Here is a 72,089-nt window from a genome sequence, read left to right on the forward strand (position 1 = left end):
CTAGACTAGTGAGTGCAGGGTGCTTTTATGCTGCTTGAGCTTTCAGAAAGCAAAAGCAGAAACCTGAATGGAATGCTGAAATGATTATTTGAGCTCATATGGATGAAGAGCTGCTACAAGACCCATCTCAGTTTTAACTCTATTTTGTAAAACTATATATAGATTAGGCACGGTCATGTCCATTAGTAATTTCTGTCTTCCTCTCATGTAAGCATAAAACTAGTTTAACAGAGTTTCCTGGGAAGAGCATGATGAATCCAAAACACACAAGACCTCATCCAGCTTCCTGTCTGAAGGTAATGCTGCAGTCATTTTGGATTAGCGATAAACGGTCATGAAATTGGAAACAGGTTCTCCCAGCTTTACACAAGAATCTGCAAAAACATGAATACTTGTACCCAGAAAGTATGATTCCAATCCAAACATCATAAAATAATATACAGTGCATGCTTAACTGCATGCAGGGCCATAAGAATGTATTGAATGACATTGCCAGATGCCAAAGACAAATACGGTTTCAGCATTCAGATGTACTGGAACCTGGAGGAGATGATGGCTATTCTTGCAGTATTGTCAGGGCTGTATTTCTGTAAAATTATTTTTGTCCTTAGCTTCTGGTATCATTTCCCTCTGTGACACTCTGATGGAGGCCTGAAAAAGCTCTGGTACACCCTGAGCCCAGCTCAGATGTGCAGGCTGGCTGACCCCTCCTCACCATTCCTTGAAGCCCACAAAGGGTGCAAGGCCCCCCCTGGAAGTGCACAGCGATGAAGATACTGGGGAAGTCCCACCAAATTTGGTGTGAAATGTATGGGTTTTATCCCAGGCTGTGAGAGTGAGTTGCCACCCATCTGCTTGCGCCTGAACAGGTTTCATTTTTGTAGCCAAGGTATTTATTCAAGGTCAGAGATCTAAGAGAGGAGAAGGCAGATACAGCCATCTTCAGTGCCTCATACAGCCACTGTAGTTTCTTCAGAGTACTACTGGGATCACAAAAACCATGGTTAGAAATGTTGATCTGAACACCAGCCCCATGCAATTTGAGAGAAAAATGCAGATACAGTGAGTAATTCGTACTAGTCAGTATTCTAAGGACTTGGAGGGTGAAACTTCCAAGTTTAGAATTCAAATATAGAATCCAAACGAAGGACATATATCATGATTAAATCATGCAAGTTAGAAGGCAATAATCTGAGAAAGCACTTACTCTGTGTATCTCATTAAAAAAATAAAATTGGAGTGGAGCAGGGCATTTGCCAGCACATAGTTCTAAATTTGGAGCTCAGCTGAAGCCATCAATGTGAAAAATAAACGTCTTTTTGCTCATGCTTCCTGAAATGTTCAGGCTGCAGAAGATGAAAAACAAACTCAACTTTTTCAACTATGAGATAAAGTAATAATAAAAGAAGGGTACAAGGAAGATGTGTAAAAATGACAAAACTAGCCAGGCTGCCACTTTCCAAAATGTTTTTTTTTTTTGTATGTGTGAAATGAATTAAGGATTTCCCTAAGCTTTCAAACTAACCCTGAATTATAGCATTGGTACTAGGTGATAGCATCTCTCCCAACCAGAACTGAATCAGAACAATGATGTTCAGTGGAAATAGAAGAGCTCCATACTTACCACTACAAAAATCTTACAACTTTGAAATTTATTTACTCTTTTTATCACTATGTTGTTGCCTCTCTGTGAGAATTGTGGTACAGTTTGAGACTGCCCACTTGAAGTCTCTTGCTCTTTTAAACGATCCACAATGACCATTCATCATATTTCATGCAATATCCCAAAATCACAGAATGGTTTGGCTTGGAAGGGACCTCAAACACCATTTTGTTCCAACCCTCCTGCCATGGGCAGGGCCACATTCCCAGGTTACTTAGAGCCCACATCCAGCCTGGCCTTGAACACTTCCAGGGACGGAGACTCCACCATAATATGCTTCTCCTACAAGACTAGGGCAAACATTCCAGCTGTGTAAGCAGCTGGAGCTGAAAATAAAAAGTCTTACAGTAGGAGTGCTTTCCAGGGACGTGGATAAGCAGCATTTGGATCCCTGCTCCAGCCTCGTGCCCCTCAGAATTGCAGACACCTGCCAAGCACTCTTACTGGAAGAGTGTTACTCCTGCAGCCTGGTCATTCATCAGCCTTTCCCTCAGAATCTGCAGCAAGAGTTCTTTTAGTTCTCAGCAAAACTTTGAAATTTCTTGCCAGAATCTTTCAATATGGATGGAAATCTCAGTTGCCTGGGAATAGACTCATATTTTGTCTTGGACCCTCCTCCTTTACAAATGCAATTTGTCTCCTAAAGTTGCAGTTACCAGAAAAATCTCAAAATGTTTGCGCTGCAAAGCGTGCCCCTGGTGGTTTTCTTACAAAGCATGAGAAATGATAACAAACCAAACCCTTACCACCATGCACTTGAGCACTGTGAGATGGATTTTCTGTACTGTTGGAATAATCCAGTTTCTTCTACAATATCAAATTTCACAGATAGAGGTGATAAGGGAGAAATATGAAAGACTTACAGATTTACTGGCAAAACTCCATCTCTCAAATATACCTGTAATGGCACTTGGGAGAACCATTCTACTACTGTTATGTTTTCTTTCACTTGCAGCAGCAGTGGCAGAAGTACATAATGTTATTTCACAGTTACATTTCAGATTTAATAATCTCAAAATATGCATGACTTGCTGGACAACCCTTCCCACAGATAACACCTTCCTGTCTGCCTGATCTCAGATATTTATCTTTGAAATGTTTTTTTCTCAAACAGCCATGATAAAGCTTTGTGGAGTCCACAAAAATGTCGTTTTATCCCACGTTTCTGTTTTAGGTATCTTTGTGATTTTGCCCTTTTTGCTACTTCAGACCAGTCCTTTTTAGCTAACTTGTCCCTTATCTGCAAGCAAAGCAGTTCAGTTTTGCAAGAATAACAGAGGTCTTTCTCCAGGATTTCATTACTCAGCTTTTCAGGTTCCATTCTCAGAGAAATTAGTTTGAATGAGATAACTGTTAATATAATTACCATGGCATCATAATTTCTGGTTGCAACAGCATCTGTCTATCATCTGTACACTGAATTACAGCAGTATTTTTGAGGGATTAATTTTATCTGAGGTTTCGGTTTGCTTTTTTTTTAAACCAGAAAAGTAAAATAGAAATCCAACACAACCAAAACCAAGAAAAATCCTAGCCTCCAGTTGCAGGTAAGCTCTGAGGGGGCTAGTTTGCATTAGCAAAGTTAAATAAATAAACAGAGGAACTTCTGGCTTGATTCAGTGAGCCATACTTAGACTCTCACAAAGCCACTGTTGAAGGCCTGTTTTTGCAGAACTGCCACACTCTGCAGGTCACAAGGACAAACCAGGGCCATAAGGGAAAGTATTTTAGGTTTAAAAAAAGTGGAGGGGGTGGGGAAAAAAAGTGCTGATTTGGGCATTCATAATCTCTGTGGCACTGCAAACTCAAAATGCAGTAGCTCAGGCAGCATGTTTTTTGTCAGACTGCTGGCCTGCTTTTCTTTAGGGGATCTGGAGACGTTTGGAGCAGTGTGAAAGGAATTCCTCATATCCCCAGCCAAAGTGCTTGTTTTTCACTGGTGTCACCTGGAGGCTGAATGAACGGACTAACAAATGCAAAGGGTGGAACTGGGGTGAGCTGGGAGTTGCCCTGCGGTACCAGGTGCAGTCTCTCAGCAGAAATTGCACAACTTTTATTATTATCTGTTGCAAATTCCATGCCCTTAGTGAGTGACGCCCAAGCCATCAGGAGATGGGCTCAGTCAAGGTCTTGGTCAGTGATTTGTGAGGGATCAAGAGGGCAAGGTCAGTGAATTTCCTGTGAGACTTTTGTGGGCTTTTCTCACTCTTCCTGAATCTTCAGCCACAGTAGCATTTTTCTTGAAAATCAGAGAGATGGCAGGAGGTGAGGATGAGCAAAACTGGGTCGGGGGTACCATTTCAGTTCTTCTGGTTTTGAGGTCTCTGCAGCATTCCTTCCTCACAGGAGCTGTGACTAAAAGAGGATAATAAAATACTTCAGCTGTCCAGTTTAAAAATGAGGGAAAGTTATTTTTTTATTGTGCAAATTTTTGTTCCCCCTTCCTGAGGGACTGTGTAATTAACATTGATTTCTTTTGCTTTCCATCTGTAATTGCTGGAGAAGCTCTGGTGGTGGAATTTTAACCCTTCCATCTTTCCACAGCCTTAACACTGACCTTAATGTTTCCCATGAGTAATAAGGGAATTTGCTTAATCTCTTTGTATGGGGCTAGCCATGGGTTATTGAAAATGACCTATAGCTATTGTGCCAATGAATAAAATGTCACAAGTAATTTTGGCAAACCTAAAGAGGCAACTAATTGAAGGACTTGTCAGTGAAAGTCAGAAAAAAATCATCTGTTTTTAATATCTACCAGGGCTCAAATTCAGCTTTTATTTCACATATAAAGATGTTAATTCTGAAGCATATACACCCCTTTCTAGAACTATTTATGGTACAATTTTTCAGAAAAAGATTGCATTAAACAATCTGATCAATAATCAAAGTGATCCAGATTAAAACTTAAAGCAAATTGCTTTGCTTGTTCCTGCTTTGAAAGGGATTTTGAACATTTGAAAGGAGCAGGCTTTTCTTAAAAAGATTATTTTTAGGGGATATCTAGGAAAGCAAGCTTATCAAAACCACTGTGCAACTGGTGATGTAGGATTTATTAACCCCTGGGTTACATGTGACATGGAGCTGCAGCAGTTCTGTATCCTTAAAGATGGCTGGTCAGAAATTAAGGAAGTGTAAATACAGAACATGCCCTGATTAAATACTACTGTAAGGAGCCAAGGGATCTACTTTTCTACAATGTGATTGTTGCTGGTTTTGTTTATGGTGCTTTTCAATGGACTTGAAGAACCAAAGGGCAGCAGCTCTACACAGAAATTAACTTCTTGCAATGAGAGAAATTTGCAGAGTGCATCTGTTTGCTGGTAAATGACATCATTCTACTACCTACACACTGCCCAGCACCCTTTGCTTTTTAAAGTAACTTCCTACAAGGGCCCAGCTAATGCAGAGTTGCAGATTTTCATTTGATGTGAGGTTTTCCGACAGTTTGTATCATTTATTCTTTTTATGTGTGTCATGAAAATCAAGCTGCTTCCCCCACCAAGATTTCCCGAAGAACAAAGTGTGTGAACAAATTCTTTCCAGCCTTACACCAAGGCAATGTGACTGACTTTTCAAGGCCTGTATGATGTAAATGGGAGCAGTTTGGCTCTTGTTGTATAGCATGTGCATATAAATATATGTGTGTGTGTATAATAGAGATGAATGTAAAAATGTCAGCAAGGGAATATTTTAGGCTAAGTGTCAGGAATTGTTTCTTTGCAGTGAAATCTTTTATGATAGAGGATGGTTTCTCCATCGGGAGAAATGGTGGGAGCTTCTTTACTCGATTAAAAACTGGACAGACCTCTCGGATCACAGCATGGAACAGTTTTGTGTTGGCAGAGATACGAGCTAAGCACCTACGAGCTCTGTTCCACCCCCAGTTTCCATGAAAGATAGATGGATAGTTTGATAACCCTTGAGGCAGTTTTAGCAGCATAGTGCTAATGTAGCTCTTATACTTGCCAGACCAAGTTTTCAAAAGACATTTGGAGAAACTGTGTCTGGAGTGGTTCATAAATTAGACTGCACTATATCAGCAAAACTCTCCACTTCAGGGAGGTGACTTCATCAGCAAGAAGTCAGTACATCCACTGGGATTACTGTTTATTACTCGTGGGATGTTAAACCCATGTGAAAGACTTTCCTGTGTACCAATGGAAGAGAGGTGACCAGGAACGTGTTAAACATCACCCAGATTGAGCCTGCCTGTCACCTTCCCTTGCTTTTTCTCTAAAAAGTTCCTGGCTCAGGCAGGTGAGTGTTAGAACAGTCAGTGTGCCTTGTCCCCACCATCACCACCACAGGAGAGGATTTATTTGCTTGGAGGGGAAACAGGGAAATGGCAGAATTTACAGAATTAACTGGAAAGGAGTTTACACCCCATCACAGAGGTAAGGAAACTTAGGAATTAAATAAGAACATACAGATGGAAACATTTCCTGTTGCTGGTATGGACACTTTTATAGAGAATTTAAGCCACATAATACTTACTTTCTTGTTAAGTTTTCCTTTCACAAATCCTCTAAAAGCAGTTCACAAGTAGTGATGAGAACCAGTGGATGGTGTTCACAAATGGCCATGAAGGGAAACAGGGGAGGGCCGTTGTTCTGTACAGTGGTTTCTCTCTATCAAAAGATGCCTAGGTTTGCTATCTTGTCACTTCAGGTTTTTGGAAGTGACAGCTCTAAGCTATATTTAAGCAGTATGTCTCACAGATAAATTCTGAGCAGCTTATAGATGTTTTCAGTCAGAGACATTGTCCCAGCTTGGAGGCTCCAGCAGCAGGCAAGGAGCGAGTGGAGGGTCTGCATCCCTTTCAGTAAAGATTTCTCATTGCTACAGGACAATAATTAGTCATTTATGCTGTGTTCTGGTTTTTTTTTTTAATTTTCTTATTAAGATTTTGGATACATTCTTTCAAAGACTTGTAGGGCACACTTGGATTCCAGGCTCCCTTTTGGAATCCCTGAGCACACTGTAGCTCTGCTCTTAAACCGTGTCCTTGCCACTGATTCTGAGTCCATGTCTGTGTTTTATGTGTGTAGAGCATATGGCAGGGTTATTTATGCCTGTAAGTGGAGAGGGAAATAAAAAGAGGTCACTTTAAACTGTGGGATGTTTAAAGTAGATGCCGAGGGGTGTGTGCTACACCTGTACAGTAATTATCCATCAGAGCCTCAACAGGTGTTTCTCATGGGGATTTTTGTTATCCCTTTCCATGTGGAGGATGTATTGGCTGGTGATGCCATTCTCTTACTCTTTCTCTCCCGTTCCACAGCTGATCTGGAGGTCAGGATTCCCACCCCTGCTGAAAGTGGCTAAAACAGCAGGTAAAGATGAAATATGTTTTATTATTTAAACTGTGTTTGGCCCTGGCTGTTGAGGAACTGAAAATTAGGTTATTTAGTGAAATGGTATGGTGGGATCACACTGTGGTAGAGTTACATATAGCCAGAAAGGCTCATGTAAGGTGTGAGTGTGAGGTGCAGGAGGAAACAAAATGTTTTCTGTAAGATAATTGGATGGATTAATCTTGGAGTAAGATTTTTTAATTTTTTTAAATTTATTTAAGTGAGAGATATAGTTAATGGTAATTAATTTGAAATGCAATCAAGAGGAGTAAAAAAGTTGCATTGGGCCCAAGTGAAAAAGAGATATAACTACTTACAACCTTTATTAGAAATGTTCACGAGGCCTCTAATTAATCAGATGCAACTTTTAGAGCCATAATTCAGTTGTAGCAATGTTTCCAAGAAGACCATTGCTGCTCAGTGCTGTGACTCAGGTGTTTTCAGAGGAGCTGAGAGACATCTGCTCATGTGACTTCATTTAACTCATAGGAGTACTTTTTAGGTAAAAGAGAAGGAAAATTTGAAAGATGAAGAAAAGGTCTTAATTAAATAAATATTATTACATAAATACTCAGTAGTTATCGAGCATAAGATCTGACAGGACATAAACTCTGCTGAAAAATCTTGTTAAGTAACCTGCCAAAAGCTGAATATATCCTAATATGCCATTTGTCTTCTTACAGTCACTTAAATCCCATGGACAAATACAGAGGAAGAGGGAAAAATCTTTGCTCAAACTATTTTTAGCTGCCAGTGTGTGGCAAGGAGCTTTTTCCAGTGCACTGTGGTAAAGAAGTGGACAAGGAAAAGGGAAGCTTGGTATAACTCCAAAAATTCCCTTTTTTTTTGTTTGTTTTAATGGCAGAAACCACGGGCTGCGGAAGTAGTTGGGAGCAGGAATCACTCTGCTTGCAAAAAGGCCTGGAAAGGACTAGCACATGTGAGGAAGGAGGCATCCTTGGAGGGATTGGCATAGCCAGTCACAATTCTTCATGGGGTTATACTGGGAAAGCAATAAATATACACATTGGAAGGACTGCACTGTGTTAGGCCTTCTTCAAGCCTCTTTCCTGGAGCAGAAATACTTTATATTAAAGGAATTGTCTGAGGCAGCAAAACGAAGCGCTTTGAGGCTGTTTTATGAGCCATCTCTGTCTCCCTCTGGCTCTCTCTCTCCATACATATCTGTGTGTAGCCTATTTTAAGCACAGAGTGTTTGAGCTCTAACACCATCTGAGGGTGTTACACTTGGCGCGTCAGGAGTTCTAGCGCGCCAGACCCCGGGTCCTTTGGAAAGGGGGGGATGCCAGTCAATCTGGTCTGCAGCAGGGGTTATGTATCATTTGTAAGTTTTTAATCACATGTCAGAGCTATGAAATGATGCCCTTTGGTGCTCAGCCTGTTGTTTTCATCAGCTGACTGGCTCTGTTTGAGCGCTGGGAAGCCGATGATTTGGGGATCATCGCTCACTCCTTCACAGAAGGTGTTGGGAATAGGAACAGAGTTGGATGGCTTGCAAATGACTGCAGATTTCAGATGGGCTGAGAGGCTTGAGAGAGATCACAATAAGCAGGCAGCAGTGCTGGTGGGCCTGATTTCACTCACAGAAGGGCTGCAGTGAAAACTGTGAGGTTTTCATGCAGTGAGGTGCCAATTAATCAGCTAGAGAGATTGAGAATCCTCTAAATTAGGGGTTTGAAAATTATCTAAAATAAAATAAATTGAAAACACTTGGAGAGTCTTTAGGCTAATGGGCAGGGAAGAAAGCTTGCAAACAGGTCTTTTTGCTGAGTTAAAATGACTGATTGTAGCATTCACTGATTCTAACATTTATTTTTTTTTTTGTCTGAATATGTTTTGCCTTCTCTTGAAGAACATTTGCAGAGTGAATAATTAGTCAATTTTCATAATCTGGTTTTTCAATAATAGCTGCCTGAACAGTTGGGGACTGTTTTCCCCTGCATGAGGAGGGAAATGATACTGCTGCAAGGAGGAAAGGAATCCTGCACTGAAGAGAAGTGTTCTCAGCTGGAGAGCCAACCTGATCCCAGCAGGCCACAGCTTCCTCCAGACTGTGCAGCTGAGGGTATCACTGCAGTGATGGCACTGATGCCACTGACATCTCTGCTAAATTATCAACAAAACATAAATATCAAGCAGATAAGGAGATTTTTTTAAAATTTTTTTAAACAGCTGCTTTAAAGTGGAAGTTCATAGTTTGGAGTACAGGGGTTCCTGGAATATTTTCATTGATATCTTCTGACAGCTCTTTTCATTGCTGCTGATCTAGTATTCCTTCCTCTTTACTGCTGTTGAAAAGATTATTCTTAGGAAATAAAGACATACTTTGGGATTTCTGCTGGCAAAAATAAATACACAGTGTCCTCATGAAGTAATACGTGAATAGGATCCTATTGTAAATATTTTGCAAGAGGGAGATGGGGTAGGGACTGAGGCACAAGGAGGAAAACACATTTCCTGAGGTCAGCCTAATTTCATACAATAAAAAGATACCTAATTACAGATTTTTCCCATACCATAATACATTTATAAAGATACTCCTGATATTTATGAGTTTAATGTAAAGAAGAAAAATTTCTATTTTTTCCTGCCTTAGAAGATTGTGTTTTTAAGTCAGCTTTAAACTGTCTTGATCTAATTCTTAATGGCATCACTCTTCAGTAATGCTTATCACCACAAAGAAAGCTCTTAGTGTTTTATAAAGTGGTGGTTTTGTAAAAAAAAAAAAAAGCTATTTTTCCAAAATAACTGTTCAGTTTCTTGCAATATAGCTGTCTAAATTTGGGAGAAAATCAGGGACTTTGATTTACATGGGAAGTATTTTATGAAAAGTAGATTTAGGGTGCCCCCAAAGTGCCCACAAGAACTCGTGAATTCAGACCCCTTTCAGAACACAAAAAATGTGAGATTCTGGGCTTTGAATAAAATGAGAGTTATGCTTAGAAAGACAGAGGAGCTGCTGAGGTTGGCAAGGAAGGATATTAGGTGGGCAAGAGGAAGGTGCTGCTTTGGAAGGTTTTCTTTAGAGCTATTAATTGAGCTTTAATTGCAGCAGAGAGTGGAAAAAAGAAGCCAGGACAAGATGGGGTGAGGATCTCAGGAAGACACTCTTTAACTGAATAGTATTTTCAACATGTCTGAAAGGATAATATTAATTGGTTGGTGCTAATATTTTGTAAATATTTTCTGTCTCATCAAGTGCCCTGAAAAATGAGGTTGTTGCTTCAGTACAATGGTAGGGGTTTTACCCCTAAGTTTCTTCATGGGCTAAAATGTGCTAGCTTTGACTTAGTCCTGGCAGTAAGAAGGAGATAATTCTAATTTTAAAAAAAATAAAAAGAAAATTTTTACTAGATTTACCCCAAAATGACACTTGGTTTGCTCAGCTATTTCTCATGTGAAGTATCAGTATGGGGCCTGTTTTTTAATACTATTTGGCAAATAGCCAAGTTTCCCCAAGGCTGGCATCCAGCTTTTGGAGATCAAGAGATCTCAGATCACAGGAGATAAAATGCTATTCTCACCCCTGCAGAGGCTGTTGGGAGTGGAAGTGACAAGGTTACTCAGTGGGTTACAAATCAAACTGGAGGTGCTGCATAAGAGACCGTAAAATTTAGTCAGACTAAATTATCATGATTGTACCTCTGGACCTAAAATCTTTCTAGCAATGAATCTAAAAAAAAAAAAAAAATATATATATATATCCTTAGAAAATCTTTCTTAGCCTGACCCTGTTCCATTTCTTCCTGCTTTGGATTTACTGGGCTTTCATTTGTTCTTTTGCCTCTAAGGAGATGCAGCACTACTGAATTACCCTCAGTAAATCCTAAATCTGCTGTGGGAGCTGGGAGAGCCAGCAGAGCCCTGGATGAGGTGTGCTGATAATGGCTCCTGCAGAGCAAGAAAGGACAAGGATGACACAGAACAAAGCAGCATCAAGGTTTTAAGCGTGGTTGGTGCAAACCTCTTTGGGATTCTAACTCTTTATTTATTTTTTTTTTGTGTGCAGTGAATCTGTGTCAGTGTTTGATGTTTCTGGTTAGTGAGTTTCAATTCTCCTTCTGTGTCAGCAAAGGCATTTATGCCAGAAATTTCAAGAAGCCTTATTCCACTACCTGGAGCGGAGGGGGAAATCTGTAAAAGAGTAAAGCAGAGAAAGAATTCCACACATCCACCTACGTTTTTCTCATTCCTCAAGGGTCTCTCTTTTCTTTCTCTTGGTGCTGAGAATAATTTTTCTTTTTATTGTATTCTTGAGTAGCTCTTGCCTAATATATTTTATCTTGCTAATAAATTAGTTTTCTGGTAGTTTTAAGAGTTTTTGTGACACTACCTGGGTCTAAAAATTGGTAGTAAATGAGCACAGTTCATAAAACTTAATCTTAAAAATGAGAAATTGATTCTCATTTGTTTAAGTGCTCAGATACCATGGTGTGTAAAATAGATAATATTTGTGTGTTATTCTTAGTCCTGTGCTCTTACCCACCCAGGGACAAGTTCTTTAATTTTGTAATGAGTAAAACTAGAAAGCTTCAGTTTGGATCTACTTTCAGTTGTGAGAATCAGGTAAGACTACTGCAGGAACTCTACAGAGCTAAGGAATTTCAGTGATAGCTGGAAATAGCATGGGGATGGTGGTTTTGAAACCATCTCCATTGAGTGAAGCATAAACAGAAAATATTGCCACTTCTCACTGTGAAGAACTATATCAAAATTTTCACTTTCATTTGCACAAATTTTCATTTTTGTTCTGGAAAGTTTTGCAAGAAGAGTCAAATATTTCCACTTCTTGCTGAAACTGGGCAAGTTTATGCCCCCCACTGCCATGGAGTGCTTTTGCTTTGGCAGGAGAAAACACAGATAAATCAGTCTTCCTATCCCTGTGGAAGATTTTGATTCATTTCCTTTCCAGGGGGAGAGCAGCAGCTAAGAGCAGTTTAACCAGGTCAGATCACTTAGCCAGGATCCTGTCTCTGGGGCCAGAAGTAGCTTTTACAGGAAAATGTAAGAGTCTGAACAGTGACAATTATAGTGATAACAGTGATACTCACCTGTGGGTAACAATCAAGATTTCTTGTAAGATTTCGTGTAAGAAAAAGAGGATCAGCAGTGATCTGTACTCACTGGTCAATCTAGAAGGATTTTCAGGTTTTTTCAAGCATGTTTCTGAAACAGATTTTGAGGTGAAAGAGGTTGCATTTTTTTTCTCTGGATATCCCGTACCATGCTGGCTTAGTGAGGATGTTCCTTAGAATTTTATTTGTTTTGTTTTGGTGGGGTATTTCTTAAGTTCTTGAGCTCATTTTCATCACAATGTTTGTGATGACTCCAAGGTTTTAGTCCCTGACTGGTAATCACCACTTCAGAGTCCACTTTTTGTGAACAATTAAGATGGAATAATGTTAATATTTATAAATGCAGAATATAGCACACTGAGGAAAAACTGTCACCTTCCTCCCTACTAATTTAGGCTCACAAGTTGGCCCCACATAGTTGGAGCTCATCTTTGTTATCTTGGGTAGGAATCTCATATCATCATATCATTTTTCATGATAAGCTAAAAATGTATTTGGGAACAGAAAGACCTGTTTGTTCTGGAATAGGAATTTGGGTCTGTCTTCACTCAGCTGCAACTTGCCCTCATGGCAAATGTAGCCAGATTATGGGAAACGGTGGTGTCCCTGAATCTAACACCTCTGTTTGATTTTACTGGGGTCTGGTATTATCCCCCCTGTGTCAAAGTGCCAGGATTCAAAATAAATACTGGTGAGTGGGTGAAAGCGAAAAAAAATAATCCAGAAATTCTAAATTTGTTCAACGCCCGCATTGGAAAGTCAGAGCAACAAATGAAGTTAAACAACAGAGATTTCAGTACTGATGGGGAGGGCAGGAGGGGAGCTGGGTACAATTTAAGAGCTGCAGCACAGTTAAACCCTATTTTGTTAGGAGACACAAGCAAGCCTGTTATTTTATGCTGAAACATGGGATGAGAACTTGCAAAAAAATGTGCATTTTTCTTGTTTAGCTAAACGCTTCCAGGAGTAATGAACAAAGATGGACAACTATTAGAGGAATCTATGTATTTTAATGTTACAAGTGGGAACTGCAGGATTAAAACAAAGACATCAAAATGCCATATGCTGGCTTTTGTCTGTTACAGAATCAATTCAGCTGCTTGTAACTTTAGGTTCTTATTACTGCAGAGGTGAAAAATGCAGCCTTTGTGGGCCTTGTAATCAGTTCAAAAACCTTGGATCCTAAGCCACAATGCATTTAAATGCCCTGGGATCTTGCTCTTTATCTTCTTGGAGGTAAAAGTAAATCCACAAAGAAAGTGCAGTAATTCTTCCATATGTTTGGCCATGCTTATTCCCCTCCTTTCCTTAATGTTTTCCCTGCTCTGTGAGCTTTCTTTAGCCCTGTGCTTGTACCTGATGGATGATGGACATCCTGGAACCTCTGTTCTCTTGGGCTCCCAGCCTAACCTTGAAGCCTTCAGGTGTCACATATATTCAGTGCCTTGGAATTCTTTCTTTCCCCCCCTTCCATTTTAATCCTCTATCATCAATCTGTTAACAATCGCTGCATGTTTTGTTTCATCTCAGGAAACATCTGGAATAGCCATACATATTTAGTGTTTTTTTGTTGAAAGGATCTTTTTTTATTTGGTTTCATATGTCATTTTTCTTCTTTCATATACTTTGCTTAGCTACCTACTTTCACTTACATATATGTTGGGTCATGAATTTGTAAAGTGGATCCTTGTACTGCCATCAAATAATGTGTATGAGCAATTTTTTATTTATGCAGCTTTTTAAGAGTAAGTCTTCTGTAATATTTAAGAGTTGTTTGACATAACTTTTAAAAACCAGTAAATAAACAAAAAATTCGTAATGATTTAGAAATTACCAAATAACATGACTAGGTACAGGCTTAACAGTATAAATGATAAAAAAATAAGACAAAAAAAACCCCCTTGCTAGATAAATAGCTGACTGAAAGTAGAAATACAGAGCTTATCTAAGTGCATCATAGTCATACTAATTTTAATAAAAAATAATTACAGTGCTAATCTTTTCTATAACAGCATGTTGTATAGAGCTCTTTGATGGGGAAAAATAAAAAACAAGAAGTAGTTTTGGTGTTGATCTCTGTTCTCAAGTCTTCAAACCCTGTTCTGGAGGACAGTGCTTTGAGAACTGAGCTAAAATATAGTAACAAAATGGTGGTAAATGGACTGAGAGGGGGAAGGTGTTAATCTTTTCCTTGAAGTGATGCCACACACAGCCAGGAGCAGTGCAAGTATCTGAAGAAGAGCCAAAAGGGGAACAAAAATTAAATGAGCTCTGGACTAGAACATCCCTCTGAACACAAGGAATCCTCTTTCTGGCATGGTTTTCCCTGAGGGGAGGAGAGGGCTGCGTGGGCAGCATCTGGCTCTGGTGCTATCGCAGGCTTGAGAGACAGAAACACCCCTGAGCAGCACAATTAGATGGAGTCCCTGCCAGTTGAAGGCACATTATCTTAACTCTGTCACTGCCTGTGCTGCTGACATCATGGATGTACATCTACAGAAATCCTGGCCTCGTATTTAAACCTGTCTGAGAGCTCTGTTTGTTGTGTCCCCTCCATTTGGTGGGTTACACAGTTGTTTTTCCTCCATGGCTCCTTTGAGGAGAGATGATTTTGTAATTTGAACCACAGGCAAATTAGCTATCACTCTTGGCTAGTGCATTTATGGACTTTGTGTTCAACCTGGTTTTAAAACTTGCTCATCTGTCTCTCTGGCTCCTGTGTTTTAGGGGGATCTAATGTTCCTATAACCATTAAGATCTGGCCACGTTCTGTTCCAATGCAACAGCTCCTCAGAGCTGTAGGAAGTTTTATTTCTGTTGCACATCTGCAGTGAGAGCCAGGCATTTGAAATCTGAGCCCCTTAAGGGCCCATGTCTAGGAGATATTGATCATCATCTCCCACAACTTTCTGTCTGCTTCCAATTCCCACTGCAGCCCGCGGGAGCCGCGGCTCTCTGCACCTTGCAGGATCAGGCTCGCAGAGGTTGCTCTTGGAGGAGCTGCCTGCCTCTGCCTTCAGCTGGCTGGCTGATCTCTCATCAGATGGCTCCATGTGTTATTGGACATCCCAGATAGTCCTGCTGTCAGCTGAAGGTAGAACAATATCTGCATTGTCTGGGCTGGAGCTGAAAAGCTGCTAAGTGAGAGCAAGCTGGAGTCATGGGTTCCAGCTTGTTTGAAAATTTGCATGTGAGGCTTCATTTTAGAATATTGCCTGTCTTGAGAAGTGATATATTTTTCAGGAACTTTTGTGTTCTAGTAATTTTTTCTGTTCAATAATTTAATAGTTAAAGCAGGTTAATAGTTAAAGGTGGGATTCATTTCCAGGTGGGGCTTTCCTTGGCTACTTTATGGTAGTTTGGGTTTGCTTTTTTGAGGTTTTGTCCTGCTCAGACTAGCAAAGAAACAGGGATGTGGCTTGAGAACTCCAGCTCTCTGAGATGATGGAGACAGTTCAAGCGTGAAAAGATCCCCAAAGAATCTTCAAAAGTAATTGTGAACATTTATAATGACTGGAAATCAGAACTGCATCTGAGCCAGTGGGAGGTGAGGAGGAGGGAAACCTCACCTGAGCACAGCCTTTTTTTTCAGTGGAGGGATAAAGAAAAGATTTCTAGAGCCAGGGCCCCAAATTCTAGCACTTCTCAGGGTATGAACAGTCCCTTTTAGCTGCTTCTCATAGGATTTATGAATACAGAAAATTATTGACATTAGCACAGGAGCATTTTTAGAGTAGGTGACTGTGGGTAACATCATGGATGTTTTTCCTTATGTTCTGTGAATAAAAGATTTTCTGAAGGGAGACCATACTAAAGTATAAGCCAAGTTCTACTTTCTGCAGGATTCTAACACTTATATAGAGAAGAAAAGGAAAAAAAAAAAATAATTTAAAGCACAGAAAGAGCTCATTTTTAGGAATCTGAAGCACCTGTCAAGCAGAAATTGCACAGAGCCTCAAAAGAGCAAACCCGAGCTACCCTAAAGTAGCCAATAAAATTTGAAGGAATTATTAAAATGTTGAGCTTAACACTTACTGAGTAAACCCCATTTTCTCCCCTACTTGCACACAGCTATTTTGAGTACACTCAGCACTCACTTTATTCCCCAGGCCTCCATTCCCAAATGGGACAGGATGCTCTTAGTTGCCTTCCCAGTCAGAGCTTTGGTCTCGAGCTTTTCTGTTTTCACTGGAGTCAGCTTAGGCTGTATTTAAGCCAAAGTGCACAGTGCATTGGACAGGTGAAAGCTGGCAATTTGAAAGTATGATGTCTTTTCCAGAGACTGGATCTATCCTCATCCTAGGCAATTATTTTGGCAGTGCAGTTTCCGTTTTCCAAGCAGCAATGCTGCCAAAGATTTTGATCAGTCAAGGGCAAAAAACTCTGCTAAAAAAAGTTAAAGCTAAATCAGCAGCACGTTGAAATCGATAGGTGGATGTGGAACAGTAAACAGAGAAAAGCAGAAATGTATCTGCTACATCTTCCCTAAATTATGTTCTTTTGATGCAAATATCTGCTGTGCCTGTGCAGATTCAATATTGATAGTTGAAAAGGACAATAACTTGTCTGTGCAAGAGTTTCCTGCAGCCTGATGCACATATTGCCATTAAGTAGCCCTTGTAAAGATCTTTGCAGGTGACCAGCATTTTTCTGAATGAGTTAAAGAGCTGTTGCATATTTACTGAATCTTCTGATACTGAAACTTTTCAGTCAGAGCAAAAAATTATTCATTTAGAAAACCTCCTAAAGCCAATCTGAGTTTCCTTAATGTGGAAAGCAGGATGTGGGAAGAGTGGAAGGAGGAAATGGTGCATGTCAGGCTCCCAGTTTCAAAGTCAGGGCATTGCCAGAATGTGCATCTTAAGCCAAGGATGCTCCTGGATGCCATGATGTGGTTTTAGTTACAATTGACCCTGGTGTGGGGGTCATGTCCTAACTATCAGTGCTCTTTCTTGAGGAATAATTCTCACAGTGACTTTATGATTGGTTCACTCTCTAAAACAGTTATTTTAGACTCTCTGAGGAAAAAATTATTTGTGCTTTTATATAAAGAAAATATTTGAAAACCTAGGAACAGCTTGGTCTTGCTTTTCTCCAATTGGATGAAATGTTCCTGCTTTTAAACAATTTTAACAGCTGCCAGGAAGCCATGGTTGTATTTGATCTGTCAGTGAAATTAGTTTTGTTGTTAATAAAACCTGATCTCACAGACTGGGTGTTTGAGAAATCACTGTGCAGCAAATGTAACCACCAGTGTGGGAACAGGAGTCAGCATTAAACTTCTGTGTTTATCAGAGCAGATACAGAACCTAAACACGTGGAGGAAAAGATGACTTTATTGGTAGGAATGTGGGCACTTCAGGGATTAGATATGAGTTTTCTGGATATTTCTGTGATCTATTTAGCTTCCTGTCTTGTTTTAGGCTGTGTTTAACTGAACTCATGTGTCTCTCTGATGTCCCTGGGGCTATTTACTGGGTTATTCATGCCCTTAAATGTATTAAGAAGTCCTCAGGGAGATGTTTCAATAATAAAATAAAATAGATTTGAAGTAAACCTAATTAATTAAGAATTCTGATTTTCATTACATTGCATTGATGTAAATCAGGTACTGGATAGAAGTAGAAACAAAATGATAGAGGTGGTGGCATTTCCTGTAAGATTTCTTTTATGGTTCTTGTTGTCAGATAAGGAGGATCAGATTTTTAGCATGGCTATGTAGACATTTTAATATTTGAAAGACAATTCCAGAAAAACACGCAGAGGAAAAAAGAGATCACAGCTTAAATAAGGAATCTTCCCAGTGTTGGATCCAAAGAGAAAATATAGCAGAGAGTTGTATTTCAAAGGTACAAAAGCTGTTTTGACTTTGCAAAGTTATGTAGTACTTCACCTGGCATTTCCAGAAGAATAATTTGTTTAGGCAGTGGAATCCCAGCATAGCAGAATTTGGGTTTGAGTCCTGACTCTTAAAGATATGAAAATTAGGCTTAAGGATGCTCATAGCATTTTGTTCATATTCTTGGAAAAATAGGAGCCTGAAAAACAGAAAAGGCCATGTCATGTACTTATGTGTTGTGATTAATCTGTGCCAGGGGAGGAACCTCATCCCTTGCTGCACCTAAGGGCAGCTGCACACCCCCCAGCCTTCCTGGGAACGCTGGTTTTGAGGAAAGCACCTCAGTTGCATGGGAGAAAACAATGAAAAGAATTAGGAATTTGGCAGGGTCACAGCTGGGGGCAAAGAATGCAGCTGTGCTTTTGTATGTCATGGGAAGCTTTGGAGGTGCCTGCACCCTTGGTCTTGTCCCTTAACTCAGCTCCCCAGGAGACACTTGTGTTAACCTGATTTCCACCTCTCTGCCCAGCTGGTCTGACTGCAGAGGTGATGCTGGACATGGGCACAATGAGAAAGGTTTTTTGTGCCCCTGAAGGGTCACCTGCAATAAAATAAAGAGGGGAAATATCTCAGGGCAGAAAATGCCCTGTCTTGCACTGGTAAAGGTAAGAAACTGCATGTGTATGTTAATTTACTGAGGGGAACACAGCTGGAATTACTGTGTGGTTTTTTTTGGAGTTCTTAGTGATGTAATCCTCCTAGTAAAATGACATTACTTTAAAGATCATCTTTGCATTCTTTAATAAATATGTAAGTGTTAAAAAAGTAGGAGCCTATACAACATTTGTCCTCTGTTAATACTGAAATACAGATTTCCTGCAAGCCTATAAAGTTTAGGCTTGCATTATATTTTTGGGTTGTTCATGCTTGTTTTTGAAGGAAACTCTGACTGTGGCTGTTCATCACACTCACATTTTCAGTTGTTTGCAGTGTGAACTGAAGATGCTTTTATTTGTTGGAAATGCTCTATTTGTCTATTTTTCAATGATTTTATTTTTTTTAAAAACCCCACTCATTTACTTCAACTCCACTATTTAAAGGCAGAACAAGCCACAAAAAATCCCCAGCCACCCCACAAACTGCGAAAGGTTCTGATCAAAAGCTGCTTCACTCTGCTTGTACATGGATCTTATCAGGCTGGCCTTTTCCTTTCCAGGTGTCACAGTTTTATGTGGTGTAAATGATACTCTCATTACCCAGATGGTCTAAGAAGGCAACAGCTTCTGGGAGGTAAATGCTATTTAATTCTCTACATCCAGGGTCTATAAAAAGAGAAACTGGTCAGTTAAGTGTCTGAATATCGCAAAATTCATTTGGGAACTGAAGCCTTCAACCTACTGAGTGTGCACTTGACCAGATGTGGCCTCATCTGTACAGACAGCAGCCAGACCACCAATAAAATTATTCAAAATAAGACTCAAGAGTGGCAATCACAGGACTGCTATTCTCATCACAGTGAGCTCAACTGTGCACCAGCAGTGAGGGTTTAGCTCTCATTCACACTGAAATATAATGGGTTTAAAGGGAGGAGGATTTTTCTGTCTTTTCTTGTAGTTTTGTTTTGGTTGTTTGTTTGGTTTTTTTTGTGAGGGGTGTGTTGGGGTTTTTTTGGTAGGTGTTTTTGTTCCTTTGTTCATGTGTTTGTTTGTTTGTTTGTTTTTCCCCAGAGAAGTATCTGACAGTGAATTTGATCCTAATTTTCTGTACAGATATTTTTGGGAAGAAGAGAGATAATTCAGCACAGCTTAAGAGAACCAATAATTGGGCACAAAGGGCTTAATTAATTTTGTTCTTGGATAATGGTGTATAGCATAGAAATTAAGTGTATATCACTGAAATTAAAATCACATATCTGAGGGCAGAGCTGACCCATATAAAGTAAGTGTGGCCTCCCTCCTAAATGCCAGAAGCTACTGGACAGCTTTCAGAATGTCTCCTTGGAAATTACTTTAAGTCAGCAAATAGCCAGACACAGAAGTATTTCAAATTACCTTGTTTCTGTAAATGTTATGTTAGTTTTTCTGGAGAGAGATCTGCATGCAGCAAAGTTTGCTATCCAGCTGAATTAAGTTAAAAATAGACTGAGCTAAGGTAAGCAGGTGCCATCTCCCAGTGGTATTCTTGAAATAGCACCAAAGTACTCTAATTCTGGGTTTGACTGCCCCCAGTCCTGGTCCCCAGGTCTTTTGATATAAAGCTCTGCCAGGGTTTGCTGCCTCAAAGACTTACAGGTGATGGAAAAGTGCTTCTCTGCCCAGGGGAGTCCTCAGTCCCAGAAGATCCCCCAGGGCTGGGGATCTGGGGAGAAGACCCTGTACAGCTCACTGTTCTTTCCTGTTCTCATCTGGGAAAAATACAAAAGGGTCTAAGTATCAAAGAAAAGAAACAAGATTTTTGGGTTTTTTGGGTGGGGGTTTTGAATATCAAAAATTATTAAAGCTGACATTGAGGCTTTACTGATAGTCAATTCTAGAGCTTCTTCTGTCTTTGATTTTTCTAGTAATCTACCCTCCAGCTGACCTTCTAAACATCTAGCCTCTGAAATATTTTCCTGCTCACCATCTCTATTTTTTTAAGTGTAAAAGTGTGAGAAAAATTGCCAAGAGCTGAACAGCAACATGAAGTTGAAATTTTATTTGGGTTGCTAATCAGAACAAGAGACTTTAACGCTCTTAATAGAAACACTAGCAAAGTGTAACTTGATGATACCCACATTTGAAGGAAATAGTTAATGTTACAGCACAACTGAACAAAAATCCTTTAAAAGCTGTAGAAGAGGCTGTTGTTGATGCTAATATAGGTTGATAGCCAAGGTCTGAAATTAATAAGAGAGTCTAGCAAGGCAAGGCTTCTAAATTACTGAGGAGACAGAAGATGAACAGAGAGAAGAAATTACTTTTTAAACCAGCTGATCTGCTTTAAGGCCAAGCTGAGTACAGATGATAGGAACTGAAAGCAGGAAAAAGAGTGTTTGCTAAAGTGTTCTGAGCAAGGGCAGGTGAGTTTTGGTTGGGTTGGGTCACAATTGGTAGTGAAAGAAGCCTGATGAAAGGTCAGGCCATTAGCAGACAGCCCAAACTGGGCTTTGTGGTTATCCTGTGCAGAGCCAGGACTCAGAGTCAGTGATCCTTATATCCTTCCAACTCAGGATATTCCATGTTTTGTTTGGGTAAAAATGTCCATGGGTGGTGGAAGAGCTGGGAATACTTGGAGAGTGCTGGAAGGTCTGAAATTTCAGTGATAGAAGTCATTGTGACCTATCTCACTGAGCTCTGAATTACCTTCTAAGGAACAAGAGAGATGGAGGGTCATCTATGCAGCCGTAACTTGTGCAGCAGCTGTGGGCAAAGAGAAAAATGCACTGGACAGAAAAATATAAAGCTACACAGAGAGTGTCTGAAACTCAGCTAAATTCACTTCAGAAAGCTTTGTAACTTCAGATTCACTCTCGCAGTGCTCATCACTGGGTGTGTTTTGTTTTCTCCAGGTTTCCAGTGGTGCAGTGGTGTTCCCACTGTTGGCTAGGAAGATCTCTGAAGCACATCTTAGCTATTGTCTTTTCTCTGACTGTTATTAGTGTTCTCTAGTGAAGATCATATTCTAACCAAAGTGTTATCTTCCTTCTTGTAATTCAGTGACAGAATTGTAGGCTTCAAGGAAAGATATCACTTTTTCACTCCGGGAAACTAGAATATCTGCCTCAAGACCATTGTTTAACTTATTGATGGATATATTTTTTTGTATTATTTAATTTTTGTATTTGTTTTGTCTTATTGCAGTATTTAAGTATATTTCATAATTGCTCAGTATTATTTAACCACTAAAAGTAAAGTACAATGATTTTATTAACACTTTTTGTAATTGCGTAAGCTTTGGAATGGGATAGACATAATATAGGTTAAAAATTCTAAAATTAAGATTTTTATGCATTACTCTAACTTTTGACTGAATCTGCCTGTTGTAATGTTGGGAGCTGGAGATCTCATTGGAACTGATAAGCATGAGAGGTCAGTTAGCAAAATGTCAGAAGCATTTTATCTTGCTATTACTTAGGCAGCCTCTCCCTAGCCTGCAAATGCCCAGAGCACCAGGCCACATGAATGCTGGAATCTGAAGTTTTCCCTGGGGTCTGAGTACATAAAGGGAATATTTTTAATGCAGGAGTATGTGTGCACAAATAGAGGAGCCCACGTTGCAGCTGAAACCAAGCCAAAGAAATTCTCAGCATTGATTCTTCCTTCAGAGGAGAACCGATACACGTGAGAGAGACTGAGGGCATGCAGGGGCAGCGTTTGGGGTAGAAGATCTGATGGAAAGAGTCTTGGAAGTATAAGCAAGCACTCCCTATCTCTTCCTGAGGGATCTGTGCAGGGCTGAGGGAAGAGAGGGCTTTGTGCACATTTGTTGTAACTTAAGTGGGATCACATCAAAGAGGAGCCTGATGCCATGGCCAGCTTCACCTCCTAACGCAAACAGCATGAAACTCTGCAGATGTTTTGCCTTGGTCACCTGGAGCAGTTTTTCAATTTGTACAGTCCAAAATTAAATACAAGTCCTGCTCACACAAGGGATGTGTATTTTCCATAGCTGTTGGGGAACCTTGCTGTAGCTCCCTGTGTTTTGAATTCCATCCTCAAAAATCTATGTATTTTCATGCTGCAGAGCTAATATGCCTCTCTTTAGCCTAATGTTCCCTAGCTGCCTTTTCTTTTCCCTTTTTGCTTTTTTTTTTTTTTTCCCTTCCTCAACCTACTAAATATAGTGGACTTTTTTTGCTTTAGAGCTAATAGTTCTTTAAAATACTCATTCTTTAAAATACTCATTTATTTTTCTGACCATAAATGCACCACAGCACTAGAAAGTGCTAAGTCATAATAAAAAAGCATATTGCAGCTGGAACTGATATTTGGTGCATTTAGTAGATCCTCCCTCTGATCTTATGACAATGTAACTGAACCATAAAAGATGGAACACTGCATTAGCTCAGCTAAATATACATCAGCTACTCAAAAAACCTCCCATTTTCAATTCTAGGCCCCAACAGTAAAAGTAAAGGCAACAGAGAGCTTGGTGTGGTTAGATAGTGCTGTTTATTGCTGGTGGGCTCGTGCAGGGAGGGCACTGAACAAGCCTTTAAAATATTAACTTGAGCAACAGTAGAGCTCCTTCTGTCCCCAAATAAGCATTCAACAAAGCTGCTTGGGTAAGAGATAGGGGAAAGGGTTAGAGGAAGAGTTATCTCCAAATGTGGAGAGAATGAGAAACAAAAAACTCTGCCTACTGATAAATCGGAGGGATGCCGTGGAAGATAAAAATAAGTGAAAACTAACTGCAGCCAGTAAATAAAAATGCCAGAAGAGAGGTGTCGGGACAGAGGAAAAGCATTTGGGGAGTGCAAGTCTTGGTTACAACACTGTGGTGGAATCCAGCTGCATTTTGAAGGTTTGCTCATGGTCAGCACTAATCATGGCAAGTGGATGTCGATGTGCAGCTGATGAGTCTGCAGGAAAAGGCAGAAGTTGAGATTAAAACCTGCCTCCTGGTAAACACCTCCTTCAGGTGATTTGATCTGATTCAGGAGAGCTATTTCAATTTTAATAATCTATTTAAGAAGTAAATATTTTAATTTTATTACTTTGCTTTTTGGCCTAATATCTTAACATAAAACTTTGTTCCCTTTGGTTTGGTTTTCTTTGGGTTTTTTTGTTACTTTCTGTTTGTAGGTCTCCCACAAAAACAAATATGTAATAATGCTCTTCCTGCTAGACTTTTAAACCAATTATCCACTCTTGGTAGAGAATTAGGGATCTAGAGATATTATTATACAAAACAAAAGACAGCTGGGACTAAATACAGCAAAGATATTGTACTAATGTTCCCTTGAGGGGAAAAATCAGGAGCAATTCATCCAGGCATCCCAGAATGAGTGTGAAGGAATAAGCACAGAGTGAAAGCTTACCCATTATCCACAGGAAAACTCTCTGTGAGCTGTGGCCTATTAGACAACAGAGAATCCATTCTGGATTCCTTCATGTCTAAGGAACAAACTCAACTTTCCTGTGGTGCAATTGCAGGAACAGTGGATTGCAGAGCAGGCTTCCAAGGAAAAGTTGCCTAAAGCCTGCAACCTCTTAGTTACCCCTCACTGCATGCATGAACTCAGCTATGGCACATGTCCCAGTGCCCATTTTGTGTTCCTGCAGGTCAGCTCTCCAAAAGCCTCTGACCACTGAGTACTTTTAAAAATACCTCGGGTGCTTTTTCTTTCCCTAGAAAATTTAGTTGTATAACTTTCTGTTTGGGTTTCACCTCCAAGTCTTGGATTCTCCACCTGGAGATGGAAGAATTAAAGGAGAAAACTCTCTTCCCATGCAGCCATGGGGTAAGGAGCTTCCTCAGTTGAGACAGAAAAAATAAACAAGCAGGTCATCCAAGGGATTAAAGAAGAGATTGGCTCTACAACCCTTGGTTTATAAGAAGCCAGCTATTGACATGAAAGTTGCCTGTAGCTGCAGAAGTATTTTCTGTTGCTGCTGTTGGAGTGCCAAAAGAAGGTGGTATAATCAAAGCATAAGGACCTGATCCCTGAAGTAGAAGTTAAGAAAAATAGTAAAATATGCTCTATTTGTGTAAGCATGACCTGGGAGCTCTCTTCATCATTAATGTTATGCAGATGGAGACACCCTAGGAAAGAAGATCCTTGAACCATGTGTGTCCTAAAATGTCTTTTAACTCAGTAAAAGCCATCATTACTTACTCTGTGAGCCATACTTCCATATTACTGGCTGCCAAATCCCATTATGACTAATTGATTTAATGTGTACAGATGTAGTGAACTTTTTCATGTCATTGGACCAGATGTTTCTGAACCAGAGGTCAGCTGTGGGACTCGGTGTATCAGTCTGGTTTTGTGTAACAGTACAATAAATCAGCTCTGCTGAAGTGCTGGACAATGGGAATTTGAATGAACTCTCTAATGTTGGAGAGGAAGAAAAATCTCTATCAGTTGTTGTGTTTTTCCTCATAAAAGCTAAACATCAGGACCAGTTGAGGACCTTGAATTGTTCAGGTGTCTTTGAAATGGAGAAAAAGGCAAATTGAAATCTGGCATTGCCATCAGCAGCACTTCTGGTGGACTGACAGCTGAGGGAATCCTCTTGCACTGATTTCAGAGGCAAAATGTCCTCAGCCTTGTTGGAACACACTGATCTTGTGAGCAGAAAGAGAGTAGACTCAGTGTAAGTGCTCTATTTCTAATGATACTCATTTTAGCCAGAAAAAAAGAATGGAAATCAGTTGTAAGTCCACAGGGTGACATTCTGCATCTGCAAGGTTCAGTGAAAATGTGTCTTCAACTTGCCAATGAAAATTGGTTGTTGAAGTCCTCTTCAGCCTCTCTGAACTGGGAGTGTTTGTATTCTGAGAAGGTTCTGAATCCTGTCAGAATCCTGAATCAAAGGACTCAAGTCTAATAAGACTTTAAAGATTTAGGATTTAAGAGAAGAAGGCAAACTGATATAAATTGGCAGCTTCAGAAACAGGGAACTGCAAAGCTCTAAGGTGAAACTTTGTGCTGAGCATCTCGTTTCAAATCTGGTACTCACAGAAGTCAGCTGGTCCCTCTCCTACATGTGATAACTTTCAAAGTCAATATTTAATGAAATTAAGGTTGTTGTTCTATAAACCATGTGGTCTAGCTAAATCAGAGTATAAAGGCTTGATGAAGAAATCACTCGGTGAGGGTCTGTACAGGAAGCTGTGTGCTACTTATTATTCAGGAAATCAGACTAGATAATCAGAAGTGTACTTCTGGCCTCAAAATGTAAAAATCTGTCCAAAGAACATTTTTTTGGCCATGTTTGAGGTAACTGGTGGCTCCTTTGAACTCCCTTAAACTGAGAGTAGGTTTTAGTTGTGTTTAAATCAAATGGTAATCACTCTTTATATACATGACATAAACAAATTTCTGTGTTTAAGAGCAAATAAACATGTATCCATTTATTTTGAAGACAGGGTGATTTAAATTTTTCAAGGGAATATTTACAATCATTATTTTAACTTCAGTGGAGTATAGTGCTATAAGAACATATAACATTTACAGAACATAAAACTTCTCTTTTTTTTTTCCTTTGTGTGCATGTGCAGCAATATAGATCAAGCAGGGCTTAAGGATAAAAGTGACTATATTTTTTTAAAAAAAGAAGATGGCATTTCCAGATAAATGCTGCAGTGAATAACTATGCCCACTCATGTAAGTTTTGTTCAGCACCACCAGGCCACTTTTTCAAGATCATAGTCATCATAAACAAGATCAGAAGACTTCAGGTATGATTTAACTCATTTATTTCCCTTCTGGGACTGCATCCAATAATCCTTAAATAAAGCTACTCAGGAACTGGCCTGGTTTATGTATACACATGAATCAAATGGAAGCTGGAGTGCTAAGTTTTATGATCTTAAAATGGTAACTTATTGTTGGTGAACAAAAGAAGGGAAAAAAAATCAGGAGACAGTAAAGATAACACATTTCTCAAATATTTTATATTAAATATTAAAGAAGATTCTCAGGACTTGAAGCATGTTTGATCTTAGTTATTTTATTGCTGCAGATACTAATTGAAGGAAAATAATTGTCCTTTTTAAAAAGCAACATTTTTTTAATAAATATGTGCTTTTGCAGTTGATTTAAAGATATGCATATTACCTTTGCTTAAGGCTTTGAACAGAACAATAAACAATTAAATGTATAATTGACTCTTTCTTTCTGATTTATCCTAAAAAAATATAAATCTGTAGATTTCTGCCAACTTACCCAAGAGCTAGCTAAGCCATCTGAGAAATGCTGCTACTTTAGAACTGAGGAGCTCACTGGCCACCTTAATCTTTTTTGGGTGAATGTAAACTACCTAAAAAAAAGAGTATGGCTGACACAAAAATTATTAAATCCACATTCTTTTTATCTAGCTCTTTCCATTTGGGATTAGAGCTCAAAGAGCTGTGGAAATGCTTTCTAATGAGATTTTGAAATTCTCGTAGCAGGGAAATCCTTGTAGCTCCACAGGGAGCTCTTCTCTGGGAATTTGCTGGGGTAAAACACTTTCTTGACTTCAAATAATTCTTTAGAAACATTAAGAAGCCTAATATCAGTTCAAGAAATAGTATTCTCAAAGCTGACAGTAAAATGGAACAGTCATTTTATCTGACTGTGGTAGCATGCAGTTCCAAAATAAAAATTTTTTTGCAAATATCAGAATTTATTATTATGTCATTTGGAATTCCATCAGACTGAGTTGTGTTATCAACTTTAAGTTTTATGCCCAGAGATTTAATATGCTGATAAAAAATTGAGCAGTATGTCACCACTGAAGTCAGTTTTGACAGTTGTGTGTCAAATCCAATATTTGTAATAACTTGTAAAATATTTGGAAACAACCACCTGAAATACCAGCAGTTCAAGGAATTTCGAATTTGTGTGCAATTATTTTCTCAGTTTAACATGTGTGGATATCAGGTCTCCTGCAGTACTTCCAGAGCTGCTGTGATTTCTTAGAGTTTGGAGCCTCTGACATGAATTCAAGGAGGGGAGGAAGAGGAGGAGTTGTCTTTCTCCTGAGCAGAGTCCCCTCCAGCCCCAGGCTTCAGGAAACTTTTACTCTTAGCAATTCAATTAGGAAATAAATTATAAAAGTCTTTACACAGAGATGGATTAGTAATCATCTTCATACAGTGTAAGCTTATGGAAGTTTATAAGTTTGAAATGGCCACACCATGTAAGTCCTTCACATTTTAAGTGGGCATCTTTAAAGGGGAAAGCAAGAGCTGTACATTGATCATTAGTACTGTGGATTTTCCAGAGTGATAAATGATGGGTATGTGAACAATTTAGTTTACTGCTTTTACAGAAGTTGCCTCGCAATGTAATCTCATAACCAAAGGGATTTCACAACATCCTTCCCAATTTTCACCCATCCCCTTTCTCTTGCTGGCTAAGGATACAGTTTATGGATATAATAAAAGGAAAGCTTGCTCCCTTCAGACACACAGTAGGGAAGAGCACCACTCCTCTGTGACTGTGGTATCTTCATTAATGGTTCTGCTGACTTTGTCAGACCCTGTGGATGCCCACACTCTCCTTCCACAGCCCCTTTTGGGTGCTGGTAGTTTCATGTGCTCTCAGCCTGATGATCTGTCCCAGAGCTGGCTTTCTAAGGTCTCCTAAGTATCACCTGCATTTAGAGAAAAGGAAGCAGTGCTTTGGGATTTCCTGCATGGATTTGATCTTGTCACATACTGTTTGCCACAGGCACATAGGTACTACCAACTTCTCTTTGCCTTGCCTCTAAAAATCTAAGTAGAGCAATCAAGGGCAATTACTGCATCATTTGCTTGTGTTTATAACATATTAGAGCTTTCTGGGCTTAAGCACTGCAATCCATCCTGATTGCTACCAAGTAATCCTTTGCAGACTTATAAATCAAAACTGTGGCTGATTTTCAGCTGTACGTTTGCCATGTTTTGAAACTTTGCTAATTAAAACTTTATGAGCATGCAATTAAAGAGCAGAGAGCATTTTCCCTGCCTTACAACTGAAAATAACCCATAGTAGTCTCTGCAAAAATGAATTTCCTTTCTATTTACTTTTCTTAAAACCCTGACATTTGGTGGTTTCAGGCTTTCCAAACCATTTACCACATTTGTCTTTGAAGCTCTCTCTTCTGGTTGACTTAGCAACCTGAACTTAACAAATCAGACTGCTTAGCTAGACCTTCTGACTGTCCTGCAGCTTGAGGTGCAACCTTTGTCAGTGATTTTGTGTGCTTAGTGAAAATAAGGGTTCCAGATAGAAAACTCAGTGTTCTGAAGTATAAAGTACTGCTTAAAAAAGGTTTCTGGGATCAAAACACAAGCAAACATTACTCAGATTTGTGAAGGCAATGTTTCTAGAAGTCTGTAATGAAACTCAGGATAAGAACAATTACAGTGAATGGAATTAATATGGCTTGTTAACTCTTAGAATATATTCCCCTGGTGGGTTTCTTTAAGCAATATGAAAAGGAAAAAAAAGGTAAGAGTTCCTATAGAATCTCTTAGGCTGAGCTTGTATTTGGGTCACTTGATAAAGCCTACAAATAATGCCTTCTCTCAATTAACTTTCAAATCAGGTCATTTGTCAAATGCCAATAGTTACTAGTTTTTAGTGATGACAAATAATTACATTCACTTTAATTTCACACAAACCTCCAAAGCAAAAAATTAACCCACTTTGAGGTGCTCCATTCAATCTCAGTAAAGATATCAACATAATGCATACATTAAGCAGCATAGTTGCCCTTTTACTGCAATTTTCATTTAAGCAATTGTGTTTCTGAAAATAGGATCTGGAATGAGAAGAGAACAACAGGACTTATTGAAGAGGTGTGGTTCTCTGGAATGTGCAGGGTATATAAAAATCTTGTGTGCAATATGAACAGTGTTTAGTTCCTACTGTAATGGGAATCCCTGTGTATGCTGAAATACCTATTCCTCTAAAAAAATCCAAATTGAGTAAAATGAATTAATTTTTTAATGACTTTTCCAGATGAATACGTTGGTTGGTGTCATGCAGGAAATACATATATGGAAAAATATGAATTTGATCGCAAAAAAGAATGGAAATCAGAGCAGAAGGCAGGCTTTGACATTTATTAACATGCAAATTAAAGGCATCATTTCACAGAAGGGATAGTGCCAGAATGCCAAGTGGCAATTTCCCAATTTATGTTATGGGATAGAAGTAATAATTATCTGCTTGTTCAGTGGGAACCAACCAGTCTGGAACCACAGAGATTTGTAACTGTTTGGGAAATGTGTGTGCATTACTAAAAAGTGCATTACCCTAGCTAAGCCCTCTGGTAGGTATTGAAAGACAGGCTTCATTTCCTGAATTCTCTTGTTTGATTTTGCATATTTTATATCTATGTAATTTTTTCATTGTAGTTTCAAAGGTTTCTAGAAGTAAACTTTTACTTTAAAAGTAAAAATATTTTTAAAAATAAGGGAGGATGAGAGGGTAAAGCAAACAGTATGATCACCCTACATAAGTCACTGGCAGATTAGGAAGTTTAGGTGACTGTGTCACCTTGAACCCCACAGGAGTAAGATGCTAACTGATGGGTGGTTTATTTTAAGTGTACCTGCCACTAGAGGGGAATGGAAGCACATGTTTTGCCCCTTGAAAAGTGATGTTTTGATTATTGCCTTGGGTCTTGGAAGTGCCTGTTCTCTCCTCTCACTGTTCTGTCTGTCCCTTCTCTTTCCAGCCCATTTATTATCCCCGCTTTGATGTCCACTTCTGTCCCAAAATCTCTCCCATTGCTCTATTGTTCCTTCCCACAAATTGTCCTCTTGCATCATCTGCAATACCCTTCCTTTGGTGTCAATTATTTTTCCCTTCTATTTCTGCCCTTCTGTCCTCAAAGCCTGGTTCTGCACTTTTTCCTGCCTTGTGCTCCCAAAGTCATTCTGTTCTACATGATCCCTTCCCTTCCCTTCCCTTCCCTTCCCTTCCCTTCCCTTCCCTTCCCTTCCCTTCCCTTCCCTTCCCTTCCCTTCCCTTCCCTTCCCTTCCCTTCCCTTCCCTTCCCTTCCCTTCCCTTCCCTTCCCTTCCCTTCCCTTCCCTTCCCTTCCCTTCCCTTCCCTTCCCTTCCCTTCCCTTCCCTTCCCTTCCCTTCCCTTCCCTTCCCTTCCCTTCCCTTCCCTTCCCTTCCCTTCCCTTCCCTTCCCTTCCCTTCCCTTCCCTTCCCTTCCCTTCCCTTCCCTTCCCTTCCCTTCCCTTCCCTTCCCTTCCCTTCCCTTCCCTTCCCTTCCCTTCCCTTCCCTTCCCTTCCCTTCCCTTCCCCTTAAATAAGAGGTCTAAAATGGAGGGGTATAAAAAGAACCAACAACTTTCTCCAGGGTAGTATATTTATATTATTTATTATATTTCATTTTTTTAATTGATGACCTGTGTCTGATATTTCACCATGAGGCAGATGGTAACCCAAACTTTCAGCCCAGTGACTCATGTTTGCTAAACTGATAAGCAAGACCTGACTTTCTGTAGCTGTGTGACTAAGGGCTAGAATTTTCACAGCCTAATGTATGCTGTTCACTGTTTGTGGGAGAGAAGTTGCTGGATAACTAATGATGTAAGTAAGGTTCAAAAGGTATTTGTTAAAGTTTCCTTTGAGTTATGAAGTTCAACATTTGCAAAGACAGAAATGATGTTAAAGAGAGTGTCAGGATCAGCAGTTATTAATCACCTAAAGCAGGAATGGTGCCACTATTTACAAATATTTAAATGAGTTTTCAGGACACACCTGCCAGGCTGAGATTACCATCTGGTCAGATCCCACAAATTTAGGAACAGAAACAAGCTTTGTGCAGTATGTGTGTGTTTGATGATTAACCAGTGAGTGATACCGAGCTGTGTGTTACCCTGAGCATATGCCAGAAAACCCAGGGAAATCAATATTACAATCCAGCCATTCATGTTCTCTATAGAATTTCTCACAGTGATGCAGTGAGGGATGAGGAATGAAAGGCTTTTATTATAATGGCTGTCTGCAAAACACATTAATTATCTCTATCATGTATAAATATACCTGTATTTTTCATAAATTTTCTTGACCAGAGTGATTGACCTGAAACCACTTGATCCCAATTAAGAGTGATGAGAAGGAAGTGAGTAATATTTTTCTGTGGCTGACATGGTCTACTGTGCTTTATCCTGAAAAAAATGCAATACTCCAAATAAACCTTAGACATTCTCACACCACTGCTATAAAATAGTTGGTTAAGAGTGATTCATCCCACTGATACCCAGAACTGATACCCAGAACATATTTTATAGCTGCTGAGACCTTACTGAAGTAATTTCTCCAAAGAATAAAATGATGGACTGTATAGATACATTGCAGTTAAGAAGAGAAACTTTTGCCAAAATCTTAAGTGAAATGAAAGAGAATCAGAATGCTTTTGTGCATTTAAAATGTTGCAAAGTATTTCTTAGAGATTAAAACGAAAAAATGTTCTAAATGGCAAACCTGTGTAAATATCTTGAAAAATAAAAATGTGGCAAGGACTAAGCTAATCAGAGCCATCATTAAAAGTGCTCTCTAAAGTATGGCAGACATATTTATTTTTATATGATTGCTTTCTCTTTAACAAGTTAAAATATAAAGAATGATGAAGTCTTTATACTACTGTGTCCATAAAAGGTTAGGTAACACACATTAATAAGACATTGTCATCTGTTCTGTCCAAAATCTGCATTTGGAGGGCTGACATGAGCAGGGTTTTGTAACTTAACACTAATGAGAAAGGCATCAGGTATGAAATGAGGTTTCAAATGTTTTATACGTGCCTCAATAGATGGGCCATCGTTAAAGCGAACTATGTAGCGGGACAGGTTCAACACTTCCATGTGCTTTTGTCTGCAAGAAATTAAATTCTACCTGCCCTCAGAAGTGTGTAATGCTTTTAGGTGCCAAGGCTTTCTAGGAAAGTCCCAGCAGTACCTCTGTTTCTGTTCCTAGACGTGCTCTCAGCCACCTAAGCGGAATGCAGCTGCCTCTAATTCCTGCCCGAGTCGCACGGGCCTCTCTCAGTGTACAGCTTTGGTACTTCACACACCTCACCTTCAGGAGTTCATCTGGCAGGCACACACAGAGCATGGCTGGATTGCACACAGAGTTTGTATTTTGGCGTTTTGGAACAGTTGCATGGGAGGAGGAGACCCCTGTTACAGCTCCCAGCTGAAATCTGATCTCTCCCCTTCTAGGAGGGTGCTATAATCATTACAGTATGTGTGTTCTAAGATTGCACTCAATTAGAGCCCTCTACCTAAAAAAATGAATGTGCAGTGAACAGCAGCGTGAATTTGCAGTATCCTTGCTACTCTGAGCCAGCTTCCCACACAGGAATTAATTTACACATTTTGTTTTCAGTAAGGTGACTTTTACAGAGGCTCTTGCTTTGCACACTCCCCGTTACACAGAGCCTCTGCTGGCTTCTGATCTTGAGCTGTGGTTTAGTGACCAACACCTTAAACTCTGCCTCCCCTTACATCACCCCTGGAGCCAGAGGAAACCCAGCTAGCACTGATGAACTCCTGATTCCTCTGTCCTTCAGGTTCTGAAAAAATTATAAAAGTGCAGAAACACGGGTGTGGGAGCTGGTAATTAAGAAGAAGAGAGGTAGTAGTTTGTAAAGCTGCCTTTTGGTTTGAAGTGGTCACCTGTGGTTTAAGCAGTCCATTTTGATTTTTCACAGAGAAAGACTGAGAGTTTGCTGAGAGCCATTTTCCAAAGCCAGGCCTGTACAGTGGGGATGGAGTCTGTGAGCTCTTCTACCCTCTTTCTTTTACCTTCTACCAAGGTCAAGTCGGATAATCTGAGCACATTACAACACAATATTTGAGTCTTGTGAAATGGTTTTATTTTCCCTGAGTGAAACTGGAAAAATCAACATTTTACCGTGATACAGCAATTTCAATAGAAAAAAAATATATCTTATCTGATCATGTTGTGCAAAATCTAAGGCTTGGTTATTTTGAAAGCCATTGATTTATGAATGCAGCTATAAAAGCCACCTGTTAAGAATTCAGCCTTCTAATTAATATATTTTAACTTTAAAGACTTATATGCTACTGGGAGAAATTAATATGTTTTAATTATGTCTAATCATCATGCCTTCAGTGAAGCTGCTAAGAATTTTAGCATATTTTAAAAATAGGTAGGTACCAGTCTACACTTTCAATCAGGTATAATCAATAACATTAACCAATATCCTGAAATTAAAATGAAGATACAGAATATAATTGCATCATGGCAGGCAGTTTTGGCACTATTACCATGCAGCAGCTTTAATTTTGCTCTGGTATTTTGTTCACCTGTTATTCAGCCAATCACAGTTTTGCAGTCCCTTGCCTTTCCTCCCTTTCTTTTTTCATATACTAATATTTGTCTCATAAATGCATCTGAAGAAGAATGAATGTGTAGAGTCCCACCAGTCTCAGTGGGAGCCCAAAATAATTCAAGGAATTATTCAATATTCAAGGAATTGTCAGTTTAGTGCAGGAACTATGAGCAGCTCCCTGTTTTACTCAGGCCTGAACACATTAGGGCCACTATGATATGGCAGAAAACCCTGCTGATCTCAGGTTAAGTGGTTAATTAAACAAGGTTGAGTGGTCTAGTGTCTGTTTAAATCTCACCTTTTACGATACAGAGGATATGTGCTGGTTTTCTCATCTGTTTTACAGGCACTTGGCCTTGGAGGGGAGGGGTAACTCTGGAGAAATCAGAAATCTCTTTCTTAGAACCAATATTGCAGGTGCAGCCGCACCTCCAGCGCTGTGCTCAGTTTTGGGCCCCTCGCTTCACAAAGGACACTGAGCTTCTGGAGCCTGTCCCAAGGAGGGCAGTGAAGGTTGTGAAGGATCTAGAAAACATGTCAGATGAGTGTCTGAGGGAGCTGTGGGTGTTAATCTGGAGAAAAGGAACCTTGGGGAGACCTTATGGCTTTCTACCTCGAAGGCAGATATAGCCAGGTGAGGCTTGGTCTTGTTTTCCACGTCTCAAGTGAGAGCATGAGTGCTCAGAAGGAATCCAGAAAGGATCTTGTGGGGTTTGGCAGAAGGTACAGACACCACTGAGTGTTTATTTGTAAAGGCACCCTCCTGAGGAGCTGTCCTAATGTGCTTAAATTAGACTGAAGGATTTGGACATTTCCCAGTCTGGGTTACAGAGGAGGGGAAAGGAGCCCTTTATTTGTGTTATCTCATAGTCCCTGGCAAATACATGGTTAAGTAAGAACTGTGGCCTTCTGTTCACATTCAACTATTTCAGTGCCTTTGTCATCCTTTCTGCTATTGTCAGAATTAATGTGGGATGTGATGATTTAGGAAATGGCAGCAAATACTGTGGTTAAAATGCTTCTAGACTTCAGTACAGGCTCTGCAACAGATCATAAATGTCATGATCGCATATCGAGTATTCTAAAATAGCAGATTATTTTAGGAAATAATATCAGATCATGCATTTGGAGATCAGTGCTTGCCCAGAAGAAAAAAAAACCCCACAGTTATGGCTGACCCTCCAAATTCTCATATGTAAATGCCATATGAATAATGCCCTTCACATGGATAATCTCAAGAACGACTCCTCCATTGTAATTGGCTGCCACACAATAATGCCAAAATTTATTGTTTAAACTGGGAATCTTTTTGCAGTTGAGTTATTCCATAGCTCTGCATTGCCCCATCTGGCTCCTGATAGGATTTGTGCCTTGACATCCTCCAGGACTGGAGCTCTCCAGGGACCCTGGGAAGGAGGTTGGGCCCAGCAGGGTCATGTTGCCCCCACACAGGCTCCTGAAATTCTGATGAATGTGGCCAGCAAAGGCAAATTAAGGGAGAGGAGAATTTTGCCCACAGCTATGGAAGAGAAGAGTTAGGTCTGGTTGATTTAGCTCTGTGGGAAGCCACAGTGGTACATACAACATGTTAATGTTAGGGTGTTTTATTGTATCACTCTCACATGCTGTGTTCATTTGTAGGGACAACATGACTTCCATAACATTTATTTTAGGGTCATTTTATTACTTTAATAATGCAGATTTAGATTGTAATTAAAGCCTGTATGATTTGTGTTAATAGCTTGCAGCTTTGTTCAGCATATGTTTAGATATTATAAAACTCTTTCAATAGACAATGAATTCATTTGTCCCTTTCACTTATTAAGATGCATGTGCACTTCATCAGGTTTATTCTTTGTAAATTTTGAGTGTGCAATTCAATCGTAAAGTCACATAGAGACACATGCCAAATTTGGGACTTGATGGATTATGACTGCCCTTGTGAAAGAAAGAACTAAGAAAACAAGAAATCATTATGGTAGTTAATGTTAAAATAATAAATTTTTGCCTATTTAGCCACATCTTTGCAATTATCCCACTACTCACTTACATGGCATTGTTAAATATGTTTCTGACTAGAATAAATTTATATGTTATTATGGATTTCATGCTTTTCTCTTACTGGTCTAATAGATTAAATTCTTTCCTTTAAAACTGCACCTTTCAATTAAATTTGATTATTCCTTTTTCTTTCCCTTATTTGGCATTCTTTGTCCTCTGACATAATCCTTAGCGCATTTTATACAAAGGCGCAGCTCTGGTTCCCTTTTAACTCCCAGTATTTTCTGACAATGAGCTTATGTTGTCCACATCATCTGCTACAGAGATTATTTTCACTTCCAGTTCCTTTAAACTGTTTCTCTTGTAACAGGACCCAGGCCCAAGAGGTGTTGAACATTTCTGATGAGGAATCAGGTACCTTCAACATTATGTGACTGCAGAGTGCACCCTGAAGCAGCTGAAACAATATTTGGTGAGGATTTAACAGACCTTTTTTTGTGACACCTAAATGTCATACACCAACCCAAAGCCCCCTTCACTAGTATTGTTTTTCATCTGTATATTATAGGGAAGAGAACTGGAAAAACATTGAGGTTTTTCTTTTCTTCTCTATTCCTATTTCTCACCTTTTGTGTTGTTTTTAATTGGTTGGTTTTAATTGTTTGGGGTTTTTTTTGTTTGTTGGTTTGGATTGATTTTCTTTTTTTTTTTTTTTTTGCATCAGAGAAAGAATAAGGGAATTATATCTCTTTCCTGTTTTTAGCAATAATCATTCTAGCACACTCTTCTGTATTCCAGTATGGACAGCACGAAAAACATGAACAGCCACCAGCTACTTTTCTTTGTCTGGAACATCTCACATATCAAAATGCCTCATGAGATAAACAGGTAATTACCATGACCTTCAAAACTGAGAGTGTAGATATTTGGAAGGGATGCTTATTGGCTGAAAATCCTAGATCAAATTATCTGGAATTCTGGGATTGGTAAAATCAGAATCCTAATTTGAATCTTATACAGTCAGTATTTTTATCTCTTCCTTATGCTTCCCTGTAATTTTCTCTTTATAGTAAGAAAGTAAGAAACTAAAAGGCTTTCTATGGCATTTTGTTTTCATTTCATGGTAGAGAAATTGAGAAATTTTTAAATGTGTTTTTCTGAGCATAATTAAAAAAAAAAAGAAAAGCATAATTAACATAACAGTTTACTCTCCAAATGTTTCCCTGCAGTCTTCTGAAAATAATCTTCTACAAACATATTTATTCTTCAAATTGTTCTCAAAATGGTCTTAAATATACTGTCCTTGTTTACCAATCCAAGCATGTGCTGTTCTAACAACAGATATCAGCTCTGAAGAAGCTACAAAGAAAAGGGCTTATGCCTAATACAACCTTTTCCAAAATCTGAGTTATTAACCTGAGTTTCTGGGTTGGACACATTTCAGCTCTAACTGTATCACTTGTAAATGTTTCATTATCTCAAGGTGTCATATTGATGTAAAGTAAACCTGTCTGGTTTGGTTTTTGTTACATTTTTCTCCCTCCTTTTTTTCTTTGTTTCAGGAAGAAGAGTGAGAAAACAGTTTGAGCCACTGGGTATCAGGCAGCATGGTTGCTGTGCTAATGAAAATTTGGAACACCGTTGCAAACTGGAGTGTTTGGCAGAAGCAGGAATTTCTCTGTGCTGTTTACGAGGTATATAAAAAGGTCAGTGTTATTTTATAGATTTTTAGCCTTAGCAATATTTTTTTTTATGATTTACTTTTTTTGTTTTGTAACAACCATGGTTTGGGGTTTTTTTTTGGTTTTTTTTTTTTTTTTTGTTCTGGATATGGAATGTAACTTTTTTGATTGCCTGGCACGTTCTAGGAAAATAAATTGTGTTTCAAAATTCCAGACACACTTTGACTGTATTATTAAGAAAACATTGCTCCTGGAATAATAAATGGTAGGGTTATTTTAAGCAGTTGTGTTACATTTTCTAAATCTGCAAAAGAATCAGAACAATAAAAGAATGATCAAGGCTGGGTTTCTTTTGTTTTAACAGGCAGGTCATCAGTTGGCCTATTGGCAAAACTCCATTCATTGTCATGGATTTACATGAATTTCCAGAAGTTGCAGATTTGGGCAATAGCTTCTTAAGTGTTTCAGAATTATTGTCTTTCATCTGGCAGTGCCAGATGAAATTGAAAAGTACCAATTACAAGATGATTTTTGTGAGGTTAATCTTCCCCTCCATGGATAAAGGGCAATAAGTGCTCTTTTGGGCCACAGGACAAACTACATTGGCCAATATAAGCCAACATAAGATAGTGAAGTGAGACTCTGAATGTGATAAAAATACACCAGGCCCTATATCAAACACAGGTAGTTTATTTTTCAACTGAAATTCAGACGTTTTAATATTCAGTTGTGAATGGGACGATGCCTTCCATTTGATAAAAATTGAAGTCTCGGAGTTTAGATTCCTTTCTTTCTTCTTCATTTTCTTAGTGATGCTTCAGAAAAGGAAAAAAAAATAAAAAAATTTCTGAACTTCCATTTTTCCCTGCAAGGTGCTTAGATTTTTGAGAACCATTGGTACATTCAGAAATGCAGAGCCATGTATACACTGCCAAGTACAGAGAAAGAGCTGCAAAGTGTTGGTGGTTTCATAAGACTGTATTCTTTCCTACTCTGACTCCCCCAAAGAAATCTTACTATTCTCCTTTTGCTAGCAAGGCTTTTATTTTTTTTTGTCTAGGTAGAGAACTGAATGTAAAGCAACACAATTAAAACCTATTGATTTAAGCAACATCTTATTATTTCAATAGTCTAGCGACTGTGCTCCCCCTGTGTGGCCTGCAGCCCATAGGTATAACACGGTTCTAGCAGCTGTGAAAACACTCTGCCTTCCCCGTGTTTAGATACCTATCTGTGGCTAGGGAGCAACAGAGGAAGTCAAAACTCCAAGAATATAATGAGGGTAGAGAATGTATGGTCGGCGCGTTTCTCCCCAGTCTTGCTAAGTAAAGCAAGTTTGAAGACTTGTCCTTTTGTCCTGCCAAGTTTACCAAATCTGAACTTTCTCAAACACTGTGTGAGCTTAATTTCATTCTTCTAAAGACAGGCCCCTCCAGTCCTGTGAGACTCTGGCTCAGGGCTTAAATCTTCCTCCCACAGAGGCTGGTGTGATTTAGCCCATACAGAGGCATAGGTCACAGGGTTAAATACAATGAACACTGGTGGTTCCTCAAGAACTATATTGAGTTCTCAAATCTGGTTTTGAGTTCAATTCAAATGTGCAGTGGGTACAGAAAAGAGTTTTCAGACTTAAATTAAGAATTAGGCTAAAGTTAGCCACCTGATTCAGTAGATGTTAAGATGTTAAGTAGGAGTTTCATAGCAGGTGAATAAGTTAATCAAGATTTGAGAAACATAAAATGTAAATCCTCTTTACCACGATAGCATGTCCTTTCCAGAAAAACTGTTTCTGCAAAAAGGCTTTCTTTTTGTTCTTCCATCAATGGTATATTTTTGGCTTTCTGAAATAAGTGATCAGTCTGGAAAAACTACAAAGCTGAGCATGACTTTGGTAACCGAGTTTAGAGGTGTATTTGAAAGGGCATCCCTCTTTCTTCCCCACGTTTGCTGCCTTTTGTAAATCAGGTATTGAAGAAATGCCTTAAAATCATTCTCTGATCCTCAGGCTAAAAAATGTGTGTCACAGAAATCCTGGTGGGATTTCATGTCATCTGATGTGGATGTCAGCACAACATGCAGCCTCCCCTTTGGAGAGGAGCTGTGCTCAGTACCTGCCTGGAGATGAGTGAACAGATCATCCAGGCATTTTGACATCTGTCAATCCCTGGAGCAATTGCAGCTTTTGCCATCCTGCCTTTGAAAGCAGCTACTGCTGCGCTGTAATTCACAGCCTATTTATTGCTGGGGGAGGTTTTTCTTTTCATTTATTTTAATTTGTTTTCTTTATGTCATTAAAAGCAGTAGAGAGGTCTATAAAACAAGCACAACCTTAGGTAAACACCACAGCAGGCTGCTGAACTCTTTTAGGGACCCCATTTTCATCTATAAATTGTAAGTAGCTACTCAAACTACAGGATTTTGCTATGATCTACATAATTTTCTCTCCCCAGCTGCAGATGGCTTCGAATCACTATCACCTTTGCAGCTGGACCTATCACATATACAGTTGATCATTGTAGGTCCTTTCCTACTGAACTGTTCTATTTTATCTCCTGTCCCCATGGAGGTCAAATTCCTTCTGTTGACTCTGACTTTTCTCCTCTCAAGTCATGGATTTGATTGTCAGCCACTTTAGTCCCTTTTAGTATCCATTTACCAAATACCTTTTAACATAATTCCAAATTCTTGTTGAAACTTTATATTTTATAATTATTATTTCACAGATTTTCAAAGCTCTGCAGGCTTTGTCTAAAAATAAACATGGCAAAACACACAAAAAATAGCCCAAGCCCTCTTGCTGCAACAAATAGACCTGTTGAGGGAAGAATTTTATGCCTATGTCAGCCAGAGAATGAATAGCCTGACATGAACAGCCATTTCTGCGTTATGTTACTGATGAATTAATTAAATTCTTTTCAAACTGTAGGGATTGGATTCTTACTATGCCAGTCTCACTTGAATTTTTTTGGTGCTTGTTCACTGAAGTTTAGAGTTTGAGTACTACTTTTCAATATCTATATATTTCTCGTGTCCTTATTGTCATAAGGGGATATGGATGTAATTTAAAGGTGGCCATCTAATATCTTGAGAACACAGTGAGGTGGTTAATCTGGTGATATTTGCATCGTGCAGTAAAAATTACAGCAGTACAGTGTCCTGGAGAACACAAGCTAAGTAACTGCAGGATGGCTTCAGTGTCTAATGAGTAGCCTGAGCTGGTATTTGGAGGGGCACAACTCAGAAATGATCATCTTAGCCTAAAATGGCAGGGTGCCTGCACCATTCTGGAAAAGATGCCAGGGGCTGGGCCAGCTATTTTGTCACTGGGTCTTAAAATCCATCTGTTTAGGGGTATGGAATTGCCTGGCTTGTTATCGACATAAATTGTGAAATTGTTTGTCTGTATAGCAGAAAAAGCTGCCTCAGCTGTGCTGAACACAGAGGTCTGCACAGGTTTGGGAGATTTCCCATCCCTTTGTCTTCCCCTCGGTGTCCACCTTGTTCCTGTCCGTGTGCGCTACCACGAGCACAGCACAAGCGTGGCACGTATCGCACACTCTCAGCAGATGAAGCAATCAGCAACATCTCTACTCCCTGCAACTCTGCTAGCCAAGGCTCCTCTTGGCTCGTTGTGTCCAAGTCAGAATTCCCTCATCCGCTTGGAATTCTTGTTTTAAAAACACAGAAGCTGATTTTAGAAACACTAAAGCCAATGAGAACTGCAAGAGCGCAGCACCTCTGGGAATCCAGCCCACATCCCTTTTGTTTTGAGTGTAGGATCGATCCTAAATGAGAAACCTTTTGTATTTTGGAAACTAAGAAGGAGCTGAAACAAACTTCTTCATACTTGGCAAAAACAGAATTGCTCTTGATGGAGACCAAGCATGGAAAATTCTGGTCTGAGAGGATTATGTTTGTCAAAGTTATGACAAGTCTGAACAGAGAGTTTTACATAGAAATCCCTCTCATTTTACTGTCTACAGTGACAGTAGAATATATTTATGCAAAAAAATAAAATATGAGAAGTTAGATTTATACTCACCAAACAATTACTAGTAAGCAAAAACCAAAACCAGATCAGCATAATGATGTTTTTGTCAAGCGTAACAATTTTGGTTTGGCCCAAATACACAGATACAGATTTGGACTTTCTGTCACAAGTTGCCAAACATTTGTTTTCATTTATATCTCTGTATTTGTGCGTGTGCATATTGACAAAGGGGATTTGACTCCAAGAAGAAGAGAGCTATTTTCCAAATCCCAGCACAAATCCCTCTATTGACTTCACTGGGAGTTGGATCAGCACCTTGGTGAGTATGTTCAAAAGAGAGTGTCCAGAGTTAAACTATCAGTTCTCCATCCAACTCTCATTGAAAACAATTAAGTCTTTCCATTAACTTCAATTACTCTTGGATCTAGGTTTAAAACACAGATTTTGTCTAATAGGACATATGGAGGCTATCCTATTAAGCGTGTTTCAATCACATGAGGGCACAAGAATTTAAGGACAGAGGGCTGAAAGCCAATATTAGCTGAATATTGGAGGTTAGAAAAATGCAAAATTAGTAACTTTTAAAAGGGCATGGTTGCTGCAGTAAATCAGAAGACTTCATTCCCTTTAAACCATTTTTAGCATTTAAAGATGACTGAACTGTGGCTGCCTTTGATTGTCCTGACTCAGAAAAGTATTCAGCAGTTAAGCAATGCAACTTAAGTGTGAGCATAACTCCTCTCTTAAGGAGGGGAGGAATTAAACACATGCTTTAGTGATTTCCTGACCTGAGGCTTTTATTTTCCTTCTGTGAATATTAGTGAAAGTACCTTTTTGTTCATAAGAACACTCATGAAAAGCACATTTTGAGCCCCTGGCTCAGATTTGCTTAATCTAATCAAGGAGGAGAAAGTCACATGATGTATATTAGGTAACCAGTTGCACAATTTGTGGGTGACCATTAAATCATTTCAGATAGTAAAAATTGTAATAACTTTCAGCATGCTCTCAGATAATTCATAAACACAATACAGAACTGTTCTCTAGCTCTGGATGTTCTCTCAGGGAGGAATATTGGAAGACATACACAAACTCCAACTTAAGATAGACTGTTTTCTTATAAGGTAAAAACCTCCATAATTCCCTCCAAATGTGGAAGGAGCTTCTATTTTCTGCATTGCTCTGAAGTTTTTCTGATTGGACACGATTGCGTCCAGGCTAAACAGACTTGCAAACAGTTGTGCTTAAACAATGCCTGTAGAAGTTACAAAAGTACCAGCAGCCCTCACAGACACCTTCAGGTACCTTTCAAACCATATTGCCTATTTTATTTATGTGAGCTCAGATGAATGAGGCATTTGTGTGAAAAAAAGTGCATATTTGTAAAACACCTTTGAGAACACACAGGAAAGAGGATTTTTTTTTTTTAATGTTTTATGTGTTTATGTGCGTATTCCATATGTTCTATTTAGGTGAACATTTAAGCAAAGATTTCTGGGTCAAATGACCTCATTTATTGTTTGTAAACTAAGCTATCTAATCTGGCTCAGTGTCTTTTCATCATATGGTGTAAGTCAAATAAACTCATCTGTTGCTCAGGCTTACAAGCACAGGGCGTTTTCAACTCAACAATTAAACACAAACTCTGGTCAGGCTGGGGCCAAAATGCAGCAGAGACCCTGCAGAGGAGTGCTCTGGGCCCCTGAACTCAGTGCCATGAGATTACTCATTTTTCATTCTTCTGGAGGAAATCCTTAGCTCACTTCACTTCAACTGGCTACAGCTGATGCCAACCTGCCATCCAGAATCCATAAACACCCTGAAAATGGGGTAACTCCAGGAGTTGCTAACTGGCCCAAGCATCTGTGTGTGTGTATCACAGAAAGGTTCTCTGTCAGTGCAGAGAAGCATCTGTAAGGTGCTTGTGTGATTATGGCAGTAGGCAGAATAGGCTGAGGACACAGAGGAGCACAAATGTACTGAATTCCTTTTCCTTTTTGCTTCTACCTAGAGATACCCAAACTGCTTCAGCCTTCTTCTACCCACTTGTGAACAGAGAAAAATGCTTTCTTATTTTCTGTTCAGCAGAAGCCACTATGGTCCAGTGTTTTGGGAAAAGGGATTTTGCAGGTTACTTGAATCAACAGGTAGGGTGCATCCTTTTATGGTGAGGCAGTCTCAAGCATACGTGACAAATTTTACCTTCTTCAGCAGTGGGATGGCAGCTCTGGGAACTGGATCAACCAGGGTTACAGAAATAATCAAGTAGGTTTATTAAAGAGCCTGGCTAGATATAAACTCCATCTTACACAGGATCTACTGAAGAGCATTCTGTAGTTTCTCTTCTGCTCAGCTGAGCATTTTTTTTTCCCAGGGTCTGTAGTTTCATGTTAGTCTGTTACAGCTACAGGGGATATTAGTCAGTATTTCTCTGAAGTTTTGTTTCAGGTCAGAAAGACTAATCTCCAATTAATCCCTGTCAAGTGTGAGGTGTTTTTTGAAGACTTACAGCCAGGCAGTGGAAAATAGCAGGCATTGGGACATAGTGGACTTCAGGTTTCTGATCCCAGGCTTTTCCTTTCAACTGCTGAGAAACCAGAGATTTACCTCCTTGCCTGTTTGGGGAACAGAATTACATATGGAGGCATACGTTTTACTTTACATTTCTCTTTGTACCTTTTAACATGTCCCCTCTTAAAGAGTGTCAATGGGTTTGATACCATAATCTATATGGAGCCTGGAATGAGACACAGTGATGTTTGGCCCTCTGCCACAGAAGTCTGGTACTGCATAAATGCATAAAAATTACATGCCTGCAAGTCTGACTCCCTCAGGAGTGAAGGAGATTGCAAATCCCAGCACACTGTGGGTACTGTGAGCATTTCTTCAGCCTTCTGCAGCATCCTTCTCCCTCTGGATGGAGCATGAACAGAGGGCCTGCACTGGAGCAGCGTTCTAGAGGGTGTAGGGAGAGACCACAAGAGACAAAATAGATAGAAAACTGTAGTGAAATGAGCCCAGTGGAGGGCAATTTCATCCACATTAATACTTGAAGGTTTAAGATAGGAGCCTGTTGCTTTAAAGTGCAAGAGAGGCAGATCATGATTTGAGACTGGAGACATGAGGAAACACGGTGTGTTGTGGTATACCTTCACCAAAGTGCCTCAATCTGACCCTAAAAATACGGAATGGTATTATCCATTAGGTAGAATAAAGACCAGGTTGAACTAACTCCTTCTAGACTTGAAAACTGAAAAAAATTCCACCCAAAAATACTCATCTGGGGCAGACACAGAAGTTATTCCTGGGTAAGACAGTTTTATGGCAAGAGTTATGTGGGGTTTTTTTTAGCTAAAGACACATTTCAGAATGGCAGTGACTTAGTGAAGGTCATCTACAGTAGACTGCATCGTCATCCTCCTAATTACAGAGGATGACTAATCGTGTATCCTCCCTTTTCAATCTGTAAGTTTGCTTTTGAGCCAGCGCGGGTTCCATGCCAGATTTCCCCGATGTCTCGGAGTTCAGTGAACCAGCATTTAGCTGTACATTTCTTTGTACATCTCTGAAGTGTTACTTCAGTACAACTTAGCAGCAATATCAGGATGCAGTTGTCTGAAAGAAACTAAAATATGGGACACCCTGTGTGTTTGGTGGAGCAGGCCATGATAGATCCGACATTCTCTCTCTTTATTTTATATTATATACAATTATAGGTAATTGCCTTTATTAAGATCATGAGGTTTTGCTAGATTCAGTATGCTAAGTGTGCAGTACTCTGTGCAGGGAAAATTCTTTTCCTTGAAGCATGAAGTGAGCATCAGAAATTGCCTCAGTTCATTTACATGCTTATGAAATAATACAAAGGAAAAGCAAGTTTTCCCTTCATTTAGGAGAGGAAGCTGCAGTTTTGACTCCATCTTCAGTCTTCTGGAGAGTTTGTCTTTTTGGGGAATGAACCATTGTGATTTATATTTCCAATTGTCATTTGTATGCATGAGTGTTGCCTTTTCTTTAGTAAAATACAGAGGGATTTGTATGTTTTATTTCAATCACACACTTGACCTTGGATTTAAGGAAATCTGAAGAAAAAGGGAAAACTTGAAAAATTCTGCAATTCCAGCTCTATTTCTATTGTTCTGTCTGTCTATATTGCAAGCAGGAAAAAGTGGAACATCAGGAGCTGAAACTATGCAAAGAAGAGAGGCCAAGGGCCTTGCAGTTATGGGACAGGTAAATCTCATGGCTTTTGTTGGGAGCCATGGATGGAAGTTATGCAATTCATTTGACATTGTCTTTTGTTGCTTTTTTTCTGTCCTCTGCATTCCATGGAGTCTAACTAGGGCTGGTATTTTCAGTGGGAAATGTGGCAATTATGTCCATGCATATTTAAAATTTGTTTTAATTCTTTTGAATGTAACTACTGTAAATACACAGATTTTCTTCCCCTGCTGATTGTATGTGATGACACCAATTTGAAATCTAAGATTCCGCCAACTCCCTAAGATCTGAATGCTGTTAAGGGAAAACACTCCCTTACAGGAGGTCAACAACTATGAGAGTTTCAGTGAAGGTGTTAATATTCAACAACAGGAAAAAAAGAGAGAGAAATAAAAATCTTTGCTTTACTTTAAAAGCAAAAAATATAAAACAAAGTTAACAAAACAGAATAAACTGAGCAAGATTCACACGTTTTCTTGAAAGCCTTCATGTAGCCACGCAGACAGACATGCATGTGACTAGTTATTGAGATTGACATAAACAGCTGATGTGGATGTGGTGATGAAAGCGATGGAGATCAATAGCAAGTCACAATCCCATTATGAAAGTAATGCATTCTGCATAATGTTCACGCACATCTGTCACCCCAAAGAATGAAAGCTGGTTTAAATCATTAGGCAGAAGCTAGCATCTTGATAATGGCAGCCCTACTTTGCTTCCCAGGATAATTACTAAACTGACCAAAGCGTTTTGTGGATTTGATGGTCTGCTGAAGATATAAACATTCAAGGGTTTCTGCAAATCATCAGTGAAGTGTTATCCAGCTTCTGCAGTGCTCAGCCACCAGCACTGCCAGGAAGGCTCATATCAAATTAATTACGAGAATTGTGAGAACACCACCAGCAGGGACCACACGAATGGCTCTCCCTGCAACATGGGACTCCAGAGTGGTGCTTCCACAGAGCTGAACTCAGAGCAACCCTGTGAACAGCACTATGAATTCTTGTGGGTTTCTCTTCTTGTTTCTTATAAAAATGTGTGCACTGATCAGTGTCAGCTCTCCATACATTTTCCATAAAGAACTTTTGTCCTTAAAGTTATTAGCTTTTAATTTTTCAAATGGTTAAGATGTGCTTGTTGTCCTTCTCCCTGAGGTCTCTCAGAGGCAGCTGATAATTTCTGGAGATGCTCCACATGACTTCTGTGTATTGCTGTGTTTTCCATCAAACACATTTTGCCGGGCAGGAAAAATACAGATCACAATGAGGGCTGTGTGCATTTCCCTTGAAGATAGTGCTTAAAAGTGTGTGGAGGACAGAGAGGCAGACAGCAAAGCTACTCTGTGATTGAGGAGAAGTGTGCTGTGAAGGCCCATCTTGCTTCCTTGGGTTGCCCTGCAATGTGAGATTGTTGGCAATGAAGCAATTTTGAAGAAATCACTGGTTATGGTCTTAATAGATTAGGTTTTGACTGCCCAAAGCAGATGCATGTTTTCTGAGGACAGGAGAGCAAAGAAGGGGGGAAAAGCTACACTTGACACTTTGTCTCACTTATTCCTTAGCCATATTTTAAATGTCTGTTCAATTCATCTCCACTTGCAGAAAGAGTCATGGCATGCATGTGTTGGAGATGCAGCTGAAGAGAGCCAGGTGATGATCCTTGAGTAATGTTGTCTATAGCGACAGATAAGAAAATGCAGTTCTCTTTCATTGTGAAATACCACAATGTAGACAGAAAGTTTGAGAAAAACAACTCTCCCTGACAATGAGGACATGGATCTTGACCTTTTTTTTCCCTTCAGTGGTCTCTGAGCCTGATTTAGTGTTATGAGTATTTTTCTCCAAAGGTGATAACCCTGTGAGGAAGAAATAACACAAACTACTAGGACTTCTAGCAGGGGGAGAAATAAACGGGCATAATGGTGTGTCCTGCATTGTGGTCTGTCACTGATGGTTTCATTGGAAGTTTTTTATTGGAAAAGCTGTGTAGGGGGAATAAAAACTCCAGCAAAAAGCTTGGCTGATACTTTGACTGTAAAGCATATAGTGAAGAAATCTCTGACTGGTAGAAAGTGTTTCTGAACACTCACAAGGTGTGTTTTGTTTGTGATCTTAGGGTCTAGAAATAACAAATCATCAAGTCTGGTACTTAACACTCTCCACGCCAAAAAAATAGACTTTTGGTCTGGGATGGATTTTTTATGAACAGTTTATAATCCATATCAAAATATGGATTTATAAAGGCAGTGCTGACACAAATTTAGAACAGGATCCAATAAAAACCTATGACTTCTGGCATGCAGAAAAGTGTAGAAGGTCACAGCCCTTGTCTAAAACCCCCCACCCCCAAAAAACAAGCACAAAATGCTGTCTTATTGGAATTTACATAGATTTTTGTGTTGCCAAAGCCAAGCAAAAGAGGGAATAATTGAATTTGGCCCCTAATAACAGCAATGCAAATGTGTTCCTCTGTGTGTTTTACAACTTTTTCTTGTATAATAAGTGACATGATATTGCATTCTGGAGTGTAAGAAGCAGCTTTTGGATACACAATATTAAGGAGAGGAATGAGATTTTATGAGTTAAGTTAGAGTGAATGACAGATGGGGGAGAAAAAACAACTTATTTAACATTATCTGCACTCGAAAAAAAACAGAAAATGGGATGTGTTTCCTCGCTGATTTTTCAACCGAACACAATCTGTAGCAATGGTGCTGTGTGGCAGGAAATTATCTGAAATAATGAACTGGTCAAGTATGCTAAAACTGATACCCTTCTCATCAGCATCCAAAATATGAAACCTGCCAAAAAATTCTAATTGCAGTTTACTCTGTCCAAATTATTTTATTACTTGCCAAGAATGGCTTTGAAATATTTGGCAGAGTCTTCTACCAGGAGACAAATGAAACAAAAGGGAATGAAGTGGAACACAATAACAAAATACCCCTGCCCCCTTGAAAAATAGCAGGTTTGGGGGTTTAGCCCTTTCTTGAAGAGCTGATAACTCTATAACCCAAACTAAGTAACAAATCAGAAATAATTTATCAAGGACAAGCAAATTGGACTCAGCTAAGAAGCCTTCCAAACTTAAAGGTGTTTCTTGTTAGAGCAGCTGCTTTAATACTGTGATAGTCACAAGGTGTGTTGATATTAAACATTAAAAAAAAGGAGAAGCTTGCCATACATTTACCTTGGTACAAAGCTATGAGCCATGAAGTAATGTACAGAAATGTCACTGACTAAGCCAAATCTGAATTAAGCAATCATGACATAACTAAAGAAGAGCTTCAAGAGAGTTCCACAAACTTGCATTGCAGCTCCAGGCAGAAAAGTCCTTGTGTCTTTGTAAGAACAGTGAGTTAAATTGTTTTTTTTTCTGGGAGTAGCCCACAAATAAATGAAATCCAATTTTTAATTTTTTTTTTTTTTTTCATTTCAAGGATTCAAGGTTCTATTTGCTGTAATTTTTCCTTTTGATATAATAAGGTATGCTGAAAATGACATTCAGGCCTGCATACCTGTTAAGCCCTTGGTGTTGTACTTAGGGGATACCTTTGACCATTGCACGACAGTTCGAAGGTGTTGTTTCAAGAAGGTGATTTTGACATCATTACTGCCCGCAATTCTCGCTCACCAAATCAAACCCGCAGCAGGTTTGAGCCGTGCAGATCCATTCCAGTTCTCCAAGGGCATCACCTGCCCGGGCTCTGCTGCCTTGGCCACAGCCCTGCTGTGCCTTCCATCTCCTCCCATGGCAGTGGGGAGCACAGAGCGTTTCTGGGTCTGGCACCTGTGTGCCAGTGAGGGCACTCCTGCAGGAGGAGCCAACAACGCTGGCCACAGCCAGCTCCCTCCACCACAGCAGCTCCCAAGGGAGGCAAGAGGGCCAGGAGCTGATTAGCCGACTCAGGTCAGAGATTTTTGAACTCTGAATTTGGCAGGCACGTGGAGGAGGAATGGGTTTTGCAGTATTGTGTTTTAAGATGCATTTATTCATAAGTATGAAAGCTGCAGACATATTGTGTTACTGCAGCAGGATCTTGAGCAGATGTTTAGATTTTACAGAGGGAAGTGTATGGAGACACTTTCAGTTTTCCTTTAATTTTAAAAAAGTTCATTGTTACCTTTGGTTTTACATACTAACACCTGCAGGAAGACAACCTGCTTCATTATGTCAGATTGCCTGAATATGAAGATTTTTTTAATTAGCTTTTTTCTCCTGAATAGGCTAAATAAATCGAGGTAAATGTGTTGTCTCCTGCCATGACACCGGAGCCAATATGTGTTGTTTGCAAGGAAGATAGAAAGGAAACAGTAGAGGAAATACTTGGAGTAAGATTTCTCAGGCTTTTCCATAATGTGATCATAACTTAACTGAAGAATTATGTAACTGATCATTTTATTTGTTTCATAGTTGCTTGGCTCTCTCTAGTTTCTATATACATTTACATAGCAGGCTTGGTGAAGCCAAACAAATTGTTATTTGGAAAACCTGTGCTGTTGAGAAGGGGTAAGGTTATCTCAGTTTTCTGTTCATATGATTTACTAGCTTTGTTTTGTTTTGTTTTTTTTTTAAATAGGAAGTCCATATCAATGATGGCATTGTCCCCAGGAAACACTGTGGGTCAGTGATCTCTGCAGGTCTCCACACTGCAAAGCACATGCACAGGGAATATCTACCTGCAATTTTGAGTCCAGCTCAGGACTTCTGAAGAGAATCTACCAGTTGTCCACACTTACCCTGTTTTGATATGCTTTGGCAAAAGGTCTTGGAGCAGGTGAAGGAGATTCCTTTCCAGTGAAACTGTGCTGGAGGATGCACAGCAGCACTGCAGCGAATGCACTCCAGCTGCCAAAGGGCTTCCAGGCCATGGAACCTTACTGGTCCAAGGTTTGACATATAACTGGCCAGACTGAAATATCTCCAAAACTCATAGCCCTACCCCTCAAGAGCTGAGTGTGTGGACTTTGGGCCCTCAACAGCAAGTTTTTACCTTGAGAAATTTTTCTGTTGGTTGTATGTGCTTATCCTTAGAAAAAGTGGCTTGTAGAGAGCTCTAGTTTCAGCTTTGAGGTTTTTTTTGAGAATATTTCTACTCAGAGTTTGTGATCTTTGTTGCCTCCTTTTCTAATGAAGTTTTGGATGATTAAGAATCTTGAGGCTGTCTTGAAGAAGAAAATCAATCTTAAGGAAAATCCTTCAGTTTTATCTAACTCTATTTTGCCACTGGTTTGCAAGACACAAGAAAGAGATCTGTAGAAAAATATAAAATCAAAGTTACTCTGTTCTCCAGTAAATATTTAAGTGATATTTTTTGGTGGAACCTGATCTGAGACATATATGTGCACCTTGATTGTTCACAGATAAAAACTCTAGACCCTGGAATAGTGCTTCCAAGTAGTGAAATAAATGAACACTCCCATTGAACTTCATGAGATGCCACACAGGAACAGGAGCCTGCACAGGCAGATCCTGCTGTAAGGTCTGGTCCTAAAATACTGAGAAGGCTGAGTCAGAGGGTGTGGGTGAGCACACAGGCAAAAATATGTGTCCTCCCCTCTTGTCCTGTGTCATAGACTGTAATCTCTGTTGCACATGTCACATGCAAAGAAAGGAATCACTTTTCTATTGTGGTAGTTGTTATCCTTTCTAAAAAAAATATATGATACCTATTTCCAAGCCTCCATGTGCCATGTTGGCCTTCTTTTGCTGGAGTCAGGTAATGAGAAAATATTCAGGATTGTAAATTAAATGGCTTGAGAACTGGGATCCCTTTAAATATTTTTTTAATTTCTCCCCATTCTGGCACAAGGCAGATGTGTTGGTGAATCCAACAAAAACATGGAATATACAAATATTATTTAACATAAGTCATATGGGTCCCAAATTCCCAACAAGATGTATCAGACATAATAGTTAGCACTTTGTATCCTTACAATGGAAAATAGCAGGAGTTCTAAAGATGAGATTGTCCTAAATTATGATTATTCAAGCTCTTTAGATCTTTATCTGCAGAGAACTTGTAGAGTCTTGTTATTCTGGAAGTACATTGTATTTTAGTAGTATAAATACAGAATTAGGCATCTCAGAGCAGGTATCTGAGACTAACAAGTTAGTTTTTTTCTTCTAAAATTTGCCAGTTACAATTTTGGAATAGTGCTATGACTTCTTTTGTTCAAATTCTGTTCAACTACATTTAAAGAATCTGCACTTCTAGTCATGGGAATAATTTGGTTTTAGCTAGCAGTTGGCTTGAGTTGTTACTGATGGAGTTTTATATATGAAAATATAAAGCATCTAGTTTATTATAAATGTAATGTCCAAATGATTTATAGCCAGTGTCTAAAACATGATTTAAGACCTTTTGATTCCTTACCAGTTCTGGGATGGTTTGGCAGGTAGCCAAGTCTCTGATTAAAATTTGAGCAATCCATGTTTTAGCCTACACCTCTTTGTCTATATCCTTGTGAGAATGGGAAGATCACTAAAGGTAAGAGAGTGTCAGTAGAGGTCCTGTCCTCAGCCCTCCTGGAGGAAGCAAATGGAATAAGAGAAGGCATCCCTGGTTGTTTTTCGCAAGGTTTTTAAGCTGTGAAGTTAGAGCACAGTCTTGACCCAGCTGTTTCTAGTGGGGTAGCTCCTGGAATTCCCTGAAACACCTTCTCTGTCCTTTTATCTGGGTTTCTTGAAGAGAGTTCATCCCAGGCGCTGTCACCTTGTGTGGGAGATCAGCTCTCCCAGACAAGAGAACTGAGATTTATGTCTCAGCAAGAACATTTGGTACACTGAGCAGGACAAAGGAAAGGGGTGTGGTGCTGAATAGTGGGTACTACAGAACCAAATATCTGGCCCATGGATTGCAGCTGTATGTATGTTCCACATAGATGTCTCTTAGTATGTATTTATGTATATACAGCTGCAGAGAAAAAAGATTTAAAAAAATATTTCTGGTGTATTACAGACACTTATCTTTGTTATCTTTGTTCTTTGTTATCTTTGTTAATTGACTTTTCTTTGCAGTGGGATAATTAATATTGGCTTAACATGAGCTTTTTTGCAATTAGTACTGGAGATTGTGAGAGACGACACCTTGACCTGGGATTTGGTCCATCGTAACATTTTGGATGGATCTGAGAAACAGAAACATTTCATGGAAACAGGTGCCACAAATATGACTGATATATTTGGGCTGATAGGGAACCACCTTCCTTCCTCTTTTCAAGCTCCCTGTACCAGGGAGAGTTTTAAATGACAGTCGCTTTGTGTGTGTGAAACCAGATATTGAGGAGAAATTTGAAGTAACTGCAGATGAATGAAAATCATCATTTGGGTCTAGAATGACAGATGAGCTTGAATCTAACTTTCTGCATAACAAAGTAATGTTTCAAGAAAGACAAAGGGAAGAGAAAGGCTACAATGGATATGCCAGTTTCTTGTGAAACCAGTAAAAAGAATTCATTCTTAGATGGCATTTAAAATACTTCTATTAAGTAAATGTGTCCTTGCCTTGATACTAGCTGTGACCAGTCTAGATAGATGTGTTTTAATATGCTATGAACCACCCAATTTTGAAAAGGCAATATTTATCCTATTTTTAGATTTTTGTTTGCATAACATCTCTGAAAAGATGATCATGTAATACTGGTTACACTGTATGCCAGAGCTGTGGAATCATTCCCAGTCCTTTCCTTACATCTTTTTCTGATGAATCTTTTGCCTAGATTCCTATTTGGGGAAAAAATGTCCCCCCATATTGTAAATATATAGCCCTGAAAAAGGTTATTGATTCTATGTAGTCTTCATTTCTATCCTGCAGGGGGTAAGTAGAAATCCTTTGGGTGTGTGTTGTGTATGTAAATATTTTGGACTATTGCTTACCACTTCAGAATAGTTCCTTGCTCATTTTCTCTAGCCAACTACTTGTAGATCTTTGCAGATTTTAGAGCTAAAAAAAGCCTGCAAAACTGTAAACATGTTCAGTCATGTGAGAATCTATCAATCTAGTACATCTTGGAAATGCAAACCATATTTTGAAGGAAAATGATAAATGAGAAGACAGTATGAAGCTAAACCTAAGATTGCACTTGAGGTTTGCTTAGTCCTTACTTGGCAAGCACTTAGATCTTTTCTTCTGCTGTTCCATATCTGTGGTGCCAGCTGTGTGACTCCTTCTTTTCCATGTTGTATTTTCCTCCTGTAGGTTGGCATTCTTTGTTGAGAAAATCAGGAGAACCCAAAGGGAGGAGGGGGAGTTATTGACTTGCCTGCTGATGGAAAGATAGAATTTTCATGCATGTCTTCCCAGCTTGAGAAATGCCTGCTTGGAAATAGAAGGTTGGATAAGAAGTGCTGAAGAAAAGTTCACTCGTCTTGGGGAACATTTTAGGCTATTTCCCCTGGAAAACATAAGTTACACCATCTATCATGTAGTGTCTCCTTCTCACTCTTTCTTTCTTCCTGAATCTCTTCACTTCACTTTAGTTTCTTTGCTCATTTTATTATTAGGCACTTTTACAGGAAACAGGATTTATGGTCTCCTTTTGCTAATAAATGTTAAGGAATATGACTTAAACTGGAGAATACACAGCAGGAGATGATGAGCTCTTAATAAACAAATATCCTGTTTTCATGCAAATATTCTTAGTAACGCAAACAAAACAAAGCAGAGGAGGAAAGGCAGCCAAAGTGTTATACAAGCTGTGTTGTAATTAAATAGGAGGTATTTCAGAACTTTCCAGAGGGCAAGAAGAGTTTCAAGTTATCCTTCAGACTTTTCCAACTCATTCCTTCAGATGGTTTCAACCTGTAATGTTGGATGAAGGGTTGGAAAAGGTGAATTGGAATTTTGAAGTTCTCAGGCTACAAAGTAATCTGAGAACTTCACAAAATTCTCAGTGCTTGTCTTGTTCCATATCTTCTCCTCAGTAAGCAACTCTGACCTTAGAACTTGGAAGACTATATTGCTTGAGGATTTTGGAGTTTTTAGAGGAGTTTCTAAGGTCATGTTATTGTCCTCCTTCTGGTTGAAAATACCATCTTCCTCCACAACCATAAACAGGACCGTATCTGCAAAAGGTATTGACTTGGGTAATTTGCCTTAACATTGTGTTTAACATTGATCCAGATTAACCTGCTGGAGTGAAACTTAAAGTCTTTACTGATGGTGTAATAGTGGCATGAAGTCTGGGGAGTGATTAATGAGAAAGGAAAATCTAGATCATCTGGTCATCTGGATGCAGCTAATAGTGTGTCTGAATATGGCCAAATACCTCTTACATCCACTAGCCAAAGGGACAGCTCTAATTACAGGAGAAAGGTCTCCAACTTGGAAAGAGTAAATAAAGAATTGGGAATCAAAATGGATAATACCTGATTGCTACCTTCTGGACTACTGCTGTGGCCAAAAATGTTGATATGATCCATACACAAATAATCAAAGAAATCCAGGGTCTTGATGCAGTGTCTGTCGGGTTTTAGTGTGCCCCAACATCATGAATTCAAGTTGGATGGTCAAAAGTTGATCAGAAAACAAATGTCAGGATCAAGGAAGGGTTAGGAAACATGTGTGTTTTATATTTATGTTTATACTGTTTTTCCTGACTATGAGAAGCTTAATGCATATTTCAGTCCGTGCTGATGCATGCTTCTAAGGTGAACAAAACTTGAAAATTTGGGTTACCAGTGTAGCAAAGAAAGCTGTCAGAAGATCCAATGACTACATGTTGACACCTGGATAAATTTAAATTAGCAAGGAAATGAAGAGTTTTAGTCACCATTGGAGAAATTTTCTAAAGGCTGTTGTGGAGCCTGCCACAAAGCTAATTTTTTACATCAGAATTTGCACTTTTACAAAAGAGAACTGGAATATTCACATTCATCCAAAGTGTATTTTCTGTTCTTTGGATTAGCTTCACCAAAGACAAAAATTAGTGTTAGTTTTTGCACACTTTGGATCCAGAGAGCTTTGACCCAGACTTAGGCCTAAATTAATTTCTGAACTTTTGTGGCTGGTCCATATCTTGCTCATGACTCAAACCAAAGCTTAGCTCATGAACATGCTTGAATTTCAGAAACAGTCATTTATATAGCCAAAATTTGAAGTTGGCTCCAAACTTTCTATTGTGTTGAAACAATATCTGGCTTCAGCTATCTTTAAATATGGGCAAAGTCTGGATTTGAACTTCACAGCTTCAAAGCTTCTGTTTTTTCTGTCTTACCCTCATGGGATTGCAGGCATATACCATGAGTACTGCTTTATAGATGCCACATAGTTACTGAGTTTGGCAAGGGGTAACGTCTTCTATTTGCTGAAATGATGCAATTTAAACATTTTAAACATTTATCAGTTCATTTCCAAAATACCTGTACCATCTTTGGAAAGAGCATAGGACAGATACAACTCACTGAGGTTTATCACAACATCATCTTCTTTCTTTTATTAGCTTTCATTTATACTCAGAGAAGGAACTATCTCTAAAAATAATAATTTCTTGAAAGTTTATGTTTGCAGCGAAACTACATTTGTTTCAGTCAATAGTGCGAAGAGAACAACACCTAGAAGAGCTTTGGTATGGTCAAGGTAGCTGTAAGATGAGCAGGAATGTTCAGAGGCCTGAAGCTGAGGTACAAACTCAACTAGTCTGGAGCATGGAGAATGGAAGAACAGCCACCCTGACAGACACATGCACAGATTCTCCTCCCTCGTTTGGGCACTCCTTCCTTTAAAATTTGTCGTATTTCTAATATTAAGAAGAAAAAAATCATTGCTTGACTAGTCTTCGTCTCAAGAAAACAGCTGAGAATAATAGAGGCTGGGCCAACAAGTCCAGGCCCCTAAAACTGAGGGGAAAATACATATGGAGATGTTTAGTTGAGGTGGCTTAAATAGCATCTACTGTGAAGGCCCCTTGGCTGCAGGTGCAGTGGCCTCAATGAGCTTTAGACATGGTAGAAGACAGAATGTCACCACTACACTCTCTCTTCTCTGGTGCCCCTTTGCCATTTAAGTGACAATGTTTGCCTGATTAACCTACTTTTAGTCATTTTAGCCTGAGTTCTTGAAGTGAAGGTTGATATTTGAAAAAGTTTCTTACACCATCAGGTGCTAATGGCTATTAAAACCTTCTTGGAAACATTATTTTGGAAGTTTTGAATTTATCAAAGTACACTGACCTCTGTAGTTTCAAGACATGGTGGCCTGGGAAAAGGTTTCTTTTTGCAATCTAGGCCATAATAATTTGACACATTTCTTTTAAATTTGGATTAAGGATCCTCAGGTTAATATATTCCTTGCTTTCACTTTTTAAAGCTATAAGATCTATTTAATTCCTCTTGTCCCATTTAATTTCTTTTCTTAAAGAAAAGAAATACAAATGCATGATATGTTTCCTTATATAGTCCTGATGATTTTATTTTCTTATGATCTGTTATTGATGTATATTGATTTGTATTTTATAATCCCACTTAAAACATCGATATTGTTTCCTCTGTGGAATGAGAAAATGCCAAATTTTGGTTGCCAGATACCACAGTATGTCCAATAGAAAAATGTTGCCATACAGCACATTCAACTTTGCACCCTTCCTTATTGGACTGGAAAATATTTTAATGACTTCATTTTTTCAAATACTGCCAGGACAACTATGGGCATTGCATGCTTTCTAAAATTCAAATAAAACACATAATTTCAAGTTAACCTAAATTTTAGTCATATAAACATTTGATTAGGAATGAGTAAAACCTTAAACAAGAATGAAAAAATGAATATAAAGCACCTGTTACACAGTTTATGTAACTCGATCTGTGGTAGATTTAAGTTCTACACTGAGGTTTATATAAAATTGCATGTCTGATTTAAAGGGACATTATGCACTTCAAAATTTCTGCATTAATAGAGCTTGTATGTGCCAGGTGGCAGGGATTGTTAATTTTTCACTTCAGTGTGTTCCCTCAGTTCTCTTCCATATTAGTATTTGACTTGGTCTTGTGGAGGAAGATCTCTGCCCATGGCTTGTATGTCCTGCTTTGCACCTTCGTAAGTCATGCCTTAAGTGCTGGCCTTTGCAGTAAAAGCATCAGCTGAAATGCTACTTCCACTTCCTTTCATCCACTTTTCTTTCTAAAAGATTTAAAATAAGTTGGTTCTTATTTTAAATTTCAGATCAGCAGCTTAAGAGGACTGAAATTTCCTTAAGCTGAACTTCATGAACCATTGGATATTTTTTCCATGAATACTTATACCAGAAAAGATGCATTTGGTATTTGTTTTTTTATCCTTTCAAAAATGTATTTCTCTTCTGGTAACTTGGATATACACTCCAGAATACTTTGTCTGAATATGTGATGTTAAATCTGGCCCTCAGAATATGCATTCCAGCGTAATTTTTGCCTGACAGTTTTTGTCATTTGGTATAATGGCTTCCGGACCTACACTTGGAGCCCAAGACTGATCTCCATGTCAGCAGTGGAAAATGTACATAACTCTCTTGAAAACAGATGAAGATCTAAACTGGCCCTTTGGTGAAAAGCTGCCTGTTTTGGAGATCATTATTTTTTCAGGGTTGTGAGGTATTCTGCTAACATTTAATTTCTCTTTAGGGAATCTGTAATAATCTTGATGTTTTGCTTGATCTGCTTTCTCTAAGAATTGTTGTACTGACTCCCTGGAGCCCATTCAAATGCTTTTAAATCATTTAAAAGCACTACTTTTTCAGGCTTTTTCTTGTTAAGGTGATGGTCCTGTGTGATCACAAGGGTGATGTGAGGGCTGATCTTCAGGAATACAGAACAGTTTGAGTATGCTTTGATTCAACATGTCTAATACCCCCTTCTCTTCATCTTGTTTTTTGAATATGTCAAAACCTCCCCTATTATTTGAAATCTCATTGTATGATGTTGCTGTTTGCTGAATGGTTTGTTACTCTCAAGGTCACCCCAGTGTGCTCTTATCTCATGTCTTGATTGAAGCTAAATAAGTTTGGAGAAAGAGAAGGAAACACACCCACAGACACAAATTTCTTAAATTTTTGGAGTCTTATTCTATCTTTCAAGATTCGTTTTTGTGTCCTCAAATACTCCAAAGTTTTTCTACAATTCACTCCTTATTATCCTGTTAGCTCCTCTGGTCTCCCTGACTCTATTTCACTTCCAGAATGAACACAGTTGTTAATCTTTGAGTAATAGTCCTTCCTTCCTCTTTGATATTCTCTGTGGGTATTCTGGCACTAAATTAAAATTTCTTATTCTCCCCTTTGGAGGCTCCATTTGCTTGTTTGTTTCTCTTTTCAAAGCAACCTTTTCCTTTCCTCCCTCACTGTGTGGACCTGGGCAATACATTTAATATCTTCTCCTACTAGAGCTTTTCCAGAAGGATGCCTGCCTTTCCTTCCTTTAGGAATATTTCTTTTTGAAAGCTTATCTCTAATACCATTGAAATCATTGAATACTGGGCACAGATGACAACAGCCAACATTTTCTTACTTATTGAGTGTTATTCATAAAAATAGAAATCTTGGTGTCATATTTGTGCATTGTATCTGCATTCATATAATTGTTTTTTAATATTGATGTATGTTTTTATCTTTTGTATCTGTTAAAGAGGATGTGGAAGAGAAAGAAGGAAAGGCAATAAGGAGTTATTTCTTTGTATGAGAACAATCAAATCTATACAGATCTGCAGATGATCCAGGAAACAGAAGGGTAAAGGCCTATCAACTGATAAATGTGATGGAGAAGGGAGCAAAAGAGGCAAAGACTGCTTGTTGTTCTCTTCTGATATAGCAAAGAAGGCTTACAATGCAACTGGCCAGCAGCAGGCTCAAAACCACCCACAGGGAGTAGCTTCACACAAAGGAGTACTCTGACCTGGGACACTGTGGATGCTTAAAATTGACTTGGCTTTGAAAGGTACTCAAGTAAACTCATTGAAGAGAAAGAAAGGCTGCTCTGGTTGTATTTTGGTCAGGAAGATCCTGTTTCTCACCACTGGAGATTGTGAGTGCATTGGGGGAAATACCACTTCATGCCCCCCAGATATCTGCTTGTGGCTAGAGGAGAACACAGGATGCTGGGTTGGAAGGGAGAATTAGTCTCACACAAGTTATGCATTGTCCAGAGAAATTAACTTCTCTTGCTGCCTCAGTTGCTGAATTTTAAAATATTAAAGTAGCCTAAGCCAAATTTTACCAGAAAAGTCCAACTTAACATACATTATTCCTGTTGTCTAAAAGGTCTTTTACCACCTTGTGGTTTATGCTGCTTATATTGGTTGTCCCTGAAGAGATGAATTGACATGTTTTTGCCTTCCCTTCTCTGTTCCCACATATTTCCACTGGGCAATTTCTCCTGCCTTTTGTATCTGTTTCCATCCTCGCTATCTGGCCAAGCAGGCCCAGTTGCACTCCTGATTTCTCTTAAAAAATGTCTTCACTCCTTAGTTTCAAGCTGGTCTCCATCCTCACATTTCCAAACTGTGCATTCAGTCACATCTTTCCTCCTTCAGACTTAAGCCAAAGTGTCATGGAGGATAAAAACTGTCATTACAAGTTCTCTTCTTTAATTGCAGGAAATGTTTTGCTCAGCTTCATGTTCCAGTGAGCTGAGGAGTCTTCAGGGAAATTAGCAGTTCAATTCCAACTTCCAGTTCATGTTGGACTTGCTTAAATAGACTTTTTTATTTTTTTAAGGATTCTGGGTGGGCCAAGTGTAGGCGAATTTTTACAGGTATGGTTGAAAGGCAATCCTTGACACAGAACAACTTTCCTGTCTAATGCAAAGCTTTGTTTCACAACCAATTTAATAAGCAAAGCTTATTAATTATTTTTTTTTGTTTTCAGAAGGAGCAAATATCCTGTGTTTTTTTCTCTCTGTTCCTTAGAAACAGGTAAATGTTTTTTGGCTGAATCTTCCAAAATTTTGTGAACCAGGCCCTCTGCTTTGGGAATAATCAGTGCCTAAAAGTCACATTTGGCAGAGTCAAGTGAGAAATGTTGTCGTAGGAAGTTCTGAGCTTCTTTAACATTCAGCAGAATCAAGTCTCAGTAATAGTGTGTTTCCCAGAGCAATGTAATGTCTGGAGCATTTCTGAAATTCTGGGCATAGCTTTGAAATTAGATAGAGCTCTAGTAAACTTGTTCTCTAGAAAACTTTTATTTTGGTAGAGTCTACCTTGAAATGTTAATGACATGAAGGTGTCAGACACATGTATTTCTGGATAGTTTGTCAGCAGTGTGCTTGAAACCTCAGGTCCCCATAATGGTTGCATGCAGAGATTGTGTAGGAGGGTTAATCAGTAGACCAAAATAAAGTTGCTAGATTTTTTTCTTATATTCTGCTATGAATCATGTCCTTATGTCAATTAAAACCATCTGTGCATGTCCATTTTCAAATGATTTATAGACTTGCATCCTCTTCTCAAACATTCCAAGGAATCTTAACCTGGTATGTAGATGTTCTTCATTTCTCTGCATAACTGGAAAAAAATACTGAATTAACTGGGTATGGCACATTCATCCCAAGGATTTTATGTGGTAGGAGATAATGAGAGTCAGTTGTCAAATCATGTGATACTGTGGTTTAAAGTTATAGATGGAACAGAGGCAAGGCCTTTAGCTGAGGTTGCCTTAGTGTGATACAAGAGTGGTGGGAGCTTATCAGGCATTCTACAGAAAGCCCATTTTTTTCCTGAAGAACTGATACAAAGCCATTTTCTTGAACCTTAGCATTTGTGAAACAAGAAATTCCTTGGGGAAAAAAAAGAGTGCAATCCATCAATTCTTACAGTTTGTGCTGTGTAGAAGGGAGCAGATATCCTTGACACAGGGTTGGCAGTGGCTTTGAGAATGTCTCTGTTTTTAACAGGAGAATGTATGAGGTTTGCAGGTCAAGGTTTTGGGGTGGCTTCTGTGGGGAATTCCTGAAGGCTTTCCCTGTATCTGATGGAGACAGTGCCAGCTGGCTCCGAGACACACTCGCCACAGGCCAAGGCTGAGCCCACTGGCGGTGGTGGCAGCACCTCTGGGATAACAGATCCACAAATGGGGAATAAACCTCACAGCAGCAACTTCAGTCAGGGACAGGAGTGGGAATATGTGAGAGGGGCGGCTCTGCAGACACCAAGGCTGGTACAGAAGAAGGGGCAGGCGGGTTCCAGGTGTCAGAGCTGAGATTCCTGCTGCGGTGCAGGCCATGGTGACACAGCTGAGCCCCTGCAGCCCACGGAAGCCTCACAGTGGAGCAAAGATCCACCTGCAGCCTGTGAAGGACTCCATGTAGGAGCAGGTGGATGCCTGAAAGAGGCTGTGACCCCATGAGAAACCCTCCACCTGTTTTGTACAGTGGGATTTCTTTGTGATTTCTCTTTTTATGCATCCTCCATAACCTAGAGATGACCAACAATACATGGCTGGCTCATGAATCAGCAGCTGATATTTCAGTCACTGTCACTGATGTAGTCACAGCTTGTGTCAGGGATGACAAATTCTTCAGTAAATGATACGTAAATGGTAGTCAGAGCAGCAATAAAACAGGAGCTGTTTCCTTCCTTTCATCCCATGCCTTTCATTGTAGAAGAGGAAAATTCTGTGTGTCTTTCCACTTCTGATCTTTTAGTGTCTTTCTGAGGTTCTGTTGGAATCTGATAATGTAAGAATCCCTCATTTCAATTTGAAAGAGGGGAAGAGAATGTGACACTAAGCAGTGTCTCTCTTTTTTTGGTGCAAGATTTTTACATGTTTTGGTAGTTTTTTGGTTACCAGAACAGGACAATCATGTAAATCATAATGTCAAAAAATAACATAAAAAACATAGGCTCTGGAGTTTGGCCATTACAGTAATTAATAAGGTTTTCCAGCTGAACTGTGTACCTAAACTTATCAATTGATTTAAGTGGAAGCTTACATGCCTCTGGAAATCTTCCTAATTATCGTTAAAACCTTTTGTTTTTTAAAAAAAAATATATGTCCATGAATTTTTTACTTTTTGAATATTTCACTTATCTTCATTAAGCATCCCCTTGTGTGTCTTTAGTCAATATATGCATTCTGCAACAAGAACTTATTCCTAGGAATTTTTCCAGATTCACAATCACACTTAAGTCAGTGCTTTTATCCTTAATTTCTTGAGTCATGTGGTAGGGAACCTTATGTTTGACATCATGGAGCTTAGTGAAACTTGGCCATTGGAACACTGGTTCCATTGAAAAACATCTGGAGGGAAACCAATAGCCCGGTATGTCCTGTTAGACTACACTCATCATTATCCAGCCTCCTGGTCTTTCTCTTTGAGTTCTGCCTTGCAAGGACTTGGCTGTGCTCACAGAAATGTACAAACATGACAACAAAATGGATGCACTCCATGTTCCTAAAAATGTCATATCTTGGCTGTGCTGGGAGTGTGTGTATGTGTATTTGCTTGGCTGTAGCACTGACAGGTTTTTATGTTGCTCTTTATCATACTGATGCTGAAGTTAAAGACTGAAAAGCCCTACGAAAACATCTGGTTCTTTTGCCATTACCTCTGCACACTTTTTTCCATATAGTGTATTGCTCATGTTCAAATGATCAAGTTTTTTTGTAATTTCTTCTGGATCTCTCCAATAATGTGTGAAATGGCTTGCCTAGAACTAACAAATATTATCAAGTTAGAGTTTGTTTTCCGTTCACCATGTTCCAAGTTAATGGTCTGGTAATGTTTACATTCTTTATTTTAAAACAAATCAAGGAGTTGATTGTGGTTGTAAGGTTGGGTTTTTTAATTACTTTTTAAGAACAAGAAGAAAACGGGGAATTGTTCAACAGAGTTTAGATTTCAACAGTTCAACAGTGTTTAAATTTGTAGCTAGTTAAAAACATTGTTTTGTCAATGGTTCTGAGAAACATACATCCACCTTTAGAAGTACTTTGTACAGCTTCATACAGTGTCATACAATATGTAAACAGGGCAGGACACAAGCAGCAGTCCATCAGTTTTGTATCCCTGTGTGGCACATCATAACTGGAAGCTCTTTGGAGACAATTTTCTTCGCTGATTCACAAAAGCTGACAATTACTTGAAGTTCTGTTTTGGGATGGAGAAAACCCCATCCATTACATGGTTTTCTTTTTCATGTTAAGTTAATATTTATGTTAACATGGCTCTTGTTTATTTGATTACCTGTAAATACCCAACCAGGATTAAAAAGGTTTCCTTGTTCTGTGCATGGTATTTAGCCCATCTTCTCTGTCTGACAATTGTGGATTTGAGCTCGTCTGTTCTCTGTTAACAGCTCCCAGCATATTGGTATATTCCTTAGGAAAGGAAAAAAGAGAGACTTTAACAAAAGTTTTAAAACCATTGATACAGACTTCAGACATTTCCCTTAACTCTGCACAATCTACAGAAAAGTTAGCTAAATGCTCCTGATCTAGCCGTGTGGGATTCAGTCCAGATCCATCAGGTGTCTCTGACAGAAAAAAGGCTAAAACCAGACATCTTGACTTTGAAGCCAAAAGCAGCTGATGTCTTTTCACATGAGCGAGACAAACATTTCTATTCATCAGTGGCACTACAATCATGCATATGCATGTGCACGTATTTGGGATTACAGGCGCTAGTTCTCATGTAGTTAGTGTTGGTGGGGAGCTGGCAGCACCTAGCTTTCACTTTTCCTGTTTTTTGTGGTCCTGCTTCATCTGCTGCTCCTCAGGCCTCTCTCCTTTCCACGGGATACTGGGGACTTGGGAATAAATAGAGGAAAAACACCAACATGTATTTGGTTTTTTTTAACCAAGCAGCAAAGTCAAAAGCTTCATGAAGCTCTCAAGAGCAGCTGGAAACATTGGGACAAACTTAAGTGCATTGAAATACCAAAACTGAAAAATTACAGTAATGAATAGAAGTTTGAAGGGAGAATTGTTGCTCTTCCCACTGAAGCAGTGACAGTTGTGTAGGTGCACTGTGGACCAGAATTTGTCCTCTGTACTTTGTCAATTTATCAGTCACATGTGTTCACAGTCCAAATATTCAGGTTATTTACTGCTGACTGAAGATTTCGATCAGCAGTAAGTTTTGCATACAGTAACATGTTAGTATTAAATCTAACTTAATCTTTTTCATCTTTATCCATGATATTCTGTAATTGGTTGCTAATAAGCTTGAGACATGGTTAGAGCGACACACACAGAATTACATCCATTCTGTTACAAAAGCAAAGTTAGCTGAAAGTAAGGGACTCCTATCTGTGATCTGTCTTGAAAAGCCAGGAAAGACAATGCACAAAACAGAATAAAGAAAAATCTATTGGGGTGGAAATCTGTTAGTTCAATTTATCAATAATCGGAAAGAATGGAAAACGGAGAGGCAACATGATGAATGCAGCTTGCTCTACGCAAAGCGAGACTTTCATCAAAGATAGTTAAACTATTGTCTGCCCTTCACATTCCTCATCAGTATTCTGCCTTATGCAGTGGGAACATCCATTAATTACAATGGAATCATTACTAGGTAAAAATTGTAACCATGGCTATGGAAGATGCACGACAACTTGCAATGCCGCTTGCGCAGCGGAACCGCACAAAGAGGACCTACCGCCACTTGTGCATGTCATCACTACATTCAGAGCTTGATTCCTGAACTCTGTGATTAAATGCTGCAGAATGTCTTCCCCCACTACTCTCTCTCTTGCCTGCTTTTATTTCCTGTGAAGATTTGGACCTCTGTTCTTTGCATCTCCTGCCATGGCTCAAAATCCTGCTTCTTGGTTCTTTCAACCTGCCACGTCCAATAATCACGCACAGAAAATGCTTATGCAAGCCAGTTGGCTTAGATTTCTGTCTTAAGGGAAGAGTGCATCTGTTTTTTGGATTAAATCATGCTTATAAAGTCGTGCTTATTCAGTTGACGGAAAAAAAATGCATAATTTAAAGCTTTCATTTGCTCTTGTGCTAAAAGATTTCAGAGCCTCAATTCACCCTCATTTTATCCTCCTAGAGCAATACGAAATTAGAGTTCATTATGGTGATCCAATCTCTCCTTTTGTCTTGATTGCAGACACATTAAGCTCTTTGCCAGAGATGTCGACTTTCCTGAACAAGCCTTTCAAGTCTTGCAAACTATCTGTTGTTTTCCCAGTAGGCTAATTAGGGTGGATTAGCGCCCATCAGATATGCCCTAGGGATGAGCCAAAGGCTGAAGGGGAAGGTAAATTGCAATGCCGAAAAATTCCACCTTTGTAAGGCCTGAGACACAAGGTAAGAAGCTGAAGGAGGGCAGAATACAGTTGCAAAAGAGATTGTGCTCCCCGGCAGGACAACACCCTAAATGTGGAACATGATCTTGTGACTAGAGCTGTTGATTTTTTGCTTGGCTCACTCCAATAGCATTTGTTTTATGATTAAAATGCAGGCAAATTTCAAAATAAAGTGTGGGGCTTTGAATACAAAAAGTTTAGTTAGAAAAATGTCAAACTAGAAACTTTGGAGAATGTCAGAAAAAGATTTCATTTTCCTAATCAAAAGAATTAATAGAAATCATAACAGTTTCGTGACTGATTGATTGTTTGTCAACCAGAGTCTGTGATTTCTTTCAGGACAAGTTTGGCAAAAATAGGTTTTATTCAGATCTCTTCTTGTCAATGAGACTGAAAGGAAGACTTAATGGAGAAACCCTTAAACAACTCTTAGATGTCTGTGGGGATCCTGTTCTTTTAAATGTTAGATGAACCATGGTTTCTCTGTCATTTTAACAATATTCGTGGTCAGCACAGGAAAAAAGGAGCATCTAGCAAATAACTAGTCTGTGCTTAAATTAAAATAGGTCATATCTGGGAGTGTTTACTCCCCTGCTGGCTAAAGGGGCAGTTCTGATGACTGGCCCATAACAGACATGTATATAGTGACATTCGAAATGGTATAAGAGAAATTCTGCTTTTAAATCCTTTTTGTGGCTTTCTCAGTTTCAGAAAAAAAGCAAAGTTGTCAAAGGAAAGGTATAAGTTTAGATTGGTCCCACCCTCAGGAAAAGCCACTGCTGTTTTGTGGCAAAAGTGTGAGAAATCCTGGTGTTCTGTGAGGAAGTAGAGGCTGATGAGGTCTGTGCTGCATCTCTGTGTGTTAGCTCCAGCAACAAGCTTGGTACCCTGGTTCTCAGAAATAAGAGTGAAGGCTACATTGTGCCTAAGTGGAGAAAGTATTCAGGTCCTAGACTACATTTCAAATAGAATTAAATTATTCACTAATTACTAAGAATTGGCCAGAGTTACTACATTGTTTAATAAATGGCAACTAGAAAAAATAGTTGAAGCAAGTTTTCTCCACATTTCCCTCAAATGCCTGTGATGGATTGGACTACCCAAGAGAGTAAGGAATGTTTTGACAGAACAAAAGGAAAATTTTCTCAGCTCTCATAGGCATATTTGTCTTCAGCATGTAACTTCAAGATTGACAGCATCTCAGTCTGTGTATGCTTGACTGAAATATGGTGACAGGTAGGTGTTCTCTGGGATTTACAAAATGGTTGGTATAACATAATTTCATGGAGGTAAATCTTCCAGACTGTTGTAGCATCTTGCACACTGAGCCTTTGCCACTGCAGATTCCCTGAACCTTTCCTCTGACAGCCTGGCTCCCGCCCCAGTCCCGAGGTCTGTACCTGTCATGGGAAAAGATTCATTAGCCCGTGATGTGCAGTAGCTGTGGGATCCCTTTGTACGACCTCAGCATCCTGCCTTGAAGTGTGAGCACTGCAGCAGCTAAAAGTTGTAAGCTGGGCCTCTGCTATTGTGAGTGTTTTATGAAGAGAAGAGTGTCTGTTATGTTTTTCAGGTTTGTTTTGGAATCTCAAGCACCTCTTAATTTGGAAATTCCCTCAGTGGCTGTATCTTTTTTTTTTCCCCCTCTCTCCTAGTGATTTTAAATGGTGGTAGTTAAAAGGAAATAAGAAAAGTGCTCATTGTTTATAAGGTGCATAGAGCCAATCATCATGTTAATTACGTGTCACAGGGTAATGAATAACCCCTCACTTTTATCATGTGGGGAACAACCTGGGGTTCGTCAGATGGGGCTTTGTGCTTTAAATGAACACCCCCAAACAAAACTTTGCACCACTCCAATTATGTGAGGACAGACTCTGGTTCAATGCCTTCTTAAGTCTTAAAGCTTTACAGCTGTGGGAACAGCAGTTAGACACACACTGCTCTGCAAACACCAGCAGCCTAAGCTAAAATGCAAAGCATACATTTTGCAGTGCTGATTGGCTCTGTAGTACTCATACATATGCGCCGAGAGCCTAGCCATGGTGAGAAAATAAGGGGAAAAAAAATTTCTTCAGAGCCTAAAAACTGTTATGATTATAACATATTACTGTATAATTGCCTAATTTTGCAACTTTGGAGAGTGTTTATGTTCTCGAAATTAATTAGTGTGGAGTGTAACTGCTTTTAAAAACGGCATTCCTCTCAAAACTATGTGGTTAGAAATGTGTGCCTCAGTGAATGTACGCATCATTATTATTGAATATAAAAGTTTATAGTTCATTACACGGAAAATTGCAGTTGAGGCATTTCGCAGCTTCAAGAACAATTATTATCCCTGACTGAATTATGAAATGATCTTTTTGTGGGTCAATAAATTGAAATAATTTTTATTTGAAATGCAGTCAGACAAATATTTATGTAAAAGATAAGTGAAGTCAGTGATTTAGAGGGAAAAAAAATTAGATGAGAAATTATGGAAAAGCAGCACAATAAAGAGCTTGAAATTCCATTTCTGGAAAATACCTCTTACTGCAGTGGGGAAAAATGTGTCCCCCATACTCTGGACCTGTTAAAATTAGTTTTGTATCCTTTTGAGGAGTCTGATAATAGTGGAGCTTTATGTTAACCCTTTTCTATGCGAGTTAGTGATTTCAGATGCACATGGGTGGAGGGAAGTGACAGTGCTCTCACATCATCTTGGGAGCAATGATGTTTGGGATTATGTGGAGGCCTGTGACTGCTTTTCCCTCTCTCCAAATCCTGTAAGGAGTCCTTAGTGGCTGGGCTGGTCCACACAGACCTTCATGCTGCTCGCAGCCCCGAGCCAGCCGGTCTGCGTGTCCCCACAGCCAGGAGACGGGGAGAGCCTCGGACAAGGTGCTCCACGTGCAGCTGCTGTGTTTGATGTCTGCTTCCAGCTGTCTTCATGCTGCACAGGAGACATCCTTCCACTTCTGAGTGTGGCCTCGGTGATCTCTGAGCTGTTTCCTGGTCTTGCTGTGATAGCTGTTGGCAGCCAGTGGGGCTGCTGGCAGGAGAGGACATTTGCTCCTTCTTGTGATGGATGATTTGTGGGTGCCTCCATCTCGGGCTGCGCTGTTTTTCCTCTTGGAGGGCTCCTGGACCAGAGGAAGATTTTCACACTGCAGCCTGCCTCGCTCCTGAGAGATGTGAAGTGTACTGCCAGCTGGTTTAGGTGAAAATGTACTGCCTCGGTTTAGGTGAAATGGCAGCTTCAGCAAAGTACACGAGCTTTGGCACTGCAGCTCCAGATTGTCATATTGTCCCCTTTGTAGACAGAGAACCACAGAATTATTTGGGTTGGAAAACAAATCATCAGTCCAACTGTTCTGTCTCAATCTGAAGTAATGATAACTGCTGAGGCCTCAGATCAGGCTGTTGTTTCTCCTTTCTTGGCCCAGCTAGGCTTTCTATATATCTGCAAATCCCTGGTTCCTCTAATGTCAGCTCCTGATATTGAAACCATCAGTTTTCTTGCTTTCCAGTTCAATACAGGTGTCAGTAGGTGATGACCAAGGTTTCCTTGGTGCCTTACACCAGATGATGCTAAATGTATGGATTATGACCTATAGCATTTTCAGAAGGCGATGTATCATTTTGATAACATTTTGGTGATGTGGAGTAGAAATTGCTGGTCTAAACCCACTTTTGATGCAAAATGCTTGAAATCATGCTCAGTCATCTGAAGCCCATGCCATCAAATTTAAAATCCTTAGGAAGAACTGGTTTTACACAGAGGTTCATGGGGTGGGTAAAGTATTTTATACCAATCCAAATAAACTAGAATTACAGTCTGGAACTTCTGCCCAAGCAACTTCTGCCCACGTTAAGCTAATTGGCCAGCTTTGCTGCACTGACTTAACTTTTCCTGGTCCATTAATAGGACCTGGTTTGTGTTTCTGGCATAGGAAAGAAGCCTTGGCAGTTTCTCTGCTATTGCTGCTCAGTGGAGACCAAAATAAATGTTGCTTGCCCTCTCTGTCAATTTTCTTCCACACCTAAATGACCCACAGAATTTGTCTCCGGTGTTTCTCAAGCAGAGCAGTTTTCCTGAAAAAAAGGAACAAATGAGTAACTTACTCTTGTAGTTTTGTCAGTCTTTCTCCTGTTGATCACTGTGGGAAAACAAAGTAAATATCAATGGAAATTGATTTTTTATCATTAGAAGTTGAAATTTAATTATGATTTTGAATATACAGATATGGTTTTGGTTTGCCTCAGTTATCCATGGTTGTTGTACCCAGTCTCAGTTAAATATTGTATCAACCAGAAATATGTAAATGGTGAAGTCTGTTTTATATTTGCCACATAATAGAAAAATGGTGTTCACCACATAAATACAGTTTTGGACACAAATTTCAGGAGCAAACCATATAATTGAGGCTTCTTTTTTTTTGTTTTGTGTTGTGTTTTAACTTAATGTGGGTCAAAAGTGAAGGTGGCATGGCACAAAAACAGACATTATTAGCTTTTAATTTTCTGGAAATAAATTACATTTCTACTCTGACTCACAACAAGTTTCTTTAGCAAACCTATGCTACTTGGAAAGCTGGATGCCTGGGTCAGTTGGTGTAAGTTAAACTTTTCCCCATTTTCCTTCATATATAGCTATATAAAAGATGTCTTAAGACTCTTACTCAAAAAAAAAAAAAAAAAAAAAGAATTGTAAAAACCAGCCATTTCAAAAATCTTGCTTGAGCTGTGATCATCCACAGAAGCCAGCAACAAAGCTCTGCTGGTATTTCTGTGCAGCCTGTGGTAAAAGTATGAGACAATTCACTGAAGTAATCATCCTGACTCCATCCCTCTGGAAAGTAGTCCTGTAGTTGAGTCACATTTTTGCATTGTCCCATAGGATGTGGCTCTCAGGGGAGCCCCAGTGGTAAATTCAGCCTTTTTAAGGCCTCTCAGCAGTTTCTTTTCCCCTCACAAATATCCCAGTGCATTTGCTGTTATCCCACACTTGGGCTGGCACCCTCACGCTCAGTGATGCACAATTCCTTCCTGCTGTGGCCTTCCTCCTGTGCTTCTTGGATAACCACTGGCTCTGGAACATCCTAAATGGTCAAAACTTTCCAGAACAACAGCACAGGGAAGCATAATTATAACAATTTTCCTATTTATGCTGGCAAATTGGCAACTTGTCAAGGTCTGTATCACAGAAATCTGAGTGGAGATGAGCCTCATAAGTTGCATTCTATATTCCTTTTTCCAAAACTCCTTCAAACTTGATTTTATGATACACTTGTATGTTAAGCCTCATGACCTTTTGCTTGAATATGGCAGCTTTCCAAAACACGTGAGCATGTTCTAGAAATTTCTTTCAAAATTTGCTAGAGCAAAGTCAGGGTTTTGAGGGGGAAAAAGGGAAGGTCAGATTTTACTGGCACTGATACTTCCAGAGAGGAAAGGCTTTTACAATCCTAACAATGTGACAGAGGAAGATATTTCTGCTTAATTCTTGCCACGACAAATAATTAAATTAATGTTTTAAAATCTATCTTAATGTTAACTTTTAGTATGCAGGTATTTAAAACATTGGATGATTTTGTAGAAAAAGAAAAATAAATCATCTTTGCTGATGAGAGATACTTGTGACACAGCCTGAAACATTTGGAAACATCTGATAGTTAACACTGAGGAATTGGGTGCCTCCATATGGGAGTGCAGTCTGCTTTTTTTGGGATGTGAAGAACTGAAGTTTTATATGAAGCCACTGAGGAAGCCCAATTTCCCAACTTGCAGATGAAGGATAATGTAAGTAAAGTGTAAATTGGGTGAGATGAGGGGTGAGATCTTAAAAATCAATTGCATAAAATTGTCTCTGTGTTTTGGCTTTCTTTTTCTTAATAAGCTAAACAAGATGTTATTGTGAATTTCATGGAATACTTTGAGGTCAGGCTTAGGTAGGAAGCACACAGTAATTCTGGTGTGTTACCTCTTCCATGCAGGGGGAGCACATAAATGTCACTGACCCTTTTGCTGATTTTTGATGCT

At 39.2% G+C, this 72,089-nt stretch overlaps 2 long non-coding RNA genes across 2 annotated transcripts; both read left to right on the forward strand.

The window, feature by feature from the left end:
• Positions 1 to 6,886: 6,886 nt before the first annotated feature.
• LOC111929093 (uncharacterized) lies at positions 6,887 to 24,867 on the forward strand. Its single transcript, XR_015287303.1, has 3 exons — positions 6,887 to 6,996; positions 19,169 to 19,242; positions 21,500 to 24,867. It is a non-coding gene; the product is annotated as an uncharacterized LOC111929093 (long non-coding RNA).
• Positions 24,868 to 36,320: 11,453 nt separating this feature from the next.
• LOC111929092 (uncharacterized) lies at positions 36,321 to 38,476 on the forward strand. Its single transcript, XR_002864513.2, has 3 exons — positions 36,321 to 36,422; positions 36,749 to 36,838; positions 37,513 to 38,476. It is a non-coding gene; the product is annotated as an uncharacterized LOC111929092 (long non-coding RNA).
• The last annotated feature ends 33,613 nt before the right edge of the window (positions 38,477 to 72,089 follow it).

This window comes from Cyanistes caeruleus, chromosome 5 (assembly GCF_971803275.1).
Source record: "Cyanistes caeruleus chromosome 5, bCyaCae1.hap1.1, whole genome shotgun sequence".
Lineage (NCBI taxonomy): Eukaryota > Metazoa > Chordata > Aves > Passeriformes > Paridae > Cyanistes > Cyanistes caeruleus.